We start from the raw sequence: 72,089 nt of genomic DNA, 5'->3' as shown, positions 1-72,089 counted from the left end.
CTCCAACAACGCCACTGTAGTTAGCAGTGTTTGCAGCAGTGCTACTATAAATGTTGTGGGGTCCATGATGATCGCTGTCTGTCCTTGTTGTGTTGTCTTCTTCTTCCGGATTTTGAATGGATGTTGCGCGCGAAGCCGCTTTTTGTTCTGGTCACTGATGTATGTGTATACGTCACTGACGTTGGCCATGTGGCTGTGACGCAGATGTAAACAAATCCCTTCTGGCTGTAACAATGAAAACGCGACGGCGGCGTTCCTAGATCTTCCCACTCTGGAACTCGTTCTCCAAAAATATCGTTTTGGGGTACCAAGAACGCCGGCTCCATATGGTCGCGACAGCCAAACGATAAGCAAAAATATCGGTTATAGTGAAAAACGTTTCCATGTAACCAGGCCCTAAGAAGCTTTGATGGTGCATGTCAAAGGCCTTTTTCACACCCATCCTTATCATACATCTTGAGTTGTTTGCACCTTCTGTTGGGAATTAACTCTCTTTCACTCTAGGATAGTCTGGGGAGAGGTATCCTGAAGAATTTCACACCTTCATTTAGTTTGGCTCACTTTCAGGCTGCGGCTACACGAAAACCTTTTTCACTGTAAACGATACTTTTTCTTATCGTTTCGCTGTCGCGGCCATACGGAGCCGGCGTTCCCACTACCCCAAAACGATAGTTTTTGAAAACGGGTTCCAGAGTGGGAAAGTTTGAAAACGGCCTTGTTTCGTTTCCATTGTTACAGCTAAAACGTTTTTGCGTCAGTCAAACGTTGCCGCTGTGAGCCAATTTTAACACTTCTCTATTGTCTCACAGCGTGGCGTGACACAGTGGCGTGTGTACTGCATCGTTTCATCGTTTTGATCCGTTTTCGTCTGGACCTGAATCTTTACAGCAGCGCGTTTCCGTGTGGTCGCAAGAATTTTCGTACCCGTTTTCAAAAAAAACCTCGTTTCGTTTTCGTGTAGCCGTAGCCTCACACTGCACTTTTGAAAACGGACCAAACTGCCTGGATAACATCACGCAGGTCCAACAGCTGCTCATTTGGGGCAGTATTGTCCAAAACGAGCACTGACCAGGAAAGAAAAAAAAGCATAAGAAGATATCCCAGCTCATCAATTGGCCAGGACCGAAAACAGAAATCCATCCCCTTCAGTAGGTTTGTTCACAACAAAAACAAACAATGGAGGAACACCAAATTTATTTATTTCTTTACTGTGGTGTCCTAACCTAATTGCTTTTTAGGTTAAAAAGAATTTGCCAGTATGAGCAGCAGGCAAGGCATCAAGCTATCCGGCATGTTGCTCTGTATATCAGACGAATGCAGCACTACCAAAAAGACAGCAGGGAGTGAAAGACTACAACACGCTGCAGTGGTTTCACAGAGGCCGAGCAAGGTACGTCACTTCCTCTCTTTGGTTCGCTGGATGACTAGGGGAGAGGAAGTGAGAGGAAGTGATTTGCATTTCCCATTGTAAGCGAATTACACCAGGGTTCACTGGCAAGAGAAACTTTAATGTCTATAGACTAAATTCCACCAATAAGTAGTGTAAAATTTCTACCTTTTAAATTCATCATTAGTATCATGTAATATCATGTGATATTTCAAATTGTATTTAAAACCATTGGTAGTGTTTTTCAAATAATGACTCCATGTGAAGAACATTTAATGTTAAAACTGGCCTCCAGAAAATTCTTCTAACTGATGTATATTTTTAACTTTTGAGGATGTTGAAGCAAAACTTATAATCTGTCTTATCTCTTTGTTTTATATCCCATGCAGTTTGACATATTTCTGGTCAAACTATGCAATGACTTTCTCCATGCTGACATCAGGGCTCTCAAGTTTCACGCAATGAGCGTGAAACACACGCATTTCAACAAGTTCACACGCTCACACGCCACACATGCCATTTCTCACGCTGAGAAATGATCATCTTCGTCGCACAGAAATTCTAATGGCCTATACTATATACGAGTCAATGGCAGGTTACTGTGCGCTCTACAGCTCAGAACTATAGCTCTGGTACAGCTGTCTTGATTTAGCAACCCTAGGTAAATCACAAAATAGAATTTCTCAGCCAATCAGAAAACAGAATTTCTTGTTGCCGGGTGAGGTCTGAAATAGCTTTCAGCTGCAAGCACGTGTTCCATGAATGCACAGTGGACATAACCTATTATGCTCTGAATGCGTGCAGAAGTTGTAGACGAGCTGGAGGTGGAAGAGAACCGTCAGGATCATCAGCAGGTCATATCTTCACTTATTTGAATCTTTTATTAGTTACTATAGTTTTCCTACTCCTTGTAAAAGACCAATACCTGCCGGTTAAAGTGTTCGTTGGCGGTCTAAATATTCAGCACACACCCTTTGACATGAGCAGCTTAATGAAAAACGAAAAATATGTAGGTGTAATTAGGCTTCCGTGGTTAATTTTTTTCAAAAGTGACTGGTATGAGCAGATTCCCAAGGCTATCTACAATTGTCAAACTGGTATTAGTTCTAAAACCAAGACCAGGAACACGTTGGCTCTGAATGGAACAATGAAATTGAGCCACAGTGCTTTAAATGGGAGCCCCGATCAAGCATCAAAATCTGCCACAAACACTTACAACACTCATAAACAAACACACAGGGACAGAATAACCACCACTGCTCAAGGGGCCCATTTGGGGTTACGTTTGTTTTTCTTAATTTAATTTGTCTGTTTTTTTGTTTGTTAAGACTTTGCATACCTAAAACAATTTATTTTAAAATATAGCAGAATTTAGTGTAAAAGTGAAGATTTGTGATTTCGGTATAAATAAAACAATTTCTTTGTTCTTTAAGTAGCTAGTTTATGGCGATGGGATACTGCAAGGGACCCCCCCCCACACTTTCACTTCACCAGTTTTCTCTTTTGTTTTTTTTCCCCACAAAGGCCCCATCCACACGTAGCCGGGTATCTGCTAAAACGAATATATTTTTCTACGTTTGGACCTGTCATCCACATGAAAACGCATAAAAACGCATCGTAAACGAATGTTTTTAAAAACTCCGGGCAAAGTGAAGATTTTTGAAAACTCCGTTTATGCAGCTGCGTGTAGACAGAGATAACCGGAGTTTAGCGTTTTCGAACGTCACAATATGCGCCAAAACAACAACAAATCTGCTGTTACGGATGGGTTAGGTCTCTTTCCTTTCTAGTTTTGTTTTGTTTGGAGCTGGTGGTGGACACGTGAGGTGCAGCTGTCACCATGGCAACTGTGACGTCACCTCCGGTCCGTGGGTTGGCGCAAGGTTTGATTACCTTATTTAGTTCACCTGGGAGACGGTGAATGAGGGTTTGACACTCACTCGGAGAGACTGAACACCGGCTCCAGCTACCATAGACTCTCTCTTTTCCCCCACTTGAATTTGTGACTCGGTCACCACGCGTAAGCTGGTCCGCTCAGGAGAGCGGGGTGTGGGCTATCCGGACCGGGTTTGACGACGCCATCGACATCTGACCGGTGAGCTAAGCTGCACCTCTCCCTCACCTCTGTCCACCTGCCAGCTCTTTGCTTTAGTTTATTTTCATATCTTTAAGTTATGGAGTAACAGCTACAGGGTTTGTACCTGTGTCTGTTATCTCGCGTAACACTGCTTTAAAGTCTAAAGTGCGACCTTTGTTTACTGAAGAAGCATGGATGTCTTGAGAACTGTGGTGGTTATTGTGCAGGCGCTGTTTACAGCCTTGATTTTACATGCCCAAGTCGTACTCCTCACTGTCGCTGTCGGAATTATTACGTCCTCATATCGAGGGGCAGTCCACTGTCATGCGATCACCTGTCCGTGTGCTCAAAAAAGTTGCTTGCACACTTTATTATTTAGCTGACGAGGGCAGATTGCGCAAAACAGCAAATGCATTTGGGTTGTCAAGACAGGTGAAAACGCAGATGTTCGGTTATGTGTGGAAGGTGTTTTTTTCGAAAACGAGGTAATGTGGATACAAATTTTTTTATAAACGGAGGGGGGGAAACATTCGGTTTTAAAAATACCCGGCTACGTGTGGACAAGGCCAAAGAGAGACATTACTCTGTCTGTTTACTAGTAAAACCATAGGGATCCTCAGGACTCTTATGACACCCACATTTTACCCCATCCATCCATTTTCAATCCAACTAAGGGTCACGTGGGGGGTGGAGCCTATCCCACCTGTTTTTGGGCGAGTCAGTGTACACCCCTCCTCTCAACCCTAACTGACGGTTCCTTTTTCTGAAACAATCCATTATATTACATCCACACCTACACATCCTTGTTATATTATACACACAAACGGATGCACACACATCAGAATCAGAATCAGAATCAGAATCAAGTTTATTGCCAAGTAGGTTTTCACTTGTTGTAGTTGGTACAAACAATATAGATATATATACAGAATCTATATATAAATACAATATAGACTATAGACTATGCGTTAATGTAACGCAGAAGGTTTGAAGATGCTACGTTAATGTAGCTTGTAGGTCTAGAAGGGGGGGCTCCGGGCCTTGTTGATAAGGCTAGTAGCGGATGGAAAGAAACTGTTGTTAAAATTGGCTTTGTTCTTAGACATTATGAATTCATATTCTGTATTTTACTAAATAATCTATGTACCTACTTTGTACTTTTCCGATGCTCATATAAACGCAATGTATGTCCAAGACTTCAAGGTGACATAGTGGGACTAAACAACTGGGTCAGATAAAGAGTCTGGGAAAGCAGATGCACGCTTAAAGCAACATTCACACACACACACACACACACACACACACACACACACACACACACACACACACACACACACACACACACACACACACACATTGTTTGGCTTATCCAAAGAACATGATGAAGATGGTGGATGGCCTGCTCATATCACTAGCAAATGTCCAATTATACTTTGTCGAGTGTAAGTACAACCTCTGTGAAATAAAGGTAAACATAAATATGAAATGTTTCCGGATATCGGGGCTCGTCTGACGGAGGCCCTGCGAGGGCTCTGTCAGTCCGAGTCCAGTGCTAATATACTTCACGTGTGACCACCAATAAATTCTTAGTTTAACTTAAGATTTCTCCAGCTTGTTCTTGGGCTTCCAATGAAAGAATCAAGCTAACACTGTTCTTGTGGCGTGAGGTTTTGGTCCTGATGGACCGCAGCCTCCTGCCAGAGAGGAGTGCCTGAAAAAGTTTGTGACTGGGGTGTGAGGGATCAGCCACAATCTTCCCTGTCCGCCTCAGAGTCCTGGAGACGTACAGGTCCTGGAGAGATGTAAGATTGCAGCCAATCACCTTCTCTGTAGACCGAATGACACGATGCAGTCTGCCCTTGTCCTTGGCGGTGGCAGCAGCGTACCAGATGGTGATGGAAGAGGTGAGGATGGACTCAATGATGGAGGAGTAGAAGTGCACCATCATTGTCCTTGGCAGGTTAAATTTCTTCAGCTGCTGCAGGAAGTACATCCTCTGCTGGGCTTTCTTTCTTCACTTGAGGTCTTGGGAGATGATAGTTCCCAGGAAGCGGAAAGACTCCACAGTGTCAATTGTGGAGTCACAGAGGGTGATGGGGGTAGGTGAGGCTGAGTTATTCCTGAAGTCCACAACCATCTCTACTGTCTTTAGAGCATTGAGCTCCAGATTGTTCTCCCTACACCAGGTCACCAGATGGTCAGCGTCCCACCTGTAGGCGGACTCGTCGCCATCAGAGATAAGTCCGATGAGAGTGGTGTCGTCCGCGAACTTCAGGAGCTTGACGGACTGGCAACTGGAGGTGCAGCTGTTGGTGTACTGGGAGAAGAGCAGAGGAGAAAGAACACAGCCCTGGGGGGAACCAGTGCTGATGAGCTGTGAGTCGGAGACGTGTTTTCCCAGTGTTGTCCGCGAACTTCAGGAGCTTGACGGACTGGCAACTGGAGGTGCAGCTGTTGGTGTACTGGGAGAAGAGCAGAGGAGAAAGAACACAGCCCTGGGGGGAACCAGTGCTGATGAGCTGTGAGTGGGAGACGTGTTTTCCCAGCTTCACGTGCTGCTTCCTGTCAGACAGAAAGTCTGTAATCCACCTGCAGGTAGAGTCAGGCACACTCAGCTGGGAGAGCTTCTCCTGAAGCAGAGCCGGGATGACTGTGTTAAAAGCAGAGCTGAAATCCACAAACAGGATCCTGGTGTAAGTTCCTGCAGAGTCCAGATTCTGGAGGATGTAGTGGAGGGCCAAGTTGACTGCATCGTCTACAGATCTGTTGGCTCTGTAGGCAAACTGTAAGGGGTCCAGGAGGGGGTCGGTGATCTTTTTCAGGTGTGCAACGTTTCACAGTGAGATTAGGCATGTCTAACAGACAAGTGTGGTATCTCAGGAAACGTCAAACAGAGAAGTGAGAGGTACGATGTTCAGATAAAATGAGTCACAGAATGGGGAACCAAAAGAGAGAGCGGGGCATAGCCTACAATGTCACGAGAAGCCAGCACAGCCTTTTCTGCAGCAGCTACAGCACAAAGGCATGTGGGGAGTCCAGCGGCAACTGAATCGAGTTTACCAGAAAAATAGGCGATGGGCCTAAGACAGTCACCATGCTTTTGAAGGAGGACAGAGGTCATGCAGCCACAGCACTCATCCACTATTTTGGTAAAAGGTTTAGATGGATCGGCCTAAAATAGGAGGTGAAAGTGGAGCCTGCACGCCTTGAGTGAGTAAGCTGGCGAAGGGGGCGTTCACTAGCAGAATAGTTAGGAACAAAGGAACGACATATATGAGCATAGTCCCAGAAATGACAACAGCTGTTTTGTGGTTGTGGGTTTGGGTGCAATCTGAATAGCATCTGTGTGTTTGTGAGAAAGGGACTTTCCCTCTTTTGTAAGGACGTGACCTAAGAACGTCACTTGCTGCTGCACAAACTGCATTTTGGAGCAACTGACTTTGTGACCTTTAGCAGTGAGGTGACAAAGGAATGACACCGTGTCACGCTTACACTGCTCTTGGGTAAGAGCGCAGACCAGGAGATCATCAACGTACTGCAGCAAGGCAGAACCAGGGCTGAGAGTGAAAGAGGAGAGTGAGGCAGCAAGAGCCGTATTGTAAACGGTGGGAGATTCGGCAAACCCTTGGGGCATGCGGGTAAAAGTGTAACCTTTACCATCAAATTGGAAGGCAAACCAGAGCTGAGACTCAGGATGAACGGGAACACTAAAAAATGCGTTGGACAGATCAACAACAGAAAACCAGCAGGCATCGGGGGGAACTTTGGACAATAGGTTATAGGTATTGGAACTAAGGGGGCTCGTGCATGGATGGCAGCATTTACTGCTGTCAAATCTTGTACAAACCGCCACTCCTCAGGAGCGGGGGGGTCTGTACTTTTTAACCGGGAGAATGGGCGTGTTGACGGGGGAGTCATCATAAATTCTGATGACCCCGATGCTTTTTAAAGCATGGAAAACCGGGCGAATGCCTTCAATAGCTTCTGGTCGGAGAGGATATTGGGCACGTCTGGGGCAGTAGGAGGACTTAGGACTGACCACAAGGGGTTCACAGTTCTTAATGAGGCCCACATCATACTTGGATTTTGCCCACACACAAGACGGGACTGATTTGAGGTCTGGGTGCAGCTCAGTGGAAGTAAGTTGAGAAATAGGGGCAGTCGGTTTCTTCAGAACATATAGGGACCTACGGACAGTTAACTGGGCAGGGAGGGAAGTCCTATACACCTGAGTGGACGGAGAGTGAAACACAAAGGGGCCAGCAGTCTGACACCAATCGGTCAGGCTGTTACACATTTTCACCTGGGCCTGGGCCTAAATCCCTCCATTGGTCAGTGGGACCTTTGCCTAGAGAAACATGAGGTGCACTGCTCAAAATCTCATAGAACTTGGCTTGCGCAGGGGATAGAGAAACAGAGAATCTTGCGGGTTTAACCCCTACTGGTGTGGGAATGAGCTTAATTTATAGGAGCAGGATGAGGTCACGGCCCATTAAATTAAAGGGGCAGCAGGAGGACAAGAGAAAGGAGTGCTGGACAGTCAGGCTAGCCTCCTGTGATGTGCAGGACAGCGGAACAGTAAAACACTCCTTAACCTGGCGTCCCGATGCACCAATTGAGATTAGAGACTGACCATTAATAGGGGTGTCAGGGGGTAACTCAGCTGACCTGATAACAGAACGAGTGGCCCCAGAATCTACAATGAACAGCATGTGCCTACCAGCCACTGTAAGTGGGAGCATGGGAAGTGAATGTACACTGTCATCAGTAGGAGAGAGTAATAATGTGTGTGTGCAGCTGTGCTGTGGTGCTGCAATGTCTGTATCAGCAGGTAATGTCAGTGGGTGTATGTGTGAGTTCTTATCTGAGTCATCATGATCGTCCGGTGCAGGCCTGGCGCTGTCAGCAGGGCACGCCTCCATTTCTCCCTCCCCTTCAGCTTCTGCTCAATCGGAAGTAGGCCCGTGGTAAGGCTGGCCATGCCCTCGCTGGAACTGGCAGTAGTTTCCGTGCCCGCGACTGCCTCTGAAGCCGCTTCTAAACCCGCCTCTGCCTTTGTTCTTCTTCTTCGGGCAGTCTCGGGCCCAGTGTCCTTGTTGGTGACAGTAGAAACACTCATCACCTCCTTGATGGGGTGGGGGGGTGGCTGTATTTGACGCTTGTGTCTGCTGGGGTCCAGGTAATGCAGCAGGGCCAGATTGACACGGTGCTTTGAGTCAGTGCTGTGATTCTTGTCCGCAGTGGCCTTTTCCATCAGGCGTTGTTGACAATGCCTGGCACGTTTAACAACATCTGCCAAGCGAGTAGTTGGATCGTCTGCGCCCACACAGGAATCTCGGGTGGGGCCAGCCAGGTCTTTAAGCAGCCCTTGCAGGAAATATTGTTTGAGCATGCACTCATACGCAGCAGGTTGATTCCCAGGGTATGGGTCAGGCCGTTGAATGCCTTTGTGGTTGTCAAAAGTCTGTTGGAGGCGAGTGAAGTACTCAGGCACGGGCTCATCAGGCTTCTACACACGCTCCGACCTTGCTCACATCGCAAACCACAGGAAATTGTGCCCTTACGGCATCGAGGAGCTGTCGCACCCATGCTGTGTAGTCAATATCTGTTGTGTTTTCAGACATTTGCCATTCGGGGTTTCTGGGCTGGAGGTGCTCGGTCAGGAAATATCTCAGTGAAGCCAGTTGTGATGGGGTGAGGATTTGGGCCAAAACTCGCGCCAGTTCGAGGGAGGTTGGTGTGAACTGGGGGATGAAAACGCTGAGTTCGTCGGCCAGTTTAATCCCACCTTTGTCCACGGAGGGGAGATGGCTCGCTGCTTTTATGTCGTCCAAAGTCCAAGGTCGATAGACGTACATGGGACCCTCTGGTTCAGCCACTTGCACCATGGGAGCCTGGAAGATTTTCTCAGCGGCAGTCTGAGACCGTGTGTGTGACGCCACAGGGCTGCTGTGGCTGCTGAAAGAGTTCTTTTTTAAAGGGAAAAAGACGGGTGACCAGGGTGTGGATGCAGGCGAAGCAGAGGGTGATGCTGCGGTGACAGTAGGTTGCGATACTTCTTCTTTGTTCTCGTTAGGTGGTGGCGGTGGTGGTGTTTGAGCGGCCCGTGCTGGTTGATATGGAGGGGGTGAGGAGTCCTGGAGGTTGTTCCCCGACGCACCCAGACCCTGCAGCGAAGGATACAGAGACGTTTTCTGAGGCTTTTCTTTCTTTTCTGAACCATCAACTTTCATTGCCGTCATGGCACCTTGTATCTGCTTTCTTTGTCTACTCTCACATTCTGTTTCCCACATTTTCAAACACTTCTCCATACAGTCAGCTTTCTTCACATCTTTATTTTTAACTTTCTTCTTTGCGAACAACTTATCTTTGTCTTCCTGTAATTTGTCTCGTAAAGACTTCAGTTGGGTGGGGCTAAAAGACCCTCCTGTGGGGAAACCTTTATCTTCCCAATATATCATATATGCACACGATTCGGAACCATATTTAGTTTTCATAGTTTCATAGTTTGATTTCATGGGCCGAATCAGGGCGCTCGGATCGCTGCTTTTTTCCTCCTGTATTTCCCATATTTGCCGATCTTGTCTCTCAGACTCACGGTTAACTTCTAGTCCATTAGGACACACACCTAGTCTTGTAAAGGCACAGTATTCACAGGATTGTTAGTGCCGGCACCTGGTCTTATACTGTCTTACTCATAGGACTTTATTTATTTTTTTACCAGACGCTATCTACGTCTTAATACCAGGAGGTAAAGAGCAGAGACACACACCTACTATGAAGGCAGCTGACCACAGTATTACAAAAATGTAATTTCTATTTAATGATTGTCTACGGATTCTGCGAGCATGGAAATTTGAATCTTCTGAGTTATTTCCCATACAATTTAACCGGATAATTTGGAACAAATACTTCTCACCGTGTTGAGATTGTTTTCTCCGCCAGGTTCGAGGAGCCCTGCGCCGCCGACTGAGATTGCGGACTCCGGTCCTCGTCTCTCAGAATTCCTATGCGAGGTTGTGAGGATATTAGGTGATCAGCCCCGATGTCCCGATCCCTTGATATCAAAGCGTCCATTGTAAAACTGTGCAGACCGAAGAACAGACCGAGCACTCCCTAGCCACCTAGCGATAGCTGCACCTGTTACGGTGTTTACTGCTCGGAAGCAGGGGACTGCTCGGTCTGCTCTTTGGTCTGCACAGTTTTACATTGGACGCATATATATCAAGGGAGGCAAAAATAGCGCCAAGCGAAATGAGGTCTGACTTTTTCCTGGACAACGATTTTGTGATGCAAATGTATTACTCTTGTGAACGGATATTTTTTTGAGAAGCAAAACGCTTTATTTTTGTGCCCCCAGCCAACTAGCCGGACTAGCTTCGTGGACCCAAAACTCAGCTGGAATTCGGCTCACAGGACGCAGCAGGGGGTAAGTCAATGTTCATAAATGATATTGCTAATATGGGATGTCATACAGCTTCATGTCAAAAGAGGCGAACTATCCCTTTAAACACACAAATACATGCTCATTACTGAGCATGGAGAGATCTCTAACTCAAGTGGGCTCAATGCAGATGTTAAAATGGGCTTTGTTCTTAGACATTATGAATGAAATAGTCTCTGTACTTTTCCACGATGACCTAAAATGATCCAGGGAAAGCAGGTGCAAGATTCCAGAGAATATGACGAAGCATGTTGAACCTACTCATGTCCAATCATACTCGGTCGAGTGTGAATCCAACCTATGAGGCTATAAATACAAAAGATACCCGGAAATCGAGGCTCAGTCTGACGGATTTCCTGCGGGAGCTCTGTTCCACTGAGCCCAGCGCTGATATGCTTGACGTGTGACTACCAATAAACACATTTAACTTGAGATTCCTCCGGCTTGTTCATGAGCTTCCAATGAAAGAATCGAGCTAACTTATATAGTCTTATATAGTGTGACACTAACTGACTTCAGGGCGCGTTCCACATCTGCTAATCAGCACAGTTGCTCTTTGGAACGGACTGTTGTGCTGAAGGAATTTCCCGCAAGGGATAAAGTAATTCTGATTCTGATTCTGTTGAACGGACACAGGTTGTGTGTGTGCATGTGATAACAGATAAGAGTAATGATACATTTAAAAGACTACACAATCCTTAGTCACGTTGCATACACTCGTTAGATTGACAATGCAGTAAACAGGATAATACAATTCCTTTACAATGGAAAGAGTCGTCACTGAGGTGGGGGAGGTGCAGGGCTTAATTTGAGGGGGAGCAAGCCGGAGCGCGCTCCGGAACCTCTGACGTTGGCTCCGCCAGCTATTTATAGCCGTCATCCGCGATCCGCCACCTCTCTTGACAACCAGTATTTATTAAAAAAAAAAAAATCAAATAATTAAACAAATAAATTAAAGTTTGTTTAGTGTCAATGTCTGGTTTTGATATCCATCTTGTTGGTGATTTCTGTCATGAAATGAGATACTGAAAATATCTATATTACGGAAAAGGAGGGTGCACACTTCCGTTCTATTGGACAGTAAGCCAGAGAGCTTGTAAAGCGGCGCCGGATTTGATGTGACTGTCATTATTAGGCCTACAATACATGCCCAGATTATTTTCGGTGTGGCGCACAGGGTTGCTCGAAAGCGCCCCCCGCACGCTTTTTTTCGCACCGGAGCCATTCATCCTCTGCGCTCCGGGACCTCCCACTTTACAAATTAAGCACTGGGGCAGTGTTGTATTAACCTGGTTCTCACGCAGATGGATGTTTCTCATCCATCTGGAATTTTGTCGGTTGCCTAGCTGTTCTCTACTGTGAGTAGGCGGGGGTTGTAATCAAAAACCTCTCGAACCTGATTGGAGAATTCAATGTGTGTGTCACGTACTACTTCGACCAATCATATCGAAAGCGGACGTGACGCGTTGGAGCGCGACCAGTCTCTCGGTCTGTGGTGGAAAATAAACAAAACACAACAGCAGCGAGCAAAGCAGGAGCTAGCAGCAGCTAATCGTCCGGCAATGGCGGTAAATGATAGATGTCGACTGTGCAGTGAAAATCTGCGAATAAAGGGAGTCCTCACAAATAGCAAGAAGCTTTTTGACAAAAATACCAACGAGAAATCCGTAAGCGAACGTCTTTCTGAACTTGGTTTGACGTTGACAGACGTCCAGCAACGGTCATGCCGTGTGTGTATGAAATGCCACCGCTCTATATGTAGGCTGGAAGAATCGCTAGCCACGTTAAGGGCATGGCAAAAAGCCGAAGCGGAGCCGAGTTGCTCTACAACTGTGCATCCGTGCCGCCATTGTTGTTGTCGTACTGTGTTTGAATGTGTTCGTTGTTGCGCCGGATGCTACGTCATACCTGTTAACACCCCGCCCCACGATTGTGATTGGATCTAGGCATAGAGGCGGGCCCGTTTATGGGGTAACCGAAGACTTCGGGCTCAACAAGGCGCGCCCAGACCCTCGTGCGAGCTCACGAAGTGTAACGAAGATGCACGAAGCACGAAGGGTCTGCGTGAGAGCCAGGCTAGTGTTGTATAGTAACAAAGTAAAAATACTTCACTACTGTACTTAAGTATATTTTGGAATACTTTGTACTTTCCTCAAGTTTAAAATTTTTTGACAACTTTCACTTTTACTTCACTATATTTCCGAACTTAATTGCATACTTTTACTCCAATACATTTTCATTGTTCGGTTTAGTTACTCGTTACAAAAAAAAGAGAGAGAGAGAGAGAGAAAAAACGCAACAGTGTTTTGACCCCATGCATGTTATGCCTGCCCAAAGACGTGGAAATTCTATCTTACAGAAACTCCCCTTTTTAGGTTTGACGCCGGATGTTGCGTAGCGCAACATTGTGCCTAACGCCGGTTGTTGCGTTGCGCAACATGGTCCCTAACGCCGGTTGTTGCGTAGCGCAACATTGTTCATTTATCATTATTTTCAAGGCGCATGTAATGCACAATGATTGGTATTTGTTTGGAGAGGATGAGGACGAGGACGAGGAATTTTTTGGCTTTCAAGTAGACTGGCAGTCTGCTGGATTTCGCCCCCGACGTCAACAAAAGTTTACTCGTACACCGGGGCTGAAGGTGCCAATATCTGAAGATGCAAGTCCTTTAGATGTGTTCTCGCATATTTTCACTGATGAAGTTTGGGATATGTTGGTGACACAGACTTATATGCGGATCAGGCGCGCAGCCACACACCACCCAACTCGAAGTGGAGCCCCGTGTCAAAGCAGGAGATGAAATCTTTCATCGGTATCTGCCTAACTTTTGGAATAATCAAACTACTAACTCGCCGGGATTACTGGAGGCAGAGCAAGTGGCTGTATCAGACAAATGTCGCTCGAGTGATGGCACGAGATCGTTTTGACATGATCTGGAGGTAATTATTTATTCTTGCGCTTCATTCTGACGACTTCTCATTCTTATTTGAGTGGCGTTGCCCTTATGTAAAAAAAAAAAAAAAAGAGAGCCCGGTGCGAATTACTGCAGTATAACTATGATGTTTTAGAAGTCGTGTCACTGAAGTTTGCAGTATAACTGCAAAATGCAAGATATATTGCAGTTTCTTTTTATCATTCATTATTATTGCTGATATTATAATTTTGCAATGACGTCTCTATCATGGCCAGAAATGTAGCTGAAGTGGTGCCTACATTTACTACTAATACTAATAATAATAATGATGATAATAATAGTAATGATGATTAGTTATAGTATAGTAATAGTAGTATAATAAATAGCAGCATTGGGTATTATCCTGAATCATGTGTGTGTCTGTGTGTGTGTGTGTGTATTGACTCATCTTTTTCATTTTTTTTAATGAAAATGTGTTGGTGTTAATGCTGAATGAACATGACGGAATAAAAGCAGAGAATTTAACCTTTAAAATGCAAATTATTTCATGTCTTTATGTGTTTCAGAGGCTGAGACTATTGAATTGTTCTTAGGTGTTTTCAATTAATTGTTTTTAGTTAAAAAAAAACCTCAGGCATTGGGGACCTTTTCTAAAAACTGGCTTAGGCATTGAGCAGCTTTTTTTGCAGGTGCTTTAGGCGCCAATGGGTTAAGGTAGTTTTACAAAAAAGGTCTTCCTCTTCAGATGCCAGATAAGCTGCAGTTCCCTCCCAATTCTTTTTTTTCTTTTGTATAATGACCGGTTGTGTGTGCACCTCCTATAGCTTGTGAAGTACAGTAATCGTAACAGCTTTTTTTCTTGGTGATGTTGGCCGCATTTTCTGTACTGAGTTATTTTATTTAAATTTTAGAAAGGTTTACAAAAGGGGTTTCAAACTGGACTCCCTCTTCAGATGTCAGATAAGCTTCAGTTTTCTCCTATTTTTTTCTTTAAATTTTATTTATAATGATGGCAATAACAGTAGCAGCCTCTTTTGTTTCATTTTTTTCTTAATGGTGTAATGTACGCCTCATTTTCAGCACTGACCTTACTTGAAGAAGAAAAACTTAAAGGTTCACAAAGTTTGTATTTTCTGTCTAAACCTGGTCTAAATTTTGCCTGCACTTGGTTGTGTGTAGATTTTAAGTGTATTTGACCTTCAAAGTTTACCAAAATATAAAAAATGTCATTCAAACTGCATTTGCCTTATTTACTTTTTACTTATACTTTTCATTACATTACTTAAGTACATCTATTTTTACAGTAATTCTCATATTTAAGTACAAGACGTTTTGGATACTTTAAGACTTTAACTCAAGTAACATTTCAGTCAGTGACTTGGACTTTTACCAAAGTCATATTTTGGAGGGGTACCTATACTTTTACTTGAGTGTGAGATTTCAGTACTTTATACAACACTGCACTGGGGAGGTGGAGGTGATACACTGAAGCTGGAGCTGTTGAGAGGTGTCGTGGGGGATGGTTGCAGGACTGTCCCTTTGTCTGTCAAAGCGACAGTCGAACTCGTTCAGGTCGTTGGCTAAACGTTGGTCGTTTATGGAGTGGGGGGCTTTTGGCTTGTAGTTGGTGATCTGCCTGAGCCCTTTCCAGACAGACGCAGTCGTTGGCTGAGAACTGGTGTTGGATCTTCTCAGAGTACAGTCGTTTAGCCTCTTTCACCGCCAAGGGTCCCCATTCCTGAAGGCCTCTTCCTTATCCAACCTTAACCTTCTGAAGTGCTGTTTACACATACCCGGGTATTTTGATAAACGAAGACCTTTCCCTTCGTTTGTGCCTTTCGTTTATACACAAATGGAGTTTTTTCCTCCGAAAACGAGGCATAAAAAAAACTCCGGCAAAAGTGGAGATTTTTTAAAAACTCCGTTTAGCGTTTGTGTATAAACTGGTTGAAAGAGACAAAAACGGAGTTTTGGGCAATATCCGCGGTAAAAGACCGACGTCCATTGTTTATCTGGCAAGCATGGAGGTACTAGCAGCATTTCTGTTTTTAAGAGCTATACTCGCTTGTGTGCTTTTGAAAATTAAAGTCATACAGTGTATTGACCAACAAAGACGCATTAGGGCTCGGAGGGCAGCAATTGCGGAGCTTCTTTTGGCAGACAGAGCCCGGCCATACCACCGCCAGCGACGGCGATTCTGGGTTAGACCCGGACGGACAGCATATTTATGCTGATCAATGTAGACGTGTTTTTTTTTTAAAAACAGGGCTGTGTGGACCTAGTTATTTTTGCAAACGAAGGTTAGAAAATATGCGTTTATCAAAATACCCGGGTATGTGTAAACAGCACCTTAGTTTGGCTGTGAACAAGGAGCCCCTTTCACACTGACGAATAACCCGCGTTTAGTCCGCGAATTTAGCGTGTCCACTGTTGCGTTCACACTGCCGACCCGGGCTGCCGCGTCAACTTGACTCGCCTTTCGACCCGCGTCGGACCCTAGTCTTTTTGCCGAGCCGAGTTTGGTGTGAACGCAATTGACGCGGGTCGGACGTGGGCGTGGCGTGACGTGAGGAGTTTAAAAGACAGAATGGACAGCTGATTCAGAACAACAGCGACAGGTGAGGACAAGTTTTACTCTGTTTTAGCCTACAAATAGTTCGAGCCATTTTTGAAGATGGCCAACTGGGGAGACAAGGAGGTCCGCAAGCTCCTCCGAGCAGAGGACGTTATTTATCGCCACATTTCGGGGACTATAGTGCTCTTGTATTCTCCGCATATGTTCTTCGGCGGCATCCCACGTTGTAACCATCCACACCCCGTAAAATAACATCTCCATGAACTGCATATACAATTGCAAAAACGAGTCCTCAAGGTGATTTTTTTGTTGATTGTATGGAATAGCTATATGGCTGTTATATGTGCAATGTTGTGTATAGTGCCTTGTGTTTTTTGTATTGATATATGTTTGCTACTTGACACCTTAATTTCCTTCGGGATTAATAAATAGTACTCTACTCTACTCTACTCTACTCTATTAACCCTACCTCCGACGCATGGCTTGTGCCTACGTCATTGTACACGCCCAGCATGTTTCGTGTGACGCTCTGCCACTAGGCAACGCCCCCTGAACTTGGCTTCAGGCGACACGGGTCACCAACACGCCAAGCGTTCACATTGCTCGACGCGGGTCGAAAGTGCAATTTGGACCTACTAAGGTAGTGGGTCGCAGTGTGAAAGGGGCTAAGGTTTGTCGTTGTTGTAATTCACCCTGGTGCTTGATGGAACACAGCAGTCCTCACAGAAGCTGATGTATGATGTCACAGCCTCTGTGTACTCATCCAGACTGTTGCTAGCAGTCCTGAACACATCCCAGTCAGTAGAGTCAAAACACGCCTGGAGATCCTCCACAGCCTCATTGGTCCACTTCCTTGATGTCCTCACTACAAGTTTGCAGAGCTTTAGTTTCTGCTTGTAAACAGGAATCAGGTGGACCATGAAGTGGTCAGAGTGGCCCAGTGCAGCACGGGGGACGGCGTCATAGGTATCCCTGACTGTGGTGTATCAGTGATCCAGAATATTCTCCTGTCTGGTCGGGCATTTAATAAGCTGTCTATATTTAGGAAGTTCGTGAGTGAGATTTCCTTTGTTAAAGTCACAAGTCTCGGTCAGGACAATAACTAAAGAGTCCGGGTTGGTCCGCTCCACACACAGTATCTTAACATATTAACATATAAACTTTTAAAGCAGATGATTTACTGCTAAGGATTGACAGATCACTCAAGGCTATTTGTAGGGATGGCCCGTTTGACACGGATGCTTCGGCGCTTGTTTCATCTTTGTGAAGCAGTGGTTCGGCACAATGTTCTGGGGCGTGTATCAAATGGCGCTGATGTCCGAAGCGCCGAATGCATTGTTTGGTCGAACCACGGTTCAGAGGTCTCTTATTGTTTGAACACTTGGGCGCGCTTTTCTCTATAAAAGGAGAATGAATCCCAAACGACGTTTCCCAACCAGTTCTGTTGCCCTGTCAGAATTGAATTGAATTCATTGCTCTTTTCCATGGCTTCTGGCAAGAAATGTTTTGTGGCTTGGGATCACTTCACCTTGGCTTCTCCTAATAAGGTGATACTATTGTACAATATACTATTGTGTGATGTAAGATGTTTGCTTGTTTTTGTTTTTCAACTGTAAATATAAGCTTTATTATTATTATGGGTATGCATGCTAATATAGTTATCTTCTTAAAATAAGGGGGCAGCACATTTAAGAATCTAAGTTATGTAGGACAATCTGCTTCCTCATCAGAAGGCGTGTCGGTAGGATTGAGGAGACCCTCGAAGTATTCCACCCACTGACTCACGACATCCCTAGTTGAGGTCAGCAGAGCCCCGCCCTCACCATACATGGTGTTGACGGTGCAGCGCTCCCCCCCCCTCCGAGCTGCCAGATGGTGGACCAGAAACTCCTCGAGGCCGTCTGGAAATCATTCTCCATGGCCTCCCCGAACTCCTCCCAAGCCCGAGTTTTTCCCTCAGCAACCGCAGAGGCCGCGTTCCGCTTGGCCTGTCGGTACCCATCAGCTGCTTCCAGAGTCCCACTGGCCAAAAAGGCCCGATAGGACTCCTTCTTCAGCTTGACGGCTTCCCTCACCACTGGTGTCCACCAGCGGGTTCGGGGGTTGCCGCCACGACAGGCACCGACCACCTTACGGCCACAGCTCCGGTCGGCTGCCTCAACAATGGAGGCACGGAACATGGCCCATTCGGGCTCAATGTCCCCCACCTCCCCCGGGACATCGTTGAAGCTCTGCCGGAGATGGGAGTTGAAACTCCTCCTTACAGGGGATTCCGCCAGCCGTTCCCAACAGACCCTCACAATAAGTTTGGGCCTGCCAGGTCTGACCGGCTTCCTCCCCCACCAGCAGAGCCAACTCACCACCAGGTGGTGATCAGTTGACAGCTCCGCCCCTCTCTTCACCCGAGTGTCCAGGACATACGGCCGCAAGTCCGACGATACGACCACAAAGTCGATCATCGAGCTGCGGCCTAGGGTGTCCTGGTGCCAAGTGCACATATGGACACCCTTATGCCTGAACATGGTGTTCGTTCTGGACAGTCCGTGACGAGCACAGAAGTCCAATAACAAAACACCACTCTGATTCAGATCGGGGGGGCCGTTCCTCCCAATCACGCCCCTCCAGGTCTCACTGTCATTGCCCACGTGAGCATTGAAGTCCCCCAGCAGACGAGGGAGTCTCCTGGAGGAGCACTCTCCAGTGCCTCCTCCAGGGATTCCAAGGCCCAATCCCAATTCACCCCTTGGCCCTACCCCTTACCCCTTCCCCTCCGTTTTGCGCGTTCACGTGAAGGGGTAGTGTTGTCCCAATACTCTTCCAAAGCCCTTCCCCTTAGCCCTTCCCCTCCGTTGTAGCCCTTGAAACGGAGGGCTTCGGCCAGGCAGACTCCGTTCAAAGGGGTATGATATATTTTCCAGAATACAACGCGACTACCGGGAGATCGCGAATCTTTTAAAAATGGAAGAAACAAGAGCACCACAAAAATGTAAGCTCCTCTATTTTTTTGCCATAATTTAACTGTTTTAATCGTTTTAGGTTGTGATAACTGGGGTATTGTGTGAGTTTAACATGGTGGCAATGTGTAGTTGTTTTCTGATATAAACGCACATGAGAAAAGTCGCTATTTTACATGGAGTAATCGGTCAATGCATGTGAAGGTGCTCCGAAAGAGTTGTCGCTTTTTATATTGTAACACGAGTATTTACAAGCAATGTAGTTGTCCATATTTTCACCACACACTTTAAGCTGTTATTTCTGAAAATAAGCTGCCTTACCAGTCTGTAATGTGAGCCTAATAAAAGAAATTAAGGACAAAAGGTTTGAGCATGATTATCACATCAACATCATATGAACGACTGGAACGGATATTGGTATGAAGAGATTTATTATACAAGGGATAACAAAAAAATTGGGGTACATGTTACGGTCCAATCGGCAATAATTTGTAGGATGACTCATCTGCTGGAAAGAAAAACATGGAAAGATCAGGCTTTCATCCTCCCAAACCAACACATTGATAGCACACACAATGCAGTGCATTTATTTATGTCATCAAATCTGAACCTGGTACAAAGAAAACCGCTTCAAAAACGCATGAGCTGCATGTTTATCCCAAACGGAACGAGGCGAGTAACAAAGGCTAAACGTTAGCTTATGCTTTCAGCTAGGTTTGCCAGGTTAGGATATTACTCCAATCAATAAATCAGCAAATCCAACGAGACAAGCAAATTGTTTCTATATTACACGATATCACAAATGTACAGTTAGAAGCACTTTCAAACACATCATATTCACACGCCGGCTCTGGAAGCTACCAGCTGCTCACTCACACACGTTATTTGCATTAACTTCTCATTGTAGGCTACATACCGTAACAAGATCCAGCAATGCTCCCAGATGTCGAAGACGCCTTCGCCTGATGGCACTCCGTCGATTCGACGCAGATATTTCTAAAAATATCCGAATCGCCCAGGACAGCGCGAACACCACAGCACCGGTCATGTTTGTTTACTTCTGGCTAAAGCTGTCGCTTTTGGTTACGTAACAACTGACGGCGCGGACTTATTACGTTCGTGAGTGTGAAGTGCTGTCCCAATTCGAAGGGGTATGTTTTAAAGCCCTCCGCCTACCCCTACGTTCGAAGGGGCGAGGGGTAGGGGTGAAGGGTAGGGGAAGGGGTAGAAAATAGAATTGGGATTGGGCCCAAAAAGGGTGGGTACTCTGAACTGCTGTTCGGTGCTTAAGCACAAACAACAGTCAGGACCCGTACCCCCACCCTAAGGCGGGGGGAGGCTACCCTCTCGTCTACCGGGGTAAACCCCAATGTACAGGCGCACAGCCGGGGGGCAATAAGTATGCCCACACCTGCTCTACGCCTCTCACCGCGGGCAACTCCAGAGTGGAAGAAAGTCCAACCCCTCTCGAGGAGGCTGGTTCCGGAGCCCAAGCCATGCGTCGAGGTGAGTCCGACTATATCTAGCTGGAACCGCCGCTCAGCCTCGTGCACCAGCTCAGGCTCCTTCCCCAGCAGGGAGGTGACGTTCCACGTCCCAAGAGCCAGCTTCAGTAGCCGAGGATCAGACCGCCAAGGTCTCCACCTTCGGCTGCCGCCCCGCTCACAAAGCACCCGACCCCCTTGGCCCCTCCCACGGGTAGTGAGCCCGTCAGAAGGGGGACCCATGTAATTTCTTCGGGCTGTGCCCGACAATGGATGAGGTGTATGAGGTCCGTCCTGAGTTCCTCAAGGCTCTGAATGTTGTAGGGCTGTCTTGGTTGACACGCCTCTGCAGCATCGCGTGGACATCGGGGCAGTGTCTCTGGACTGGCAGATCGGGGTGGTGGTCCCCCTCTTTAAAAAGGGGGACCGGAGGGTGTGTTCCAACTATAGGGGGATCACACTCCTCAGCCTCCCTGGCAAGGTCTATTCGGGGGTACTGGAGAGGAGGATCCGCCGGATAGTCGAATCTCGGATTCAGGAGGTGCAGTGTGGTTTTCGTCCTGGCCGTGGAACAGTGGACCAGCTCTATACCCTCGGCAGGATCCTGGAGGGTGCATGGGAGTTCGCCCAACCGGTCTACATGTGTTTTGTGGACTTGGAGAAGGCGTTCGACCGTGTCCCTCGAGGACTCTTCTGGGGGGTGCTCCGGGAGTATGGAGTGCCGGACTCCTCGATATGGGCTGTTCGGTCTCTAGATGACCGGTGTCAGAGTTTGGTCCGCATTGCCGGCAGTAAGTCGGACATGTTTCCTGTGAGGGTTGGACTCCGTGAGGGCTGCCCTTTGTCACCGATTCTGTTCATAATTTTTATGGACAGAATTTCTAGGCGCAGCCAAGGCGTTAAGGGGTTCTGTTTTGGCGACCTCAGAATCGGGTCTCTGCTTTTTGCGGACGATGCGGTTCTGTTGGCGTCGTCGGGCCGTGACCTTCAGCTCTCACTGGAGCGGTTTGCAGCCGAGTGTGAAGCGGCTGGGATGAGAATCAGCACCTCCAAATCCGAGACCATGGTCCTCGGCCGGAAAAGGGTGGAATGCCCTCTCCGGGTCGGGAATGAGATCCTTCCCCAAGTGGAGGAGTTCAAGTATCTCGGGGTCTTGTTCATGAGTGAGGGACGAATGGAGCAGGAGATTGACAGGCGGATCGGTGCGGCGTCTGCAGTGATGCGGGCTCTGCACCGGCCCGTCGTGGTGAAGAAGGAGCTGAGCCAGAAGGCGAAGCTCTCGATTTACCGGTCAATCTATGTTCCTACCCTCACCTATGGTCACGAGCTGTGGGTAGTGACCGAAAGAACGAGATCGCGAAAACAAGCGGCCGAAATGAGTTTCCTCCGCAGGGTGTCTGGGCTCTCCCTTAGAGATAGGGTGAGAAGCTCGGTCATCCGGGAGGGGATCGGAGTAGAACCGCTGCTCTAATTTTCGACTTGTTCATTTAGCGCATATCACAAACAAAGCGCTTACGGCCATTATTACACAGCTGTGTCCCGTGTACCAAATGCCTCTGTCGGTCTTGGTCTCGAGACCACTTTTACGTGTTCTCGGTCTTGTCACAGTCTCGACCGTCTTTGGTCTTGGTCTTGTCTTGGTCTCGCATCCCTCGGTCTTGTCTTGGTCTCACTGTCTTGGTCTCTGGAGATTTGCAACAAATAATGTCCATGATACAAAACATAACATTCGATAATGCAACATTAAATTATTTCGCCTTTCACGCCCTTCAAATGCAACCTTTCAAATGCAACCAATCAATGACATACATGTATTTTGTTGTGATTAAGAAACTGCCGCTCATCGACTCAAAAGACGCAAGTGTAGAGCCAGCGCGAAACTTTAGGTTTACGTCGTAGCTCAGTCCCAGTCAGACCTAGTAGCCTAACAATAATGTCAGCGAATTCCGCCATCATCAAATTTGCATTTACGGACCATAAAGACATTTGCAGTCCAGGGGCCAGGAAGAAGCATTCTGCAAAATGCAACTTTTGCAAAGTGTCTCTCACCGAAACAGCCAGGACCACATCAACGTTCACCAGACACCTGGAGCGGAGACACCCGGAGAGGTAAGCTAGCTAGTTGTTACTGGCTCCAAACTCTTTATCCGTACCAATCTCACATGACCAGATCATGCATGTGCTAGTATTATTTATCATGACATGCTCTTCTTACACGCGCGGTATAAATTATTAAGGGACGGATATTTTTTTGCAAGCTTCAGTTCTTTGCAGACTTACTGAAACATTTTTGGCTAAGAGTGTAACTACATGCTAAGTACAGGTAGTTAACTTATCAGTGGCTCTTGGCTACTTAACAGTTTTCACCAACGTTAGATATTTTGGCGAATTAATTGAGTAGAAATACTGTATATCAAAACCTAGTTAGCACTAGCGGCATTTTCGCAGATGAAGCCAGATATCAAAGCAGCTCTGGCCCAGATAGCAAGGATGATGGAATTGAGCCTTATTTTATAGTCAATAAAACTCAATTTCTCTCCATTTCCAAAACGCTGCTTTGACATATGTTTGACTGACATTGTGTCATAAAAGCTGTGAGGTAAAAACGTCCTAAAACCAGAGACACTTATGAAGGAGAAAGTACAATTTGACATGTTGATTGTTTAGACCAGTTAGTACCAGTCAGTCAGTAATATCAGTCCTCAACAGCAAACAAAGGAGTCTCAATCATCTAATAGTGCAGTAACAGCTGTCATGCAATTGCTATACATAGTTTATCTCACCCAGTCTACGAAAACATTTACAGTGAGTGAGCTCACAGTCACACACATTCATGACATGCTCTGTCTCTGCATTGTTCTGTCTGTAGTTGAAATAATACCTTCTTAAATTGAATTTAAACTGGGACTGAACCTCTTACCCCAGTATGCTGCTTTTATTCAATTGATGCAAGTTATGGTGTAACACTAGCTAACTCTGTTTTTTTTATGTTTTTTTGGTCTCGGTCTCGGTCTCGTCTCGACTTTGTCTTGGTCTTGACTCAGTCTGTTTTGGCCTTGGTCTCGTCTTGGTCTCGGTCTTGATACCCTCTGGTCTTGGTAGTGTCTTGGTCTCGGTTTAGGCGGTCTTGACTACAAGTCTACCAAATTGTGAAACTGAAACCTAAAAAAATATACCAGTAGCTTCATCAGGCAAAGAGGGGTTACACCATACACTGAACTTTTATTGAACTTTGCCTCTGCTTAGCAACAGCATGATATTAATGGTATAATCTGCCCTGCAACCATCTGTTCTTTATCTGTAAGTTTCCTCCAGTGTGGGATGCGCAAGCCTTACTGTGAGAACGTCCTGTTGATCCAAGTCATGCTACGTCATGCACCTCACGAGACTACGCCTCGCGTGCCAAACCGGAAACAACTCCTTTCTGTGTAACTTGTTTGTACCACTGCACTGTTCTGCGCTTTAACGGCAGAGATCTCTCTCTCCATGTTCTGAACATGTATTTTGAATAAATCAACTACCAAGGCACATAACGGACTTAGTTCATTTATTTGACTTAAGAAAGAAAGATTTTTTCCTCCACAGAGGTCAAACGTCACACATCAAAACTAATTTGATCCTGTTGGTCCTGTTGATTTATTCTCTGTTATTTCATGTTTTCTCTTGTCAAATTGTCCAATTTTACATTTCAGGCCAAACGCACATTTAAAAAAAAGTTATGAAAGGGGCCGTTCATGGCTATTTGTGAAATTAAAAAAAAATAATAATAATAATGATGATGTTATTTCAAGTATAGGTGGTGGAGTCAATAGGTGACTGTAAACATGATTTGATATTATTTATCCATGAAAGGCTCAACAAATGTGTGAGAAAGTCATTGAAATGTTTAAAAACAATATTTGTCGAACAATGACTGCAAAAGATTTGCATTTTTCTCCCTCTACAGTGCATAATATCATTAAACCATTCAAGCAATATGTCATTTCAGCACATAACATGCAAGGGAACACACCTAAGTTTGACACCCAGCAGACAATCAAGGACCATCATACATCAATAGCTGTTAGAGTTGAAATTAAGAATCTTTCAATTATAGCCTGGGCGAAAGCCGACTGTTGACTCTGTCAAACAGTCTGGGAAAACCCAAGAGGAATCCGTTTCCATGGAAGGCGGGACCTTACCCAGCAACTTAAATTCATTGGAGTAACGGAGTTCCCTTAACCAATCATAATGTTTAGAAATGACGTTGGTTATGCGCCGAGGTTCATGCTTACTCTCGCGAGGCTCTAGCTCGCGAATCACGCTTCCCACATCCGCTTTCATTATACCGGTACCATTTGATAAATCAAACTTTTCCCAAAGCCAGTTGGAAGGAGAGCTACGACATCCTTGCCACTAACAAAATTGACGAAGCATTTCTCTTGCTCTCGTTTTAATTGTGCAATGATCTCCAGAGTTGAGACAACTTCATGGATAGCTTCTAGCGTTCTTCCGTCGCCATGTTTATTTCCGCTGCGGTTGAACTACAATTACATGGACTACAATGGACTCCGCGCGTGAGTTCTGCGTCACCACTCGCAACTGTTTGCTGATTGGCAAAACACTGAGCGAACCGAGGTAGGGTGATTTGGCCAGACTATGTGCGGAGCCAAAATCTTTGGGCGGAAGTACGTAGGATGGCGTCGCCAGGCTATTTCAATTAAGTCCTTGGCCTGTGTATTTCACTCCGAGAGCTCTACTGCATAGTCAAGTCACAGAACCAAATGGCGATACAAACAAAAAGTGGTTATATGAAAGTACACATAAGCATTCCAAGCCATGAATTTCATTGGTCAAAGACATCTGGTGGTATTTAAAAATGTAATCTTTATTGACGTCGCGATGAATACTTGTCCATCTCTGGACTTGTTCCACCCAGGTATGTTGCTATGATATGTCGTGGGACAATAATTTTTTCTGAGTCACCCCAGTCAGTCTGGATCTCAGGGAACAATGTAGGTTCAAGAATTCTCAAAAATTGGTCTTTGGTTGTGTTAGGAAAATTAATAAGAATACTCAGGAATGCTGTCTGAGTTTCACAAGCATAGGACATTTAATTATCTCGCAGCAAGGGAACAGTTTACACACAGTGGTTGTGATGCAAATGTTTAGAGATACAGAGTTCTCAGGAAACCTTTCTAGGGTAGGCCTGCATATTACTAACTAACATATTACATAACTTCTGGGCCAAGGCCGTGGGAAATTCCCTTCTGGCAGCAGGCAGTTGTGACTTCTGTGTCAAGGCCGTGGGATATTCCCTTCTCCGAATGCAGCTGTGATTCTCATGGATTACACAGGTGCATATTTGCAAAATAGGTAGTTACACAGAAGTAGAAATGATTATGTGGCATAAAGGATAAGAATTTTTCAATCAATTTAAGTCAGTGGTTAATGTAGAGTCAGGAGACAAAAGATGAGGTAAAAATGATCTTCCAAAAAGAGCAAAATGCAAGTAGAGTGCATCTACTTTAGCCAACATCAGAAATGCAGGTCAAGCATGCGATGAGACAACCTCAGGGTTGACTGTGAAGCTCCCTGAGGCTTTGCCTTTTATTCTCTAAGAGGCTCCGCCCAGTCACCACCGCCTCACCCTATTGTACACCATAATAAATCAACCATTAGCTCTAAAAAGTTCTAACCAACTTGCATTTTTAAAAAGCTATCAGCATCTCTCGGCACACTATCTTCATAGCTCTTTATCTTTGCTTCATAGTCATTTCTGGTGCCTCTATATCTTATCCCCCTAAGTCCATCTAGAGAGAAGGGCGTCAGGTACAGTGTGTCCAAATAAGAGATGAACAATAATAAAACAAACATTTGGAGAAAACACATTCCTCAGTTAAGTGCGTCTGGTGGAGCCTCACCAGATATGTATACAGTATATTCTGGCTATGTGCCTGTTGATGGGACGTGCAGCATCTTCAGGGTTACCAAATATGGGAAGGTTTTGCACTTGGGCACTGCATTTGGTCTGTGTCAGCAGAGTTCTTCCTGTACCATCTACACATCGGCTGTTTGAAGGTGACCATTCCTCATACACCACAAGAGCTACACTCACTACCTTCACTCTACAAACAAATAACCATTCCCAGAATAGGGCTCGGGCACACGCGTTGCATTCTGGGATATGGTCGCCATATTGGAGGCACAATCTCGTAAACAAACCCTGAGGCAAGACTGGGATCAAGGACCAAACAGTGAGAGAAAAGTGAGAGAAAAGCATGTTAAAATCGAAGAAAGGATGTGGGATATACCGGGATACATTACAGAAGGAAGCCAGAGATCGGTACATACAGAAGATTGGCGTTATAAACGGACTGGACCCTTATGAAATACCGAGCAAGGAATGGATTGTCGACGAAGATTTACTGCCGAAGCTCACCCTTTCGGACATAATTGCGTATATAGTATGTGGTGTCAGTGCTTATACTTTGCAACAGTTTCAATTCTAATGACACTTTACACTTTTGTCATGTTACTCTACTTGTAAATAAATAATGAAACACACACACTTGGCTGCATCTCAAAGCATATTTATTTCAGACGACTTCAACTTTGCACAACACTCCTGCTCATGGTGGTCAGAGTACAACATACAGACACAATCTTGTCAAAGAATGTTTTGTCTTCATCTTCGCATGGCAAAACTATGTTGAAGATTAAGATTAAGATCAGATTTATTGTCATGTATACATGCATACACACGAAATTTGTCCTCCGCTTTTAACCCATTGAGACATCCCTTGCTTCCAACTGACAGTGTCCTCTTGTGAAGGCGGGGATCTTTACCTCAGCACACAAAAGTCTGTAACTTACCAGAATGAAAATGCAGAGAACACACTCTCATCGACACCGGGATTGAGTGGAAAGTTATGCTTGGTCGTCTTACAGCAGCGATCCATGCTAGTCGACGACGCTTTGTTATCTCGGACACTTGGTCTCCGTGGGTGCGCCTCCAAGCAGGAAACCGGTAAAAAGATAAACAATTTACGATTTCCCCCCCATTCCTGTCACGGCTTACGCTATTGCACCCCACGACACAGCAACGTGCGACCATAGTGGCAAAGACAATAAGTAAAATAGATAAACCAACGAAGAAAGTTCCGAGACCAGGCGGGAGTACGTCTGCGCGCAGTGGAAAACAATGTAAACAAAACAGTTCTGAGCCTCCAGTATGGCCGCCGCTCACGTAGTGACGTCACGTGCCCGAGCCCTATTACCTGTCAAAAAATGTACAAATGTTTTTATATTGAAAATGAAATTACATTCTCAGGATTTTCGGAATCTTTTACAAAAGAAGTTCCAGAGAGATGGGACGAACATCAAGGCTATCAACTTAGGTTTAATTCATTTTCTAATTAGAATTTAAGTGGACCAGTATCAAACTTACTTACTTACTTTCTCTTTTAATTGCCTTTAGGTGACTTTTGCTGTGAATAGGCTTGGTGTTAAAGGATAAGACCGTTTTTTTTACATTGGGCCCTTGATTTCACATTATAACATGATGTTCTACTCACCCCTGCTTGTTGTTGGTCATTTGGAGCTGTTCCGAAGATATTCGCGAGGCGTCTGGCTGCTCTCTTGAGATATTCGGCCATGAAACGGTTTCCTATGGGCAAGCTTATACAGGCACAAACTATGCTGTTTATAATTTATTAATTACTCTACACTAGCACTGATAACGTGGAGGTGCGTCGCTTACTTAAAAAAATCCGGGTTACTAATTTTGAATTTTAGCCGAATGAATAAATAGGCAGCAGGTCTGTGGGCTGTCTGTGGTAGTAGCACGACAAGGACGTCAGTAACACCCACTTTACGACAAAAAAAAATCAAAATTACAATAACCCGGATTTTTTTAAGTAAGCGACGCACCTCCACGTTATCAATGCTAATGTACAGTAATTAATAAATTATAAACAGCATAGTTTGTGCCTGTATAAGCTTGCCCATAGGAAACCGTTTCATGGCCGAATATCTCAAGAGAGCAGCCAGACGCCTCTCGAATATCTTCGGAACAGCTCCAAATGTTCAACAACAAGCAGGGGTGAGTAGAACATCATGCTATAATGTGAAATCAAGGGCCCAATGTCAAAAAACCGGTCTTATCCTTTAATACATTAAATTGAACTGCATTTACGGTTTGATTCTCAGTACATACTGCATTCCAAATGGTGGCGGCAGCGCACCAACACTTCGCTAGAAGACCTCCTTTAAAACAAGAGTAGGAGGAACCTAACTACCCCCCCCCCATTTGTTTCATTGTTTTGCACTAAAAGACTTTCCGCAGTTTCTGCAGAACAGAGCGGACTATTTGTTGAGCCAGTGTAGGATTGGTGCCAGGTGCCCTGAGGACAAACCTGAGAACGCTTAAAAGACTCGCGATGTTTGACGCACGGATCTAAAACACGTTTTATGAGAGCGAATGGACAACGATGAAGAAAATGAAGACGCGCTGATTGCAAACACTCCAAATTATTGTAACCGCTGCAGTTTACAGTGGGATTTCTCGTGAAAAAGTAAGTCGACCTGCTAAATGTTCAGTATATTTTGGAGGGCGGTGACTGCAGCCGCCACATTTTATTAGCCTATGCCTTCCCGTCTGTGAATATGAAAATATAATGTGCTGCTGTGTCAAAATGTATTTTCATTTAAAGCTCTCTGTTGATAATCATGAGGCGACTGCTGCTTTTCACATGCTGAAAAGCTGTTGGAGCTACACGCTACTTGGCTCAGAGTGTAAATCTGAACCGCTGGCGATTTGAGCCTTAATTTCTTATTAGTTTTTAATTTCTCTTTGCTCTATGGGATTAGTTGGCCATCATATGTACATAATCTAAATACAGTCTTTGATCATTAAATAGTCAAATAAAATTTCCTTATATGGGGGACTGTGGGTCTGTTTTAAGTTCAGCAGTTTGAGCCTGTTTGGAAGAAGACGCTACAGTTAATGTTCACAGTTAATTTGTGGTTATTGTTGTTTAATGAATACATACCATTCGCACTGCAATTTTTACGTATCCGTAAATGTTTTTGTCCCAAATGTCTGTTTGGACAGGAACTGTTTCCTGAAAAACCTTTCTTTTTTTGTTTTTAAGGTGGATGGCGGGTGTAGGGAAAAGCACCCCGTCCCTTAAACAAACAACCGAAACATATCGGATTACATATGAGAACAAAAGTAAAACTTTCATCACACCTGTTAATTTCTACCTTAGAGATCAGCAGGCCTTATTTGCATATTGCTTTATGTACTGCTGTATGTTTTCTTATCGGAGCTGAGTAGATGGACAGGGAAACTACAGATTCATTGGCAAGTGGGACTGAAGACACAATCTGAATCTTTAGCAAGCTGATTTGAACGTGTTGGAACACATTTTATTGATTAAACTCACTTGAGAGTGACTGACTGAGGCTTTGCATTTATTACTTTTTAATTTCTCACTAAGCTGCAATAGAGTGTGAGGAACAGGAGACTCGACCTGCATATTGTTGGAAAATTAAATGAAGTCCCAGACTGGGCCAGAATTTGACTCAGGACTTGCTCTTCAAAACTTTGAGAACTCACCTTCACAGTTACTTGAATAAAAAAAAGGGATATTTTGTGCAATATGGTGCAGGCTTATATACCAATTTGTGGTGAAGCTTAGCCTTTTCTCTTTTCCTTTTTGGTTAAGTTTCAGCCGAAATGCAACCTACTGAATTCCTCCTGGCTGATCTCATGTTGTGAGGCTCCTCCTCCTCAGGACCAGTTCTGGTATTTCTTAGTGGCACATCCAGACATACATCTCTTCCATTATTACTCGGTCAAATCCCATTGCATTTTTAAAATAACTTTCTTTCTTGTGCTTCATATTAGTGTGTGTATGTATGTATAGCCGCTTTCGGACTGTAGGAACCATTGGCAGGTCTAATAACCTTTTAATCCACGGGGCCGTTTTCTCCCGTGTTCGGACATACAGAACTCGGGGCTTTCTCCCTCAGTTCCTATAACCATTTTAGCTCCTTCTCCGAGGTCAGGTCTTTTCATGAGCCGCTTTCGGACTGTAGGAACCTTTGGCAGTTCTAATAACCTTTTAATCCGCAGGGCCGTTTTCTCCCGTGTTCGGACATACAGGAACTCGGGGCTTTCTCCCTTAGTTCCTATAACTATTTAGCTCCTTCTCCGAGGTCGGGTCTTTTCATAGTTCTATAGAACTATTCTAACGGAGGTGTGTGGTGGTCGGTAGCTACGCCCCATGTCATGCTATCACGGCTGAAATGTCTCCTCATATGACACAGACACAACCGGCGGGTGTTTAATAAGTTAAACTTACATTGGTCTCATTAGTCTGCAGCGCTGTGCTCTCCTTTCTTCCTTCATGAAATAAAAAAGTATCGTCTCCTGACTCTCTCTGTGAGCTTTTCCAGCCTCGATATTAGACGCCTGATGTGATTGTCCATGATTAATATCACCATCATGCAGACCATAAACACGATGGCCTCCCCGCGCTCCATATTAGCTTCTTGGTGGTGTTTTTTCTACTCTCCTTACTTTTGCCGTTTTGTTTTGTGTTTGAATGTAGCGCTAAACGGCTAACGGCTAACACGTCACTGCAGCAGACGGCTGCGCGCGGCGCATCAGTCCCTATCAGGTCCCGACTCATGTGCGAATGCAGACTGAAACAGTTCCGCTGGGGAAGGATAGTTATCAGAACGAAATTTGAGGAGGGTAGTTCTGATAACTACTTTCTTAGAACTGTCTGTCCGAAAGCGGCTATGGTTCTATAGAACGCATCTTACGTAGGTGTGTGGTGGTTGGTAGCTACGCCCCATGTCATGCTATCACGGCTGAAATGTTTACTCATACAACACGGACAAAACCGGCGGATGTTTAATAAGTTAAACTTACACTGGTCTCCTTTGTCTGCAGCGCTCTGCTCTCCTTTCTTCCTTCATGAAATGAAAAAGTATTGTCTCCTGACTCTCTCTGTTTGCTCTTCCAGCCTCGATATTAGACGTCTCATGTGATCGTCCATGATTAATATCACCATCATGCAGACCATGAACACGGTGGCCTCCCCGCTCTCCATATTAGCTACTTTGTGGTGTTTTTTCTTCTCTCCTTACTTTTACCGGGTTTTGTTTTGTTTTGTTGTTGAATGTGGCGCTAAACGGCTAACGTAACACGTCACTGACGCAGAGCGCGGCGCATCAGTCCCGACCTGGTCCCGACTTATGTGCGAATGCAGACTGAAACAGTTCCGCTGGGGAAGGATAGTTATCAGAACGAAATTTGAGTAGGACAGTTCTGATAACTGGGTTCTTAGAACAGCTCTGTCTGAAAGCGGCTTGTGTGTGTGTGTGTGTGTGTGTGTGTGTGTGTGTGTGTGTATATATACACATATATATATATATATATATATATATATATATATATATATATATATGTATATAATCTGTGATGGACTAGCGACCTGTCCAGGGTGTACCCTGCCTCTCGCCAATGACAGCTGGGATAGGCTCCAGCCCCCCGCAACCCTGAGTTGCATTATGTGGGTATAGAAAATGGGCGGATGGATGATACAGACAGCCTCAGAATTTGCAAAAACTTTTCCAGCCATTTTACTGAATTCAGCAATTGATGGTCCAGTAGCTTTAACAGTTAGTGCAAACTGAGACAGCAATACATGCCATGCCATGACATCTTCCTCAACAAATGCTAATGAAGTAAAAAGGCTTGTGGTGTTTTTGTAGATTTGTAAAATAGACACTGAGTTCTCTGACAAACGACAGAGTTCTCTGGAAAACCTAAAAGCCCTCTCAAACCTTTTGTTTCTCAGTGTCTAAAGAAATTATAATCAAGGTATTGAAACCAATTCAGAGGAAAAACCTTCAGCTATTGTTAATTACTGACTTCGGCCATATATAAAGAAAACCACTTTTTTCTTTGGTTTGAAAAAAAGGCATGAAAAGTTAAGTATAAAGGCTGAGTTATACCTCTTTTAACTGCCCTTGCGCTTGCGTTAATGGCTCGAGACATTTATACTTCATTTTGCTTTGTCGGCGGTTGCGTGTGCTGCATGGCGATTCACCGCCAGGACAGTAGGTAGAGCAGCGGGTTTTTTCAATGACAAGCCTACTACGATGAAAGGAAATTCACTGCCAGGACCTCTTCGGCAAGTCTCTCTTCGAGTGGATTCATGCTTCTTCTTCTTCTTCTTCTTCTTCTTCGCTTTCTACCTTGGCGTTTGTAAACAGCGATGAACACGCCGCCGTATGTGATGTAGATAGTGGCTCGCGTCTTGCATGAAGTTTAGAAAATTGAGGTGAGACACGCAAGCACGCAAGGGGAGGCTTGCAACCGCGCAAGGGCTTGCGTTGCATCTTGCGTCACCGACCATAAATTAGGCTTAAGTCCGGTATTAATTTCTGCAAATATGATTCAAATTCACAAGTAGATGTTTCCCTGCTTCATCACACCTGATTCAGATGAAATGGATTTCTTCAAAATATTGTTAAGTTCTGTTAATGATGCATTGATCTGAATCAGGTGTGCTGAAACAGGGAAATATCTAAAACATGCAGGCCCCCGAGGACAAGAAAAGTTTATTTAATCTTGCATAAGGGGCGGAAAATTTCCGGTAAATTTCCGGAAAGTTTCCGGTAAATTTCCATGGGAAGTTAAGCTTGGGAATTTTGGATATATTCCATATTGGAAACTTTCCATGGGAATTATGGGAACTAATGGGAATTTAGGAGAACTAAATGGGAATATATTATATCCAAGCATAAATATAAACTGAAGTCATAAGAAAACATCCATACAAAATGTTTTCAACAGATATTTCAACAGATTTATCTGTAAGTAGAGTAGAACACGTTCTAATTACTTGTTTCATGGATGAACAAAAATAGGAGTGTTGGGTTCAATATTACCCATCCCCTAACCCCACTCAATCTCATCCCCCCCCCCCATCCAAAAATCTCCACAAAGTCCCATTCAAAATGTTAAATGAAAAATGTCCAAAACGTCCCATTAAACATGCAAATCTTCCTTCAAGCAATCCTCTGCATATTTGCTCAGTCAATACTCTTCCTGGGCCTCATCAACATCCAACAACATGTCCCCTTCCTCAACATCCAACTCTGAGTCTTCCTCTTCAGTGTCACTTTCCAGCCTTGTTGAGGATGGCTCTGTGTCAGGCTCAAAGAGCCTTAGGTTTGTGCGAATGCCAACCAGCTTTTCCACTCTCACATTTGTGAGCCTGTTGTGAACCTTTGTGGGGGTGTTGCCAAACAGTGACCAGTTGCGCTCGGAGGCGGCTGATGATGGTGGGATTTGGAGGATGATGGAGGCCACAGGTGCAAGGGCCTCAGATTCACATAGTCCCTTCCACCACGTGGCTGCAGATATGTGCTGGCATGACTGCCATATTCCATCCCCTTTCCAAAGGCCTTGCTTTGTTTAATACTGTGCCAAACTGCCTAGAACTTTGCCTTTATCAAGACCCAGGTGGTCAGACATGGCTGTAATGACCGCAAAGGCACCATTAATCTCTTCCCCAGAAAGTATGCCCTTGTCATATTTTGGGTCCAGCATGTATGCTGCTGTATGCACTGGCTTCATGCAGAACTCCCTCCACTTTTCCAATGACTTGACCACAGCAGTTTCCTCTGCTTTCAGTAGTAGGGAAGTGGGCAGCACTGTCTGGATTTCTTCTTTGAGTTCTGCAAAAAGGGACTGGACATCTGACAAGATGGCATCATATCTTCGCTATTGCTGCTGCAATAGGTTTGAGGATTTTCTGACTGCTACACACACTTTTCCCAGAACACATCATCCAAGATGACCTTCGTTATGTCACTGTCGATGCCTGCAGACTTAGATATAGCCATCTCTTGCAGAGACTCCTTTTCCTCCAGAAGGCTGTCAAACATGATAACAACGCCACCCCATCGCGTTACGCTGGGCAGCTTCAGTGTGGTACTCTTGTTCTTTTCTTTTTGCTTTGACAGATATGTAGTGGAAGCTACTTGTTTGCCTTTCACATATTTCACAACTTGCTTCACTCTCTTGTTGAGGGTGTCCATTGTTTTCAGTGCCATTATATCTTTTAGGAGAAGATTTAGTGTATGGGCAGTACAGCCAATAGTAGTTATTTGAGGGTAGGTCTCCTCCAGATGTGCCCAGGCAACCTTCATGTGGGCTGCGTTGTCAGTGACCAGTGCAAAAACCTTATCTGGTCCAAGGTCATTGATGATCACTTTTAGCTCATCTGCAATGTATTGGCCTGTGTGTCTGTTTTCCTTTGTGTCTACACTCTTGTAGAACACAGGCTGAGGAGTGGTGATTATGTAGTTAATAATTCCTTGTCACCTGATATTGGACCATCCATCAGAGATGACTGAAATACAGTCAGCTTGGTCAATGGTCTGCTTCACCTTTGTTTGAACTCGGTTGAACTCTTCATCCAGTAAATGAGTAGAGAGTGCATGCCTGGTTGGGGGATTGTATGCTGGTCGGAGAACATTCAAAAATCTCTTTCAGTACACATTGGAGGGCAGCATCAGGGGTGAGCCAGTTGCATAGATTGCACGAGCGAAACACTCATCTGCTTTCTCTGGCTTGCTTCATCAATAAAATCAAAGAATCCTCTGATGCCAAAGGGACCAGGAGCTGATGAGAGGGTATCTGACTCTGATACAGCTGAAACAGATTCATTTCCCCCTGGAGTGGAACTCCTGTCTGCTGCATGTGTTGGGCCTTGAGGAATTTTTTTGCACTTTGCAATATGCTGCTGCATTTTTTTGTGGCATTCTTCACATGTCTTATCACAATACTTACACATATATACAGACTTCTCTTGAACATTAGCTGGGGTAAAATGTCTCCACACATCAGATAGCGCACATGGCATTTTTCTGTGAAATAAAATAAGAGCTTGTAAGAATACTAATGCAATGCAAGAGATTGTTAGCCTGGCTGACGCGTCCACAATCTCGATGAGATGGTGGTCTCGGAACTAGGTGTGCATTTTCTCGTATTTGAGGCGTGGTTTACCAATGCCTAGAGCCGTTTATTGGGCGCTACGAATGTCTATCAAATGACGTCAGGTTCTTCCCATGCTGCTTTGCGCGCGATTCATAGCCAATTGTATCACTTATACCAGATGACGACAGAAATTCGACGAGGAAGAAGAAAAAAAAGTAAAATAAAAGTAAACTTGCGCTCTAAGCTACTTAAATTGACAACAAAGTAGGCCTATATGCTATATTCTACATGAATTTTTACATTGTAGAGTTGTGAATTTATTTTAATAATGGAGAAATTGAGCAGCCTTGCTTTGTTGTCTACAGTAGTAGATCAACCCTCATCTTACTTTGAAGCTCCCAGCTCCCAGAAGTGACGTCGACGCAGCTTTAGCAGCAGAAAAGCTATCAGGCTTGTGTTGATAATAATAAACTCCTGGACTATGTACAAACTTCCAAATGCATCGTTTGGTGAGTACAGACCATATTTGTACTACTGTAGAAGTTTGGTGTCATGACATGTGATTTTAGTGTGGTAATTTTGGAGATACTGCCAGGGTCCGTTAGCGCTTGTACTAAGCTATTCGGGATAACTCAGTAACTCAGCTGATGTTCAGCCAATATCGGAAAAACTTCGGGTGGGCTACTTGGCTGGATGTCACGGTTCAAATGACCCTAGGGTGAATCTACTCCGAAACACTTTCTAAGTCTGCATCGAATGGTAACGTTGTGTCCGCTGTCATGTTGGATTAACACTCTACAAGCTTCGGTGTAGCGCTGCGGGGCGGGAGTTAGGTTTCGTTTATCCGGGTTGAAAACCGGATAACCCGGATTTTGTTACAGCTCTAGTAAGCAGTGTGCTCTGTGCGTGTGATTGAGGAATGGCCTGGATATTCAAGTGTATTTGAATGGCATCTGTTTGTTTTAGTCAAGATCATGCTAAAATATACTTTCCTCAACTATATCTAAGTTCCCTAGAAGAGCCAACCTTCAATTTAGAAAATTCTCAGTTTATTCCCATAAATTCCCGTTAATTCCCTTAAATTCCCATGGAAAGTTTCCATCTTTGAAAATTCTGGGAATTTTGCAACCCTAATTTTGCAAGGGAAAACAACAAGGAGTAGTGGGCTGCTCTGCCCCACAGAGTCTGCACTCAATATTTATACACGCCTGAGGCTGTAGAAGCAATGGAAACGTTCAGTTGGAGTCTGCTGGTAGAGATAAGGTCATACAACATCAGTTACTAGAACATTCTTAACTCTGCCCCCAGAGTGTGGTTAGATTACTGAACTACTTATTATCAGTTATCGTTCTGTTTGTGCTTCCTGAAGTGAGACCACCAAACACAACAGATTTAATTTTTTTTTTTTTACCTCTGTAGGAGAGTTGCTAGAAAGAAAAAGTGTAATTGTTATTAAGATTTCTGTTTTATTGTCAAATGCTGACTGGTACTCAGAGCCCTGTGGATTGCAAAGTGTGCAAACAGATCAACATCTTCTATTACATTAGAGAAGCTAGTCTGAGATATGAACATACATTTCTAATTAATTTAATTTCCTCACTAAATCAGATTTAGTTTTTACAGGAACCATTTTTTTGATTATCATTTATCATCAATCATTCACTTATTCATTTATACTCACTTATTGACCCATTTATTTTATCACATTTTATTCACTTTACATACGTACAGATATATACATAGTGCCCCATACATTTATATTCATACATTTAAATGCACACACTACTTATGCATACATACAACTGCTAATATACACACATTAGATATGCAGACTGTGGCGGAAGTTATTGTTAACAAAGCACAGTGAGTGTGCACCAACGTTTCCAAGGTTTATTATGCTTCATGAAGGACAGTAACTCTGAAGAAGAACTTACATGAGTACTTATGCATACAGAGGTGGAGTGTTACACAAAGGTGGGCAATGTGCAAGGGACAAATAAGATTATTTGATTACTTATCCACCTATAGATTACTTGTCCACCTATTATTGTTGCAGTCAGGAAGCTTCATTTATAGAAAGATGTGATGTGAAAAACACATGAGGCACCCATTGTTTGTAAGACAGAGAAAAACAACGCACAGCACATTCTTAAAGGAGGACAATACATTTCCAACACAATACATGATAGCTACTTGTGTAAATTTTCATTTAGTTTTTATCATTTTATTACCGTACATTTTTATTTCTTGATTATTACTAATTTGTCTTTGTTTTGTATATGATGTCAAGCATCCATACTATTATTCTCTGGCTTTCTGTCATCTGCATGTCTTGAACAAAGTGGAGAAGTAATCTTTTACACCTTTTGATATTCTTCTTAAGTTAACCATATAATCGTAAATAGTGATGCTCCGATCGATCGGCCGATAATGCCCAAAAATAGCCTGATCGGCGATCGGAAAAATATGCCGATCAAAAAACCGATCACGTGGCGTAAATTACTAGCTTTTTTTTTTTTTTTTTTTTTTTACTTAAATTACTAGCGACCACTTTCTAATGTGGTACGTACTTGAGGTGTGTACAGAACCGAACAGGCAAAACCTCTACAGTGCATCTCAACAACATGACCTCTCCTGTCTGGAATTTCTTCAAAGTGTGTCAGAAAGATGTGAAACTTACTGCGATCATGCCATCTGCGCTCCGGAGAGGCACGGTCGCGCTATCTACACTTGAAAATCTAGTGCCCATTTACATCGCGTTGTACGGTAAAGCGTGTGAGTGGATTTGTGGTGCATTCAAGTGCACCCCGTAAACTCAGAAATCTATATCGAAATTGATTTTTCATTTGTTGGAATACATACACCTGTCATTACTTGGTTGTTTTTTTACTACATTCTTTTTAATGATTAAAACAAAAATGATAGAACAACATTTTTGAAGCATATTCAGAATCAAACTCATTTCTGCATAGTCAGATTTGAAAACTTCATTTAGAACCAAATCAAAATGTTCTCTGCCGACTCCACCAGATTCTTGTTCTACATGTCCCCAGCTACCTCTATTAATTACTGTACACTAGCACTGATAACGTGGAGGTGCGTCGCTTACTTAAAAAAATCCGGGTTACTGTAATTTTGAATTTTTGTCGTAAAGTGGGTGTTACTGATGTCATCATCGTGCTACTACCACAGACATCCCACAGACAAACACACACAGACTTTACGACAAAAATTCAAAATGACAGCAACCCGGATTTTTTTTAAGTAAGCGACGCACCTCCACGTTATCAGTGCTAGTGTACAGTAATTAATAAATTATAAACAGCATAGTTTGTGCCTGTATAACGTTGCCCATAGGAAACCGTTTCATGGCCGAATATCTCAAGAGAGCAGCCAGACGCCTCTCGAATATCTTCGGAACAGCTCCAAATTACCAACAACAAGCAGGGGTGAGTAGAACATCATGTTATAATGTGAAATCAAGGGCCCAATGTCAAAAAAACGGTCTTGTCCTTTAAGAACTTTAACCAAAATAATATAAGATCAGAAAAACACTTCTAAGTGAAATGAAGATAAATGCTTCTAAGTAAAAGTGAGCCTGAACCTGCAACTCAAAATGTTTTGTTCAAGTTCTAAAATTTCTTTCAGTCAAAGTCATTTTCTGTTCTTTCAATGTTCATGCATACATACATACATATGAGGATGAAGCAAAGGTGTGTCCACTTGAGTTAACTTATCACATACGCATTATCTCACCTCTGCTTGACACGCTAACTCTTGTAGCTGCTTGCGAACATTCATTCCAAGACGGCTTCACCTTGAATTTGGAAAAAAGTGATGAGCTCATTTACCAAGAGCCTGTACAGGGCCTCGGTCTCCTGGTGACATTGTAATATATATCTGCGTGTCATCTGCATAGCTATGGTAGTTTATTTTATTGTTTTTTATAATCTGTGCCAGTGGGAGCATGTAGATGTTAAACAGAAGAGGTCCCAGGATGGAACCTTGGGGAACTCCACATGTGACTCTTGTGTGCTCAGATGCCATGGAGACTTCTTCTTTCCAGAGATAACCTTCACCTTAATGGGAGCAATAGTATCCATAACATTTAACATTTTTAGCATTGAAGCTACTGACGAGCTCATTGACTGAACCCCCGGACAGGGCAGGTGTTAAAGAGAAGACCTGGTTAAAGATCTCACTACTGTTTTCAGTTATACACCGTTTTGAGATCACTACTGTTGAGACATTTGTGTGCAGTGAAATCGTACTCTCAAAGAAAACACAGGAATGATCAGACAGGCCCACATCAGACACAGTAACCTTTGAAATGCTCAGACCCTTGGAGATCAGTAAGTCTAGAGTGTGGCCCCATATTGTGCGTGGCCTCTGTTACATGCTGAGTCAGCCCAAAGTTGTCCAGAGTGTTACTCAGGTCTTTAGTCCCTTTGTCCTGAGGGTTGTCCACATGGATTTTAAAATCACCAACAATAATTACACAGTCAAAACACAGATCATAGAGAACAGTTCACTGAGGTCATCAAAAAAGTCTGCACAGTATTTGGGAGGCCTGTAAACATTCAGAAACAGGACTCTGGATGAGGCCTTCAGCTGTACAGCCACATATTCAAAGGACTGAAAACTTCCAGGAGATAACTGCTTACATTGAAATGATTCATTAAGTAAGACTGCCACCCCTCCTCCTCTCCTGCTCACTCTGGCCTCGCTGATAAAACCGTAACCAGGAGGGGATTTATAATAGTGTATAAAGTCAGTGGTGTAATGGAATTTTATTTATTTATTTTTTTTCAAGTGTTGTATAACACTTAAAGGGATAGTTTGCCTCTTTTGACATGAAGCTGTATGACATCCCATATTAGCAATATCATTTATGAACATTGACTTACCCCCCGCTGCGTCCTGTGTGCAGAGTTCCAGCCTTGTTTTGGCGTTGACGAAAGTACTCCGGCCAGTTGGCTGGGGCTTAAAAAATAAAGCGTCTTGCTTCTCAAAACAATATGCGTTCAAAAGAGTAATACATTTGCATCACAAAATCGTTCATCCAGAAAAAGTCAGACCTCACAATCGCCAGAAGATGTGAGACAGGCCTCAACTCTGACAATGTTTAAATCCAGGCTGAAAACAGTTCTATTTAGCTGTGCATATGACACCTGAAAGTATTTTATCTGCACTCTTCACTTTTAAATTAATGAATTAATGATTTTTTTTTTTTTTTTTCAAATGTTTTTTTGGAATGATTTTATTGCCTTCTTGTGATTTTATGTAGCTGTAAAGCACTTTGAATTGCCTTGTGTACGAATTGTGCCTTGCCTTGCCTTTATCTTTTATATTTATATTGTAATTCAACATTTATGACTGATTAAACTCAAGTAAAACATGAGACTGGACAAATAAGGCAATCTTTCAGTAGGAAGGATTGCATCAAGATGCAAACATTTGCAAAAGCAAGCTTGCATTAGACCATGATCACATCAGAGACAACTCACTGCACTTTATAAGTCAGTAAGTGTTTGATATGATCTGATGACTGGTATCTGTTCCATTTCAACCTGAGCTGCTTGCTAGTATTAAAGTGTCATGGTGTCTTTCTTCTCTCTTTCTTTAGAGAAGACTCCTTTCACCTTCCATTTGAAGGGAATACATTCGAGTAGAAATCTGGGCCATGCATGTGTGTGGTTTAAAGGTAGGGTAGGAGATCCTGGATTTTGAGTCCAGCGAAGCTGCATTTTGAAAATACACAGGTAAAAAGTCCCAACAATTTTCTTCACTTTCCCTCCGAAGGCACGCCTCTAGAGTACATGAACGTGCACGAGCACGTACATGTACATTGGTTGCAATGAGGGTGTGAAGAGTATTTCAAGCAGTATGTTTTAAAAAAAAAAAAAATGTTCGGGAAAAAGATCCCCTACCCCGCCTTTAACATCTTATAAGATTTATACAAGAGAACCATAAATGCATGCTTTATGACACTGGTGAAATTCCTATGTGTACAAATTTTCTGTCTTTTTGTGTATGCGGTTATAGTCACTATCTATGGTTCATTCTTTTATGCCCCTGGTGTGCCCACTGTCATACATTAGTCGCTTTCGGAAAGAGCCGTTCTAAGAACGCAGTTATCAGAACGGTCCTACTCGAAATTCGTTCTGATAACTGTCCTTCCCCAGCGGAACTGTTTCAGTCTGCATTCGCACATGAGTCGGGACCTGGTTGGGACTGATTCGGCACAGCCGTCTGCGTCAGTGACGTGTTACGCTAGCCGTTTAGCGCCACATTCAACAACAAAACAAAACTAAACAAAACCCGGTAAAAGTAAGGAGAGAAGAAAAAACACCACAAAAAAGCTAACATGGAGAGCGGGGAGGGCACCGTGTTCATGGTCTGCATGATGGTGAAATTAATCATGTACGATCACATCAAGCGTCTAATATCGAGGCTGGAAGAGCACACAGAGAGAGTCAGATACTTTTTCATTTCATGAAGGAAGAAAGGAGAGCAGAGCGCCGCAGACAAAGGAGACAACGTGTAAGTTTAACTTATTAAACATGCGCCGGTTGTGTCCGTGTTGTATGAGTAAACATTTCAGCCGTGATAGCATGACATGGGGCGTAGCTACCGACCACCAAACACCTCCGTAAGATGCGTTCTATAGAACCATGAAAAGACCCGACATCGGAGAAGGAGCTAAAATGGTTATAGGAACTAAGGGAGATAGCCCCGAGTTCCTGTATGTCCGAATGCGAGAGAAAACGGCCCCGTGGATTAAAAGGTTTTTAGAACTGCCAAAGGTTCCTACAGTCCGAAAGCGGCTATTGATGCTTTGCGCAAGTGGGAGTGAATGTTAACATTGGGAAGCAGAATCTGGTTCATGAGGTTGGTCCTTTCTACTGGGGTTTGCTGGGGCTGGGAGATGAAAGAGGGGGGTGGGAAAGAAAAACAAGTAGAGGTCAGGAGGCAGAGAGCACTTCAGCACACATACAGTGTATGTATAAGAAGTTGATTCTTATTAGTGATGGCATTTGATAAATTTGAAAGTGCTTGTATTTCAAACATTGATTATAGAACAACTCAGTAGGTATTCAGTGTGCTCTCAAGATGACTGTTACAATAACAGCAGCCTGTGATTATCATGGTTGATTTTTGTTGCATGATATGAGGTGTATCATGAGAAGATTAGTAATGTGGGCGCCCACATCCTGTGCAGCTCTGCAGAGCATTTACAGTTTTGCTTTGGCTTAGACTCCAGCTTATAAGTTGTAATAAATTTTTTTTTTTTTTTAAAACGGCTACATTTAAGCATCTGTTCGGTCATACCAACTCTGCATCTGAGCATTCATGCATAATATAATCTCAGAAGTGCATATGCCTCTGTTCATACCAACTGTGTGTTATGTTTGTATGCTTTATGTACCTCAGAAGTAAGTGAGCCAAGTAACCGTGACGGGGAGGGTCATGCTTGCTTAAGAAATGGCCCGCCAAACGGCCTTGAATTGAGGAAATATGAACACAAGACAGTAGGCATATCTGGAGGGAAAACCCCAAGGTCTTGCTTATAAAAAAAAAAGAAAAGATGCAAGTGTGATTGTGTAAAATAAGGTAGATTCAGACATTAAAGTCAAAAGACAAACTTTGAGAGAAAGTCATCGAGATTCAGATTCAGGTATCAAGCTTTGTGTGTGTGTGCCAACACCATGATATATAAACGCATAGACACATAAGAGTTGTGATAAAATACCAATAGGGATTTGACTTCTGCTTGTATACTGACATGGTTCAAGAGTTGGGGTTAGTGTAGTTAGAGTAGGTACCTGGCTGTTTGCAGAACAAGTCACATTACATGATTTGGGTCAACCAGCTGGAACCATAAGGGGTGGAGAACCGCTAAAGGTTTCAGTTGTTGCACAGTTGTTTCTGGGGAAATTATGGTTTGTCCTTTTAAAAAGTTGTCATTGTTATCATCAGGACTTGGTGTTATAGTTCAGAATTTACATTATGTAGATTATCCCAAGTTCTTTTTTGGACTCTAGTTAGACTAGGAAATCTTTGTTTGTTTGTTTGTTTGTTTGTTTGTTTATTTATTTGTTAGAGCTTTCAAATAATTCTACAATCATGTCCTGATCTGGATTTTGTTACTCGATAAAGCCCCAAAGAACTGAGATCAGTCTGCTAGGGTCAGCTCATTGCGTTTGTTGTACTCTGTGTGTTGTACTCTGATGCCTAATAAATGCATCTCAGTTAACTCCTTGGCCTTTTTTGAAAGTCTACATATGTAATTTAGTCTTGAATCCTTCCAAATGTATTTTTCAGTGTGGTGGGAACAGCCAACCAAGTCGAGTGAGGGTCGTGGGACCAACAGACTTTTTGGCCTCTTCTGGCTTTTGGTCTAAGGCTTTAATTATTGGCACAGCAAGAGATACAGAAGAGCTCAGTTCAGTTCAGTCCCCCCCCAGTTTTCAACTGTTACACTACTTGTGTGTAAGAAAATTAAACATTTTCTGTAGATCTTTTTTAGTTATCCCTTCAGAGATTTCCTATAACTTTTGACCTGTGAATCAAGAGTCTTTATTGTCATTATACAAAATAACAAAATTCTCTGCAGACTCGTGGATTAAAGGCACACTTTAAAGTAAAAACTGTACACGTAAAATAGAATTGTCGGAAGAATAAAGTGTGCTTAGTGCGGGTCCCAGTTTGGGGGTGGAAGTGAGTGTGAGATTTGTAAATGAAGGGGTGAGGGGGCTTGGGTTAGGCTACGGCTACATGAAAACGAAACGAGGTTTTTTTTTAAAACGGCTTGCGACCACACGGAAACGCGCTGCTGTAAAGACTCAGGTCCAGACGAAAACGGATGAAAACGATGAAACGATGCAGTACACACGCCACTGTGTCACGCCACGCTGTGAGACAATAGAGAAGTGTTAAAATTGGCTCACAGCGTCAACGTGTGACTGACGCAAAAACGTTTTAGCTGTAACAATGGAAACGAAACGAGGCCGTTTTCAAACTTTCCCACTCTGGAACCCGTTTTCAAAAACTATCGTTTTGGGGTAGTGGGAACGCCGGCTCCGTGTGGCCGCGACAGCGAAACGATAAGAAAAAGTATCGTTTACAGTGAAAAACGTTTTCGTGTAGCCGCAGCCTTAGTCATCTGCGGGGGGTTGTGTGTCACTACATGGAGGTGATTGCTTTCACAGCCCTGGGGAAGAAACTGTTCCCGGACTCTGCTGTGTGAATGCTCTCTATTGTTGCTCTTTAGAAGTTTGTGATCAGTTGAGAGGAGAATCCAACCCGCTTCAGCTTCCTGATGAAGAAGAGCAGTTGTTGGGCCTTCTTCACAAGGTATGAAGAGAGGTCAAAGGAAATATGGACTCCTAGGAACTTGATGTTGTCCACACGCCACACTGCGTCCCCCTGTATGCAGAGCGGAGCGTGTTGAGTTTTCCTGGATCTCCTGTAGTCCACTACGACCTCCTTGGTCTTGCAGGATGTGGTTGTTGATAGAACACCACTGCGTCAGGTGCTGGACCTCCTCTCTGTAGTGGGTTTCATCATTGTCTGATAAGAGACCCACCATGGTAGTGTCGTCCGCAAACTTCACGGCCATGGAGTGGATGGCAGTGCAGTCGTGGGTGAAGAGGGTGAAGGGGGCAGGGTTGAGCACACAACCCTGCCGTGTGCCATTGTTGAGGATCAGTGGGGAATATATTGGGTCCCCTATCCACACCACCTGAGGCCTGTTGGTGAGGAAATCTCTGATCCAGAGGCACAGTTTTGCTGACAGTCCCAGGTTGTGGAGCTTCAGAGCCAGCGTGTCCGGTAGAACAGTGTTAAAGGCTGAACTGAAGTCCACAAATAGCATCCTGATGTAGGTGTTGGTATGATGGAGGTGAGTCAGGGCTGTGTGAAATGCTAATGAGACAGCAAACACTTAATATTATTTGATGCAATTAAAACGGGGTCCTATTAGGTTTTTGTAGACAAAAGCGGTGGCCGAATCCCAAATCTACTACAGAAAATGTAGAAATATTAATGTTAAATGTTGGTACATATTTTGACTCCCATCATTATTTTTATTTTTTTAGAATTTCAGTAGATGTATCCTGACGGCCCAGATCAAAACACAAGACGAGTGTTCCTGTTAGACAAGTGTTTTTTACTGGTGCTGGGGCATCTGACTTTCGGGCCATTTGCCATGTCAAATCCTGTCATTAGGAGAAGCTTCCTGCTCTATAAAAACAATGTTCTGTATCCTCTTGACAGCATAATCCTGCAGTCTGAATTGTTGTGCACAAACTTTTGGATCCTGAGACGGCATAAACTAAAAACTTCACATTTGCCACGTATGGGTGTTCTCACTTTCAAACTCATGTCCCCTACCTCATGCCTGGGAACCTGAGGATTCTACATAGTATCATAGCTGTTTATGGGACTCTCCTCTTCTGGACAGAGCTCTCTGATTGTACCTGGAATTTTTGAAAATCACTTTCCCAGTTTGGGGGGTAAGGGCCCCAAGTGCTACTATTACCACTAGCACCACTGTTGCCTTCACTTCCCACACTTTTAAGATTTGTCTGTCAGCCCTTTGTATTATTCAAGCTTCTTGAGTTTCTTCTTGATGACATTGTCTCTTTGGAATGCTACATCCATCACTGCCTTAATAAATCAAGTGACAGATTTGTTAAATTTGAATGTTTGTTGGTTCACACGAATGTACATGATGTCTAAGTCCAAGAGAACCTTTTGAAAACCTTTGGCTGTTTCATTCATCCTGATATTTTGTAAGGTTCAGAGTCAGTTAGCATGGTTTAGTTTGTTTTGATGAAGTGAAAAACATTTCAGACTTGACAAACTCAAACATTTCGCTGAACCTGCTGTCTGGAATGACCCCACCTTACCTGTATTCATATGGACAGAAGGAAAATAGTCTTGTGGGTATACCTAAGAGACCTATAGATGTAAAAATGCAATGTTATATGTTTTACTCAATCTTTTTCTTAATCCTTCTTTCAGGAACATTACCACCTCAACCTCCCACAAGGCTTAACAGAGGACAAAATGCATTCTTTTGCACTGATGAATGGACAATATCAACAAGTTGGACCACCCCAACAAGCCCCACAAGCTGGTTCTCCTCTTACTCATAATGCAACAAGAAATCAAGTTTGGTCTACAGAAGAGGCATATCAATATGTTAAAGCGAAGTCTGGAGTCCAACCCTCACAAAATGGAAATGTTGCCTCGCACAATGGAGCTTACTTGAATAGACAGACGGCAAACTGGCATAACTCTGCAGACCCTAATCAGGCTTTTAATTCACAGCAAAAAAGCACGAAGCAGATGAAAAGTCATTTTCTCAGAATGCTGCTTCGCCATCTGCCAAACCCACCAACTACCTCACAAAGTGGAAACTCACAAAGTGGAAACTCTTCTCTGTTGGCTACACATGGATCTCAGGCCACCGCTCAACAAAATTTTCGGCATAACTCGGCAAACCAGAGCCCAGTCAACACAAGTCCCCAGCAAGACATGTCAGCTTGTTGGAACCAATCGGTTTCAGTAAATGATAGACAGCCAATTGAGTTTCAGGATGGAAATACTGTGTCCTTTCCCCAACAAAATAGGATGCAGCAAGCCTTGTATGCAAATGAAAGCTTAAAAAGAGTTGTTTCAGGTTACACTACAGCACCTGCCTCACTTCCTCATGATCAGGTGGTTAACCCCAGCACATTAGTATCTTCAGCTGCACACAACGGAAAGGCTGTTCAGACAGCTTATAACCAGTTTTCCAGACAAAACAGAACTGATTGTAGCTTTCCTCCAAACTACCCTCCGAGTTGTAGTATGGCAACCTCTCAGTCTTTTGGAAACAACTGCATGACAACACAGCCATCAAATGCACAGAGTTTGTACTTTTCCAAAGCGAGTCACAAAACTCAGCAGCATACAGCTCAACGTAGCTCACCATATAATACATGGGGAAATGTCACGAACTCTAGCAACACAAAATCAATAAACTTTTATGAAAATCCTACTGTTGCACCACAGCAGATGCTCAGTCACAAGGTGAACACAGACAGTTTAGGAAAGTCAAATACTGCTGGCTTTGATGAGCATCTTCCTCCATCTTACAACGGTAAGCACGTTGTCACCGTACCCAGAATGTCTACTCAAAATGTGCAACCTGTGACATCGGTGTCCTTCAAAAATTATTACTTGAATACCAGCCAGTCATTACAACTCCCCTCTGGACAGTCTTTGCCCCAAAATGTTATATCAAGAGTACAGCATCCTATAAATATGCCACCTTCACAATACTCTTACCCTGATACCTTAGGTGTCACTACAGCAACAGATGCAAGTGGAAGAGGTAAAGCAGACAACGTATTTCTTTCAAACAATAACATGATTTCAAAAGGGAGTCCAGTTGGATCACTAAACGGTTCATCTCAATTACAAGCACCTGTAAGTGTGTCACCACAGAGAAACGAGCCCAAATCCTTTGTAGAAAAGCATCCGTTTCAACATGGATTGGCCCCGTCCTTCAAACAAAATGATGGCTTTGCTCACTCTACGCCTGGTCATGCAGGCCCAAAGGCTGTTGCTGTTGTGCAACCTTTGTCACAGGAGTACTGCCAAACCTCCTCTCGCAGCTCCTGTGAATCTGCAAGTGACGCAGAGAAAGAATGCATTTCACCTGATGTGGCAACAAACAGCATTCTCTGTTTCAGAGAAGAATCAAATCTGTGCCTAGAAAACTCTAATCAAACGAGGTCCAAGAAAGCGATGTCCAATGATGGCCCAGTTTCGCTTACATCAGATTCAGAACATTTAGACTCAACTCGAAAATCTGGGCAAGATATTAGTACTACACCAACTGTACAAAAAGCCTCAGAAGTACCAGCAAGTCAAAGCTGTCATAAACAGCAAAATAAAAACGGAACATCTCCATCACCACCTGCTCTTGAGCTTTATTCTCTCCCAACAACCCCTTGGACAGCCGAAGCTCTAAATAATTTAATACTGGACACTGAAAAAGTTCAGTCAAAGACAAAAAAAGTTCTTGTTGGAAACTATAGAACATGGCTTAATGGATCCAACTCCAACTGGCATTTTCTCTCAGATGTTGAAAAATTCTGCAGCACACACATTACGCAAGACTCTGTTATACTGTCACAAGTTAAGCAGGGTTTTAGTGACCAACTCAAACACTTCCATGTCCTCAAGGATAGTGAAGTCTATACAGATTTGCCTTACAAATCTTCCTGGTTGAATGTGAATTATCAGCTAGATGACATAGATAAAGAATTTGGCTTCCCTTGGGCTTTGAAGCAACGTCAATATGCGCTTGAGACTGACAAACTGATGGATCGAGTAAAAACGGGCAATCGTGTTGCTGAACCAATCTCAAATGAGGTGCCAAACAAAGTCTTGTCACAGACGGAGCCTGAATCTGTTAACTTGATTGAAGAAAAAAAACAGTCGGAGCCTGAATCTGTTAACTTGATTGAAGAAAAAAAACAGTCTTTCACTGTCAAGACTCCCTCAACTCCACTTGCCTCCCCGAATAAATCAGAAATGGACAATTCCAGTGACTCACCATACTCATTTAAAATCCAAGTTTTACCTCCAGAAGAAGCCAAAGTTCTCTATGAGCAAGTACAGAAAAAGATGCATCAAAGTACTGATTGTGAGGAAGCGACAGTATTGAGTAATTCTGTACAGTGCGAAAAATCCAAGGGTACAGATGACTCACTGAAAGAGTCAATCGGATCGAGGAGACCAGCTGATGAAATTGACCAAATTTGCTGCCTTGCCAGGCTAGTAGAACTGAATTTTGGACCAACCACACCAGCTCTGAAATGCCTGTGCAAAAAGGAACAAAGTTACACTGAATGTACTGACATGACTGTTAGTCCTGAGCCTGAGGATCCAACAGAGAGCAAGGAGGACATTGATTGTCAAATTATAACATTAGGTGGCCCTGAGCTCTGCCGTGAACTCTGTCAAATCATTGACTTAACTGACAGTAAGGACAAACTTGATTCAGATTCTGATCAAGAGCCAAAGGCCATTTCTGAGATATGCAACAGCAGCCAGTCAGATGTTGTCAGCATAAGTGACAAAGAGAATGAAAACCTTTGCAACAGTGAATATGGCCTTCCCAATGAGATGCCAGATCTTGTCATTGAAATGACAGAATTTGAAGACAAGTGTTCAGAAGAAGACTTAAAATCAACAGAAACCAGCACTTCAGTCAGCAGTGGCAAACAAACTGAACTTCCAAATGTATACAGCACTGAAACTGAAGTTGGCCCCCAGATGTCAGACCAGAAAGAGGATTGTGGACAAGCTCATTTAAAATCTGAAGATAAGGCCGAGTCAACTGTAGAAACCAGAGAAGAAACTCAAATTGGTGGAAAGACTACCCATCAGGCATCTTCTAGTCACTATGGTAAACATAAAAACCTTGTAAAAAAATGGAAGCGGCAAAGAAGTCTTAATGATTATTTCCTGTCTCTAAAGGATTCAAAGAAATGCAGACTTCCTGTTGATCTGGACTCAAAGCAGCCCCCCAAAGCTCAACATTCAGCCACAGGAGGGAAAACTGTAGAACTGGTTCTGTTTGGCACACCAAAACAAGCAAAGTCTGTTTTATCTGGAAACAGAATGAGGCATAGTTTATCTCCAACGAGTCTGTCTTCTGGGAAACACTGGCCTCCGGAAGTTCTGTCTGTGAATCTTGACTCCTTGAAAAGTAACTCCACTAAAGCTGCTCCCAGAGAGGGATACTCAGTCAAACAGTTAATCTATGAAAAATGGAGGAACAGTGTTCCAACTGAGAGTTTCTCAGTTGTAGGTAGGCACAGAAACAAACTGAAAATACAAAGACAACTTTCTGGCCCTCTATCTGGGGGGAGACTGAGGAGGGAGAAGCAGTCAGTTTCATCTGAAATGAGAGCCTTTGATGCAAGTAGCAAGTCCCTCCTGAGGCTGAAGAAGAGGAAGTCCATCTCCAACAGGCTCAGAGTTGAAGAGGGGAAGAGGAGGAGGTACAGCGTCATGGTTGAACAGAATGTTGATCAAGAGAGAAGTGGCACTAACAATGAAAGCCAGGGTGCCATGCCGCTCCAAGAGAATATTGTCTTGAAGTTCAGTGTGTTACCCAACACCTTTGACTTCAAAGATGGGTCCCGTGGGAGAAAGGAAACTGATGCTGCTACAGGTAAATACTGAGAATGAAAAGCTGTGTTATTTTTATATATGTGTGTGTGTGTGTGTATATGTATGTATGTATGTGTGTGTGTGTGTGTGTATATATATATATATATATATATATATATATATATATATATATAGTACAAATGGCTTTGCTTGCAGTAACACTCTAATTTCAAGTATGCACCAACATTTTATCTTTTTTCACCGCTGTCATTTTACTTTTACCTGCCTCGATGAATTTTTGAGGATGAATTTCTTTCATTAATAATATTATTATTGTTATGTTGTTGTTATCAATAACTCTAATCAGACTCATGGGAGACGGGATTGTTTCCTGCCGTTTCCAAAGCGATGGCGGCACCCCATATAAATGATAATTTTTTGTTTTTTTTCAGCTTGAAAAATGCAATGTGTGGCGGGAGTGCGTGACAAAAGACCAAAAAGCGTGACTCAATGCGTGAGACTTGAGAGCCCTGTTACAATTAACAAGACCTGGAAATTTTACATTTTACCTGGGACTTTTGAGACGGAAGCTTCCCCCTTTGATGTGATTACAGCTCTGCACGTGTTGCAACTGGCCCTAGTATTGTCTTTTTTGGTGAACTATAACCAAACTTTGGAACGCTTCTGCCTCGGCGCCATGTTGGAAACATTCTGAGCCAAAATACAAAGCGTGCACATGACGTCATCGCGCAAATGCGTCAGATGTTAATGGGACCCAGAGCTTCAGATCATAGAATATAGCTCTGGCGGAACCTATAAGCGGGGTTGTTAGGCATGCGGATTAACAATTTCACGGAATCCAACTACTGGGAACTGGTTCTCGATTCCCATCCCTAGTTATAATTGGGATGCATTTCCGTGATGTTGGCTTCCTCATGAGAAGCAAAAATTATCAAACGGAAACGGCTCGATTGCACGAGACCCCTTGTCCATATCTATGAAACATGTAGTTCAAACTACCACCACAATGTTACCCAGGTCTTCAGTCTAGTGCTAGATCTTAATTTGTTGGTTTGGATTTAGTAAAATTTATGAATAGATTAATGCAATGTACAAATGTTGTTGTTAGCTGGTAAATGCCAAAATGGGAAACACACCTAATTTTTTTTTAAACACCTGGGAAGATATCACCCCAACCGCATGAAAATGCCGATACAACTTGGTGCATCAAACAGAGATGCATTATCTCATCTGTGGCTGCCACCCCAAATGAAAAGCATTCAAAACTAGGCAAAGAGATTAAAACAGTAGTTTCATATTTCATTGCAAAATACATGATTTTGATCTATAAGTCTTGTGATTGAGACTTTTTGGATCAATCAATGTGGAAAATAATATTGTGATAATATTTTTTGCCATATTGCCCAGCCGTAGTCCTACATCACACAATGAAAGAGGTTGAAAGACAACTTTTGACATAGTTTTGCGATCAGAGATGGCTCGGAACAAATTTCTGACAGTGTGGGATATTTGGTATGGTCATCCTTCAGTGTGTCTTCTTTTCTGCTACTACCTGTGTCTTCGAACCATCCAACTGGAATGTGGCATAGAATGATGAACTGATCAAAGCTATGACGGCACCATTGTGTAAACTCCTAAAGGGCAGTTGGGGTACAACTCAAACAATTAATTTAGTTGAGTTATGGCAGCAGGAATCTCGTCTGTATGTGGTCTTCATTTTAAGCCATGATTGTACCAAGAAAGATGCTGCATTGGGAAAATGTGGCAAGTGTCAAACCAGTGAACGTATTAGTACAGACCGTAGTAAACTGGGCAAGTATTTTTTCCATCAGTCCATAAAACTTATTTTGCGTTAAAGTGACCATCTGGGATTTTGGACACAGGACCTCATTTCCAAGTCAGCAAGGGTGTAAGAAATGTGTCCAGGTGGTTTTTTTTACATTCCATGCAGTCCTTGTGAAATCTCGTGTTCCTGTTGCTAAGCTAGCACAAGCGAACGGCTATGCTCTAGCCTGCCCCGAAAACACTCTAAACCTATTTATTTAACACTGAAAGCAACTCAATTATCATGGCAGGTTATTGATGCAAATATATGTGTTGATGGGGGCGTTTAGGAAGTTAACCAACCTTGCAATTGTCTTTGATCACCATCAATCTCTCTTGATGACAGTGTGGTTACATCACAACTGAAGACAGCGAGGTAAAATTCCGCTGACCCCGGGAAAATAGTCCCTCAACATTCTAAAATCCAGGCAGTGCTAGGTCGGTTTTATTTCAAACCTCATTATATGAAGACAAACATTTACATTCGGAGCCTGGCATAATTATGGTTTTGTTTTGAAAGTTGTTTAAACTGGATTAGACTGTTTTTGGGACAGGCTAGAGCATAGCCGTTCACTTTCGCTAGCTTAGCAACAGGGATATGGGATTTCACAAGGACTGCATGGAATGCAAAAAAAAACATTCTGGACACATTTCTTACACCCTGGCTGACTCGGAAATGAGGTCCTGTGTCCAAAATCCCGGATGGTCACTTTAACATGGTGCTTAGTCTGTGCGGTGCTCTTTAGTTGCCACCTACTATAATTAAGCAGGCATGATCGTACAGTTTGCACACATCAAACATGTTGTAGCCAAGTTTATCAGAAATTTATTATTTCACAGTGTGGCTTGCAGTGAACTTGCATGATGGCTGAAATTGCACAGTGTGTAGCTGCTTTGAGAGACAGTTTACATTTGGTACCGACGTATGTGCTTCGTGATTGGATCTCAAATGGACACCGCAGACTGCAGTTGGGAAATACTTGGGACACATTCAGATCTGAAGGCTCAGACCACATCTGAGGGTGTTGAGGTTGTGCACTGCCAAATTTGATGGTGGCTAAGCATGACTAAATAAATACATCATTTATAGGTCTGAATTCTTTATCTGCAACAAAAGACATTTTGAAGAACAAAACCAGTTGCTTTATCCCAATGCATAAACTCATGAATCTGGAAGGTTGTGTATGTACAGAGGAAGCTTTTTATTTCATGTTTATTTGTATATTTATGAATTATGTTCTTTTGTTTTAATTACTATTTTTTTCAATGTTCCCTTTTAAGATAAGCCAGAACTTGTGGAAGAACAAGACCAAACCTCGAACAAAGATGTCCTTAAGTCTAAAGGTAGCAAATACTAAACTTAAAACATGGTTTTGACTTTTGTTTTTTTTTCTAATGAAACTGTAGCTGATGCCCAAATACTAATTATTGTCTACATACTGCACACTACACTAGGAACTTGGTATCCGCTTCCTGAGAAGCAGCACCAGCCAATATGTATTACCAGGACCATCAGCCTTTTCCATGAGTATCAGAAGATGTACAAGGAGAAGAATCCGTCATCCACAGATGAATAACGGCGCTGTTTTAAATGATGTTGTCTTTACTTAGGTCATTATTTGGAATGTAAGTGTCCAAGATTGTTACAGGAGGTAAATAAAGCTGCTTCAGTTTTGGATAAAGTTGTTGAAAATTGTTTACATCTTTGTAAAAGTTTCACCCACTTCAGGTCCACTTACTAATGTCTCTAAAACTTTTTGTACACAAGTTGTACACTGAGACTGGGGCCTGAATATAATCTCTATTTATATTTCATATCAACATCAGTATTATGTTATGCTATAGTTGCATTTTTTTTTTTTATTATTATTTTTTTACTTTTTTTATACCAAGAGATGATCTATTTTTTTTTTTATTGTACTTCAAGTTTTCATTTCCAACTTTAAACTTATATCTTTGGTTAATGTGAACTTCCTGCCTCCCAGTCTTTTATGTAGGACTGAGGAGGCTGTTGGGGAAAAAATATGTTTGTCTTGAAGATTTATGTTCAAACTTAAAAGGGCAGTCTTGTTTAATGTGCAGTAATTTGGTTTACTAATGTGCAAATAAATGTACCAGTTTACAGTTGATCATTGACTTTGTGTGTGGTGTTTTATTACTATAACAGAGGAATGTCAGGGAGATGCCCTTCTGTCTGCTTCCACTGTTCTGTTAGCAGCAGAGCTAAGGTCCTTACACATGTGTAGTGTTGGCCATATGTTGGATCAGGAGGCTTTTGTGGGAACAACAACTTTTCTTTTGATCACCTCAGTCGGTCAGGATCGCAGGAACAATTTAGGCTCAAAAAGTACTCGAATATTGTTCAGTTGTATCAGTGGATATGTAGAATATGTAGAAAAGCAAGCAGGGTGAATTAATTTAGCATGTATATATTTATAAAAAATGCTGGCTGAACATACAGTGAGACAACCCCTTAGTTTTTCTCAGGGCTTTACCTTGTCTCTGCCCCTCTCCCCATAGTTACTTTCCTACACCATTATAAATCAATATGAGAATATATCTGTGTATTTCTTTCACCTACTTTAATTTTTTTTATAAAGAAAAAGGCATTGGTTTGAGTGTCCACCCCATTAGGCTAGGCCAGTGTCTTCATATATCTTAATTACTGTCTTCTCTGGTCATAACCGGCCCGTGTCTCCATATTCCTTAATTAACTTATCTAATTATTAACTTAATCTAATCTTTCCAATGCCATCCTAAGGGCGAACACCGATTAGCTCAGCCGTCTTTATTTCTCCATTTCCCAGATATGGTACATGTGGTAATACAGATGGCATCCATACAGGAATATAGATGTCTCTATCGGGTCCATTCTCAACAAGGCTGTGGACTCCTAGACTATGATCAAGACATTGTGTTGCTTGAGGCCTTCTCTAACTGACTGTTGTACATGTAAATATAGCCAAATCACAGTAGAGTTCAAGTGGATGATAGTTTTGTAAGATTATTCTCTCAGTTAAAAGAAAAAAAAATCAAGTATTTATTGAGAGAGCAATGTGATGGATATGTGTAATAAACCATGCTGGTGATAAAAAAATACGTTTTTGTTTTGTTGAGAATGAACCCTAGACTATGCGCATCCTCTATAACCGTTTCAGAATAATCACACATTCACATGTCAGCGCACTTTCTGCAAACTTGATCAGACATCTGTTAGGCCTTTTTGGAAATGGAGGATGATATATAGCGATAACCCTGCTAAATTACTTTTAAAAGTAACAGTACCTTTGGTACTCAGGATTAATTATAATTTTCCATCTGTCGAAGGATGGGGTCCCCGTTATCAGGTTTCTTCAATGTAATAGTGAGTAAGCTTCAGGTATCAGCATGAGTGTCTGCCCCCTCCAGATAGTCTTTGCCCACTATTCTCATAGCCCTTTATTTTTACCCCATGGTCATTGTAATCGAAAATTAATTCTTATATGCATTGTATTAAGTGTTACTGTGTGTATAACCTGGAAATGACCTCGCTGCAACATACCACCCTGTCCTGTTTTCCATAATTCCTCTTTTACAATGGCGGGCCTGTTAGAATAGATAGAGAATGAGATAGCTGCACTTTAAGGGGGGCAGGGATGAAGCTAGTATTTACGACTATGTCTGGGTAACCTCAACTGTGGTTGGGGGAGGAAAGGTAGAAGAAAGATACCTATACCCAATGAGAGATGACGTGACAAAGGGCAATATAACTGAGTGTCTTTGCCTCATTAGTCAGAGCAACTCTGTATTTTGTACTGTGTTGTTCTCTCTTGCAAGATATTATTATAAAAGCCTCTTGTCTCCTCAGAAGAAAATAACTGACTCTGTGCCTTGCTAAAATTTCCACCACAGTCATAGAGCTGTCTATCTTCATTAGTCTTTATCTTGCTTCCACATCACCACTTGTGTCCCTACATCTTATCCTCCCAAGGCCAACTTGAAAATGAACACTCATTCTTCACCCTATGTAAGGAGGGTTTCCTGGGTAGCCGTTCAGTTGTCATCGGGACCAAGACTCAAAATAGATGAGACTGGAATCAATGACACTGGAAGCAAGAGTGTTCAGCGGAGAATATTCTTTAATACAGCTCACATGTATCAAATATAAAACATCAAACAATCTGCAGGATCTGCAGGAAGACAATTAGCAAAAACTGTGTATTTGCTAAAAGCACTACAAATATTACATGGTGTTTAATTTATGGTAACAAGCTATTCGTTTATTAAGATTTTTTTCTCTTTGTCAACAAATATTCAGATAAACTTGTTTAAAAAAAAATGACCAGTAAATATTTGTAGATCCGCGCATCTGTGGAGGACCTTGTAGTATAAAAATCAGGGATGATCGCCAAGCCGATGTGGAGATGAGTGATGACGAACTCTGCTGACACGGACTTAGTCGAACATAGAAACCTTTATTGCATTCATCAGGTCCGTCTCGAATTTACAGAAAAGATGCATCGAGCCTGGAGAGAGTAGCTCAATTGTTCGAATGGAATATCTCTCTCTTTCAGGGGTGAAACTTCTTTTTATGGGAGATGCTCAAGGTCTCTTCTTCTCCAGGCATCTAGCCAAGAGACAATGTACATGGACTTCATGCCTTTGGAATGTATTTTTCCTTCGAATCTCCTTATTTGACTATATGCTATCTCTGGTTGGAACACATGCACTCAGTGGCCTTCATCAGTGAACTTAGAGATGGTCCTTTTTCAACTGTTTTCTCTTGAGTATCAGACACCTCAACCTCTTTGCTGTTTGTCACATAAGTAAATGAAAAACAACTGAAATGTTTTTTTTTTCCTTTTTTTTCACATTTAATGTGTGCAGAGACAGGAATGTCCTTCATTAGTTGCCTTTTATCAAAAATCAGCATGATCTAAGTAATTAATACCACTCTTTAATTTGTTTTTAATTGAGGTGTTAATCCTAAAATCAGATGCATGATTTAGGTTTGACTCTGAAGTTGATTTTTTTCCAGGATAGACCATGAAATTTGCATAAGAATAAATTAGAAAACTGGCACAAAAAGAGGGTGCCACTAATTTCCATCAGTGGGGAATACAAATAAATAAAAAGTAAGATTTTCTGGTTCTATTGCTAGCCACCCAAGTCAGGAAAAATGGTTTGCCTGCAGAGGTCTCGAAGACTCCATGCCTCGTTGGTTTAGAACCACTTTAACTACTAGACATGACGCAAGGAGGGATAATATTTGGCAGGTAGGTTTAATGTTTGCTCTTTGTAGACCAGCTCAGGTAGTCAAGTGAGAATGTATGACATTATTTACATTAAAGTCAAGCACAGATAAACAACTCTACTACTCAGGATGATAGGACCAAACACTGCTGCAGGTGAGGCCGTAGTTCTCCTCCTTGACACACTCAGGCAGATCAAACTGAGCCAGATGATGCAGGACCCGCCGAATATTGTGTTCCTCAAACTGGGCTCGTCCGGGATCCCCAATCAGGACTTTGGTGCCATGGATTTTTATGCTACGGTCTAGCCAGCTGTGAAGGCTAGTGGCGAGAGCCTCATCATAAAACATGTCTCCCAGGAGGATCAAGTCGAAGCATTCAGGCTCTGAACCAATCAAGTTGTCGGTCACACAAAGAGGTGGCTTGATGGCATTCAGCTCACAGTTCATGCAGGTCGCAACTGCTGCAACTGAAACACAACGAGGCTCATTTAGAACTTTTATGGCAAATATTTATAGGAATGTATGATGGGGAAATGTATGTGTACATTGTCATTTTGTCAACCTGTTCTGTTACTGATTATCTCAGCTGAACTGTGTTCTCTCACACTAACAATGAAGGTCTGTTGTTCGCGGTCCAGGAACTATTGACTCCCTGCAACTGCAGCCTTTGTCTCTCACTCTGTTGACAGAGAACCGCAAAGGAGCAGAGCAAGTGGTAGAAGAAATGCATCCAGGTGAACAAATGTCAATTGTGAATCTGTTTTTCAGGATTTTCGACCTGCGAGACAGATTTCAAAACCATCCCCAACTGCTGCTACCACTGCATGAAGATAGACCAATGAAAAAAGTGGAAAAAAGTATTTTTTTTTTCAAAACAAATATTATTCTGTATTAAAGTATTCATTCTTATCCTTAATTATAATGTCTCTTCATTTTTGAGCATTCAATTTACAAAACCTCTCTGTTGGTTCAAATTCAAACTCCACTTCTGGCATCTTATTGCACAAATTGTCATTTGAATGTTTTGCCAGTAACCCAAGTATGTCATCCTTCCCCTCATTTGACTTTATTGCAAAAATAATGTGCAATGTGCAAGACAAATGTGTAATCAGTGCCATCTAGTGATTAGTGATCACTAAGGCCAGCATGTGAAATAAGAATTGGAATAATAAGTCTTTGTGGAAAGGTTTTTATTTACAGATTTAGGTAATATTCCTGCACAAGTACATTATTGGGTCAATAAATTCAACATTTGTATTTTACTTTAGTACATTAGTCTGTTTTTTCTGCTCTGTATCAACAGCAAATTCGTTTTTTAAATGATGCTGTGTTAAATACGTATGCAAATCTTACATTTATCATTTATTTCCCACTGCACATTAGACAAGTCCCTTCACTGTCCATTTTTAAAACTCGCCTTAAAACCCATTTTATTCCCTGGCTTTTAACCCAGCATGAGACTTTGTTTCTGTTTTGTTATCGTTTATCGTTTTTATATTGTTCTTATGTTTTATGTCTTATAATAAAGGTACGTTGTCCTTTATGTATTTATGCCAAGAGTGTAAAAAAGACATAAAGGACAACGTACCTTTATACTTTCGTCTCCTTCGTTACTCCTCCGATCTCTCATCGTCGACCTCCTTTCCCAAAGGTTGAGACCCCCAAGTGACCTGGCGTACTTCAGTTGTGTTTTGAGTGAACTTGCAGCGTTTCTCTCTTGCAGTCGTTTTGCCGTTTGCATCCGGTCGTTTTTGTCTTGCAGCGTTTTACTGTTGGATTTGCTTTACCATTTGCAACGCGTTTGCACGTGTCGGCCACCGTACATATAAAATATAAACAAAAAGTTCATTCGCTGGTTTTGATGCACTGAAATGCTTGGGGACAACGTATCAAAAAGGGGAACAACTACAATTTCAGACAAAAGACAGATACATACCAGCATCGACGTCATTGGCCACTACATGAGCAGCACCGCAGAGTTTTGCAACGATGGCTGAGGCTCCGCAGCCGCTCCCCAGATCCAGGACAGCTTTACCCCGACACACTTTAGGGTTATCCAGGATGTACCTACAGGGAGGTGGCAGCGATAAATCAAAGGTTGCTTAAAAGCTCTGCCTGATACGTTTTTTTAATGCTTAGGAATGTATCGGACCTAGAGAGTGCCTGTCCTCCCGGCCAATAAATGGCCCAATACGGGTCATCAAAAGGCCAGAGCTCCGGTCTTTCTCTCCAGAATCGACAGTCCGGAGTAAATAATCTCAGTTTGATCTCAGGGGTCAGGCTCTGCTCCCCTGATATCTCCGTGTTCTCTGATATAAATCTTCTTAATCGCTCATCAGAATGGCAGATCTTTGATATCTCTCTCTTTGCCTCTACGTTCTGTTTGAAAAGTCGTTGGACACATCGAAAACATTTTCGAGGCAATAAAACTCCCAACATGACCATCCAGTCAACGTAAAAGCTAAACCGAAGCCCTAGATGAGCTTTGCCTTAGCAGTTAAACTGGTTAACCTCATATATGTGCTTAAGAACTGCTTTTAATGTTTGTGTTAGTGAAGGATAAAATCCTCAAAGCACCACACACGAGTAAAAAATGTGTGAACTTTCAAAAAGATCGAATTAGCAAAAGCAAACACACAAATGCTAAACTACTGTCGGACAACGCTCTGTCACATCTTCTGAAAACGGGAGTCACACAACATCCGTTCCGCTCTAAAAGGTTCCTACACTGTTTCGCTCTCTTATTAGGACTAATTTAATTTCTGGAAATAAAGAAGGTAGAATATATATCAATTAGACTGTAGTCGATGGATCCCCAGAATATGGGTGAATAAGTGATTTTTATGTCATCCATATGTTTGCAGTATAGACATTTGAAACAGCTTTTTTATCATAATGCATAGTTTACAAAGATTTTTGTAAGGACTTTTTATACTTTTTTAAATTCCTTTTTTCTCTCTTAACTTGCTGTTAGTGTTCTGTCATTAGCTGTTCTGACTGAAATATTTAGATGAGGTGTAAAAATGATTTTATAAAAAATGAAAAAAAAACAAAAACTGGTTTATCTAGCTGTATACTGTTATGACACAAAAGAAGGCATAATAAGATATTTTTTATATTTAATTTAATTCACTTCAGTTTTATTTATATTGGTCAAGTCACAACACATTTCAAGGCACTTCAAAGATATAATCCAGTTCAAGACAATCATAATTCAATTAGATAGATAGATAGATAGATAGATAGATAATTAGATAGATACTTTATTAATCCTGTGAGAAATTCAAAGTATTCAGCAGCTACATAGATGCCCAAAGGCAGGTTAGTATCAACAGCAAACAAAATCTCAGTTAGTAGCAACATACCGTAGATATAAGTATATAAATATATATAAAAATGTGCAATGTGCTCATGTGCAAACGCATTTGAATATGGGTTTAGTCACAATCCTGGCCAATCCTGGCCACTCGGTGAAGAGTTATACAGTCTTATGGCCAGGGGGACAAAAGAGTTCTTGAGTCTGTTTGCGGGGCAGCTCAGGGACAGCAGCCTGCTCCTGAACATGATCCTCTATCTTATCAGAGTTTGGTGGAGTGGGTGTTGTGAGTCTTCTCCAGGGACCGTCTTTCTGCCACTGACACCAGAGAGTCCAGCTCTGTGCCCACCACGGATCCAGACATCTTCACCAGTCTGTCCAAACATCCAGCATCCCTCCTTTAAATACAGCCCCCCCCAACAAACCACAGCATAAAAGAGAACACTAGACACAACAGTCTGCTAAAATATCAGCAGCAGTTTTTTACAGATGTTAAAGGACCCCAGTCTTCTCTGGAAGTAAAGACGACTTAAAAGTCCTTTAAAGGGATGCTGTCTGTGTTAACAGTCCAGTCCAATTTGAACTGTTAAATCAAATGAATTAAAGTCCACATGAATCTAATTCATACAATTCAGTAAATGTATTGTTTTAAACATTTTAAATGTGTTGAGAACATAAGCTTTCCCTTTTATGATGTTCTTTAATATGTTTGGAAAAGCCAGACATGATTAATGCTCCTGATAACACTGAGATGGTCTAATGCAGAGATATTTTTTCTTAACTATATTTATGTGGCAACATATGTCAACCAGTAACCAGAAAGTCTGAGAGAACTTTAAGTAAACCGCATGGGATATAAAGCCAGAAGAGAAATGTCTTGTTCTGCACATATATCATGGCATAAAGAGAAATTGGCTTCATTGTTTACCAAATTTAACAAGCAACCTGTATACATAGTATTGAGTCAAGTCAACTTTATTATCAATGCTGCCATATGTACAGGACATACAGAGAATTGAATTAGCGTTTTGAATTGAATTAGCGTTTCCCTCTTTCATGTTTATTGCAAACAGCAATAAACATGAAAAAACACAGCAGACTGGTAAAATATTAGCAGCAGTTATATATATATATAATATATACAAGCTAAACGATATAAGAAAAGGCAGTGGAAAATCTGTATAAATATGGCACATGGCGGTATAAACAGAATTAACAGTATTAAAGAATACTCTCCACAAAAGATGACCGTCTCCATTCTCATTGCTTCTTTTGTCACTCTTTCCTTTTGGTACCGAAGACGTCTACCCAAAGGAACCTCCCGTAAACACTGATTGTAGGTTTGGACTTTTTCTCTGCTGCTAATAAAATATGAGGAGTTGGCTGAATGTCCTCAGAAACACAGAAATACAGCCACTTAACCCTGAATATTGGGCTAACATCTGAAAGCATCTCCTCATACTTCTAAATGTGGAAACATTGGGGAGTGCTGCTTGTTGAAAAACACACAAGTCAACGTGACCCGCAGAAGAGAATGTTTTGATGGTAACAATCAAATGGTAGATGGCCAGCTTTTCAATAAACCTTAAAAAAATAACTTAAAGTTGACAGTCTGGGTCAATGTGATCTGAAAGGAAAGCATGGACACAGCATTGAAAAACAGGATGCTCAGCTGCATCAAATGAGCAATAGGAAGAGATTTAATTGAAAAACAGGAACTGGCTTTTGTCACACAGAACGTTTTTCAGAGTAAACGGAGCCCATAGTCACCACCAAGGCCAGATTATAAAGGGCATGATAAAAACGTTTGGAGACAAATAAGTTTACCTGAACTCTGTAACAGTTCAAATAGACCTTTTTTGGAGTGGAGAATCAACTCATTCAAGGTTTTTGAGTCCTCTTGCCTAAAGTATGTATGTACTTCTTTATGAAGTATGTGAAGTCTCCAACTAAGTAAGACTGCAGCTTCTTCTTGTTATTATTAAGTGTTTTTACTGTATATAATTTTATAGAATACACATGTATTTCTGGGAGATGTTAAAAATCTGTGTGAATTAGATGTTTGAAATAGTGAAAGTCTCTCAGTGCTCACATCTTATGAAGTTTGCCACAGTTTTTTTTAAATACTTGTCTAAGTTATTATACTGATTGTACGCAGTTGTGTTTTCTCATTCAGTTTGCTTTACCCCTTAACGTTTTTATGTCCCGCCGGCGGGACGTTGCACACTTCAGGGCAAATCTGGGGTTTTCCTCAGCCCCAATTTCTATGTACCTAAATATGTTATATACCGTTGGAAAGCTAAGGGTCTTGCGATTCCAATAACGTATGGCAATCCAAGATACAATCAGAACTGTGGACACAATAAACACTCATGTAAAACCAGTCGCAAATACAAAAAAGTGTCAAAGTCACCTATAAAGCCTCACAGTCAGGGGCGGATCTACGGGTGGGCCTGGGTAGGCCAGGCCCACCCTGATTGGCAGCTGGGCCCGCCCAATCACAAGCTCAGAATTCAGTTTTCCGTATGCATCATTAAACTCAAATGTTGACCATTATCCTTTAATATATGGTTATTTGTTTGTGAAAATCAATGGAAATAAAGTATAATATATTTTTATGTATTTATTTTAAGATTTGTTCAGTTTTACAACAGCTTCACATAATGTTACATTTATGGAAAAGCCATTATTTGTTGCGTTTCACGTCAATACATTGTTGAGAACATTCGAATTCCGGCTCATTTGAGGTAAACATTATGATGGCTCTGTGTTGTGTATAAATGTGGAATTTCGTTGTGCTGCTGTGCTATGGCTACACAAATTTCACTTTGTCGGTTTTTTAAAAAAAGGATTAGTGAAGTCGGTCAGGGAAATGGTCCCAATACAAAAGTGCCAAAGGAAGGTCCACCCTGAGAGGAGACAGCTAGTACGGTGGAGACGGCTACATCGGCTCATGCTAACCTAGCTAGCCTGCATTCGCCCCCTTCGGAGCCCTGTGCACCTGCGGACCTGTCTGCTTTGGAGGAAGCACCAAATCAACCACAACGCACAAAGTTCCCAGGCTCCATAATCGACGGCAAACTGCGCAGCTTCAACAGTAACTGGTATGGAAAGTTCAAGTGGCTTGAATACAGCCCATCAGTGGACTCTGTTTTTTGTAAGCCTTGTAGACATTTTCCCTATCCCCACCTGGAAAAAACCTTTGTCAGAGATCGCTTCAAAAACTGGAAACGTATTGGGCAGGCTTGTGAAAAGCATCAGTGTAGCAAGCAACATGCATCAGTAGTTAGAATACATTACTTTGTGTCAAAAAAAGATTTATGGGGGGGTAATAAAAGTGTGATTTATGAGGGGGGTAATAAAACTGTCATTTATGAGAGGCAATAAATGACGTGTGACCTTTGATGTACTGTGGTATTCCCGGGCACATCAAAGGGTTAGCTTGGGGTAATAAAAGTGTTATTTATGAGGACGGTAATAAAAACGTCATTTATGAGCGGCAATAAATGACGTGTGACCTTTGACGTGTGACCATTTTCAAACTTCCAAATGCATCGCTTTGTGAGTACAGACCATATTTGTACTACTGTAGAAGTTTGGTGTCATGGCATGTGATTTTAGTGTGGTAATTTTGGAGATACGGACCAGGATCCATTAACCCTTGTACGAAGCTATTCGGGATAACTCAGTAACTCAGCTGATGTTCAACCAATATCGAAAAAACTGCGGGTGGACTACTTGGCTGGATATCACGGTTCAAATGACCCCAGGTTGAATCTACTCCGGAGTATCACTTTAAATTGAGGACTGCTTGTTCTAATTCGTGTAAGAAAGCTGTCTGATTATCTTGACCTACCTCATAATCCTCACTTGCACCCCTAACACGATTTATATTACGGAGTGCATAGTTAAGTTCTCTAAAGTAATCTGAAGGATGAACCGGTATGGGTGTATCCCTGAAGGACTCAACAGCTCTTAATAATTCATCTAGGGCTGCACGGATTACCCTATTATCCATGTTTACTCAGAATTAAGAATGGTTCAGCTGATAACAGGAGATCAGAAAAAAAAATAACCGAAAAACCCTAAAACAGGCAAACAAACTAAGAAAAAACAAACAAAAAAAAACGATACAGATATTTAACTTTTTGCAATACCTTACAAATTATGGTTCATTTTCCGGATCAAAATCAGGGAAGTTCCAAGAAAGTTGAGAGTCGTTAATTTTACTCCATTGTATGACAGCAGCATGTTTTCTTGTCAGCCTTGAACGTTGGATCTGGGGTTGTATGCGATCGACGCATAGTATCGCTTCTGTGAAGGGGTATAAAAATATAAAAAAAATAAGAAAAACAGAAGAAAAACTGCATATCTTTAATATGTTCCAGGTTCTGTGCATTACGTTGTAAGTAGAAACAAAAGAGATTATACCTTCGATTAACCCATTAAGGAGTAGGGCTCTTGAGCGTAATCTGCGACGGTCCTGTTTTGAAACCGCAGCCCTCAACCTTGCTGCCGATTCTGTGAGATAGTACGAAACAGAATTTGATACCAGTGTAAAAAATTTAAAAAAAAAAGAAAGAGATTAAAAAAAAAAGAAATCCTTAAGTGTACACTATGTGATATATACTTAGATGTTACCGTATAACGTTTGATTTAAAGCATCACAGGGGTAATGAATATGCTGCGTTATTACAATACTCTGCACGAGTTTACAGACTGCTCGCGCTCCACAGTCTTGTACTCATTAAACTGACAGATCTAACATCCCACGGTTATACCACAGCCATTATAACGAACAGCCTTGCCACTCTCTATTAAGCCCCATTGTACCGGCTTTTTGGCTGCAGTTCCACCAGAATTCCACTGGGGGCGTCGGTGGAGACCAGAATGAATGGGGCCCAATGGAGCTAGATGCTACAAATGGTCAGTTTCACCTAAGTCTCCTCAAGAGCGCTCAGATTTGAATGTAGTTTCTGAGAGCTCAACATGGGTTTCAAGTCAAAAATCTACTGAACGAGTACATATATCCCTTTGATTTCTTACAGGTTGGCTTCTTGTTGTCCACCACGCGCTAACATTGTGCTAATGACAGTGCTCGACCAGAATTACGACCAGAGGCACCGCTTGACGGCTGGCTCCATACCAAGCGACAACAGAATTAAGATGGACTTTTTCCGCTTATGTTACCACAGCCTAAGAATCTGTGATGTTACCACACATTCTCTCTTACTACAGCTCTTCCTTGAAAACGCTGCTGCCTTTGAGACCAACAACAAGCAGGATTGTTGCCGTAAAGCGGCATCTCCGGTCGTAAGCTATGTATGACATCATATACACTTCAAATCCTTTTCTTAAGCAAATGAGTGGCTCTAAAAATCTAAAACTCAGCCATGGGTATTTTCTAAACATCCTCTTTCGAAAACAACATTCGAATTACTAGAGAAAAAATTATATCTTGAGATAAGGGCACGAAAGGGCGTATAGCTCCATAGGACTCCATTCATTCTGGTCTCCAAAATTGAGCGCCCCACGTGGAAAAAGGGTGGAACTGCAACCAAAATCGCCTCGTTGGAAACCGGAAATGCACCGTGAGTGGCGTATCTGTACTATTATAGAATCTGTGGTTATACCATCCCCTAATACGTCACTCACGTAGTGACGTTGTACACACACGTAGGAAGCACGGTTTTACATTTAAATGTAAACACAGTTTTTAGTTTTTTCAACTCACCCTGTACAACGGGCTGGATTTGTACATGTGTTTTCAGTCAGCTCTCCAAAGTCGATTCTCCTTGGAGTGATGTTAAAAACTGCTGGTTCTGCCCTCTGCGCCGTTCGCGGGGAAAACGGGTAGCTGGGCGGTGTGTGAAGTCCTGATGGCTCTGCTTCGCGGTGTACGATTACAGCTCCAGGATTTTGTGAAAATTCAGTTCTCCGTCGGGTTCGTCCTCTCAAAGATAAACGGTTATTGTCAACTGGTGCCGGTTCAATGCGATTCAACTCGCCGTTAAAAACTGCTCCATTACGTTTGGTACCCTGGTGTTCAGCGGCTGCTAATAGATCTGTAAGTAACCACACAAGTAGTATTTTTAATTAATTATTGTGCAAGTCATAGGATAGTGAAATTTTGAAAAAAATAACTTACCATAGTCGCTTTGTGTGAATACAAAATCATCTAAATCCTCATCGTGTGTTTCTGGAGATGGCAGTTAGAAGTTACGATGAATAAAAGTATACATATGTAGGCTATATAGGCTATAGGCCTATCTAGGATTGAAAGATTGAATACTTACTACTAACAGGCAATGCCGGTTTGGCAATGGTATTGTCCGGGACCTATCCCGGCCCAAACCATCGACCTGGGCTGCTTGGCCCGTGGGGAAAATAGTTGTAACTAATTTTTGTCACTTTTCTTATTCTTGCATTAATATCAATTCAACTGTAGTCTGCATAAATTCACCATTGCAGCGCAGCCACCGGGTGCATCACAACAGATTAAATAGGTTCTACCATGTAAGGGAATTCTCTCCTCCCAAATGTTTCAGATGGTTTGGCCCATGGCTCGTCTTTTAAATAACAATGGCGCGTCAGTGATGGAGGGTAGAAAGAGGCCAGGTGGAACAGAGAGGGCTAAGCTAAAAAAAAGACAGGAGGTGGCAGCCAAATTGACAGATATCTTCTCAAGACAAGCTGGTAGGTTACTGAGAGATATGGATAATAGGCCTGGTTGTGAATTTGATCAAATAGGCTATAACGTGGCGAACGTTTGCAATGTCAACTCAACTGTCATCTGACAGCTTTTGTTGTTAAATATGTAAAATATCACAATTTATATGATTTAGAAGTGTATTCCTATATTCAAAGAAGAACCGAACACTTTCTTTACATTCCAGTTCTGATGAATAATTGCTTAACGCTTTATCACGCTTTATCTCCTCATCAACTGTAGCCTGCATTCCCACAGGCGCGCACATGTGGTTACTAACGCAATATTAAATAGGGGCGATCACATTTGTTGTTTGATATTTGTTATTAAATGCATCTCAAACATGCAATTAAAATAAATATAATTATTTAGAAGGGCTGTGCAAATATTGTACATGGTTCGCGTGCGCAGGGGCAGCGCGAGCACGTTGGGGTGTTTAGTTGCCTTTTTTTAATTACGGCAGAGTCTGCACGCGCGTTCTATCCGCGGGAATCAGCATCATGTTCCATGTTCAAGCCTTCCCCTCCCATTTATTATAATGTGAGCTGAGCCTGCTCACGCCCGTGCAGGGAATAGACTGTTCTATTTTCAAGTTGCAATGAGCACTTATCCGGACACCGCGCGGGCACGACGCTTTGATGTGAAAGGAAGAATCTGTTTTCTTGTTGATTTCTATCCATTTCGGACTGAACACGAATGCAGATGCAGACACGTTCACGTCCTGTGCTTGCTGTGTGTAAACAAACCGAACACTTGCTTTACATTCCAGTTTTCCAGTTTTTGACAAACAGTTTCAAATGTGCTGTCACGCTTATTTCGTCTCGCCGTCATATCGTGCATTTCCATAGAGGGGCGCACACTGTGGTTATCAACTCACGATTAAATATATATTTTTTTATTGTTATCGATTGTTTTCTAGCATCAGATCAGCAGACCACTTCCAGTGCTACTGATGATCCCAAGGAGGGCGCGACTACTGAAGGGCGAGGTAGAGGAAGATACTGTAGTTAGTCAAGATAGACATTTGTGATGTAAAATATTGGCATAGAGAAGAAAACCATAAGGCGGTAGGGTGGTAGACTAAATCATGCAAATCATTTAACACAACCACAATTAAATAAATAAATGAATTAATCAGTGAATGAAAGGATAAATAAAGTGTGTCATGTTTTCCAGCAACATAGACAACTCTTAATGAACATTTTCTGTAGCCTCAGAGGATCAGGTGCAGTCTGAAGGAGAATTCACTCCATATCAGAGTGGCCTGAATTTGAATTAAATTCCCGGACTGAGAAAATGGCCCACCCCGGCCCTGCTAACAGGGTTGAATATATCACCGAAATCGAGGGGTGTCAGTCTAAGACTCTGAGCTCCATTCGTTTTTCCTACAGAAAAAAAAAAAAGAAGTATATATTCCAACCTGATTCTCTTTTCACCAAGAATGGTTTAAAAGATGATTTTTAAGCATACCCGAATCCATGGTCCTCTGTCACGTGCGGAAATCCTTATACACTGCTGTAGGGGAATTCGTATTTTATACTTAAGACCGACCCTTAATTCACACTTTAATTGTAGACCGAGTGTATGACCATCCATTGACACCTGCTGTGAACTACTATAGCCAACAGGATGAATACAGGGGAAACCCCACCCCAATTTAGTCAGCTTCTAACCAGACAGTCAGGCTATGCATTTAAAATGTGATATAACTATGTTTTTTCATTCTATCTCATTGTACTAATAACGAACCCTTTGAAGCCATATGTAGAAAAACCAAATGTGTGACCATTCGCTGACACCTGCTGTGAACTACTGAAGCCAGTAGGAAATAGACAAGGGAAACCCCCCTCCCAATCGGCTCAGCTGATACACTTCTAACCAGACAGTCAGGCTATGCATTTTAAATGTGATTCACTCTGAATGTAGGAAGCCTGAAAAAAACAGGTTTTAATCATTCCTATTAACAAATTAAACTTTTTATTTATAAAACACAGAGAAGCAGCATTTAACTGTTATACTGAAAACAAGTGGAGCAAACTGTCAGTGGAGATTAAGCTTTCACCAAATAGAGACATTTTCAAAACCTCTGCTGAATACAGGGTCACTCCCCACCCCAATTGACTCAGCTGATACACTTCTAACCCAGACATTCAGGCTATGCATTTTAAATGTGATATAACTATGTTTTTTCATTCTATCTCATTGTACTAATAACGACCCCTTTGAAGCCAAATGTAGAAAAACCAAATGTGTGACCATTCGCTGACACCTGCTGTGAGAATCAATACTGTAAATACAAACCCCCCTAAACCACACCCTCTGCCACATGATATAGCTAACCCTTTGACGTACCCGGAAATACGTACATCAAAGTACATCAAAGGTCACACGTCAAAGGTCACACGTCATTTATTGCCTCTCATAAATGACGTTTTTATTACCGTCCTCATAAATAACACTTTTATTACCCCTAGCTAACCCTTTGATGTGCCTGGGAATACGTACATCACAGTACATCAAAGGTCACACGTCATTTATTGCCTCTCATAAATGACAGTTTTATTACCCCCCTCATAAATCACACTTTTATTACCCCCCATAAATCTTTTTTTTGACACAAAGTAATGTATTCTAACTACTTGCATCTTCTCTGATTAAAATGCAGTCCTAAATTCACAGTCACGCACCGCAAGGCAGTGGTGCCTGACTGGACGTTTGAACAACCTGATGCTACTGATGTTTGAAGCTCACAGACTCACTGGATTAGGATGAAATCATCACCATATTCAATTCCAAACCAAGACGACTCCGCCTATAGGGAGGCTAGAGGTAGGTCTATTTCTCAATCTGATTCTGAATTGAAACTGGCATTATTTTTTCATATTTTTCCAGCGTGTGACTGTGTGTTAGTCTAGTGTCCTGGTATTTATCTGCTGCCGTTGATGGGCCCTGCGTACTAAAGTGTGTGTGTGTGTGTGTGTGCTTGCGTGCGCGCACTCCAGGTCAGAGCTGAAGTAGTTGGCTGGCAGGGGATGGAGGGAGCGAGAGACAAGACAGCAGACGCAAGAAGCAGCACATGAAGGACGGGGGTGGTGTTGTGCGACAGACTGTGTGTGTGTGAGTGTGTGAGTGAGAGAGGGGGGCAGGAGAGTCTGTGTGTTTTTAATGTGTTTGGCATTTTGATTCAGCTCTGCTACAGGATGGCGCCTATAGCGCACAAGAGTAATTTAACATAACCAGAACAACCAGACTTGGGAGTTAAATCATTTAGTGCATTTATGTGGTTTTTATATGAATTTATCATAGTCGTGTATTTAGTTGTGTTATTGTGGTTGACGTTTTATGATTGGCCACACGGTATAGGCCTATGTTGCAGGCTGTTTAATCAAATCGTATTTGTATAAATTTTAATCAAATAAATAAACAGAACGATCGTGCTGTCTTTCGGTGTACCTTGTGAGTAATAAATATGCTGTTTTTTTCAACTGAGCTTGTCTGTGGGCATGCTTATTATTATTGTTAGTAGTAGTATTGTCGTTTCCGTTATTATTATTATTTATAATAAGTTGTCCGTTATTACTATAGTGTGTGTGTGTGGGGGGCAGAAACCATTCATGTGTTCGCTATTTTATTAGGGCGCAGCAATCTTCCCGGTTCAGAAAAAAACCTGCATTTACTTTCATTGCCTGGGGATAAAGCTATAGGTATTCGTAGTCCTACTCGGTGTCAGCAAGTAGTCTACAGAAATTAATATTTGTAGGGGGTTAGGGGGAGTGGTGTTAGGGAGGAGTTTAGGGGAGTGGTTAGGGGATGGATTAAGTCTAAATATTTATTGAGTGTATAAATGAAAGAGTGTTTAATTACAGAATAGGGAAAGTTTAAGTTTTAGGAGCAAAGCTGACAGATCCTCTCCCTGTAAGGGAAATAGAATAAAATAATTAGGTAATGTATAACCCGTGACTT

General features: G+C 42.5%; 1 protein-coding gene and 1 long non-coding RNA gene across 5 annotated transcripts; one reads left to right on the top strand and one right to left on the bottom strand.

Moving 5' to 3' along the window:
* The first annotated feature begins 29,154 nt into the window (after window positions 1–29,154).
* On the top strand, window positions 29,155–54,997 carry LOC142383760 (uncharacterized). The gene is made up of 4 exons (XR_012770004.1): window positions 29,155–29,391; window positions 46,872–51,084; window positions 54,150–54,212; window positions 54,324–54,997. It is a non-coding gene; the product is annotated as an uncharacterized LOC142383760 (long non-coding RNA).
* Window positions 54,998–56,975: 1,978 nt separating this feature from the next.
* On the bottom strand, window positions 56,976–60,774 carry etfbkmt (electron transfer flavoprotein subunit beta lysine methyltransferase). 4 transcript variants are annotated; one of them, XR_012770089.1, is made up of 4 exons: window positions 60,038–60,111; window positions 59,690–59,882; window positions 58,664–58,921; window positions 58,483–58,568 (listed from the first exon to the last, which is right to left on the bottom strand). XR_012770089.1 is itself a non-coding variant. In XM_075470918.1 (3 exons), the coding sequence occupies exons 1-3, from the start codon at window positions 60,544–60,546 to the stop codon at window positions 58,222–58,224; spliced, it is 771 nt and encodes a 256-aa protein (XP_075327033.1). In that variant the 5' UTR covers window positions 60,547–60,774; the 3' UTR covers window positions 56,976–58,221. The 4 variants fall into 4 exon arrangements, 1 of the variants encoding a protein (XP_075327033.1); XM_075470918.1 differs by lacking the exons at window positions 58,664–58,921; window positions 59,690–59,882 and adding an exon at window positions 60,254–60,774 and having other exon boundaries at window positions 56,976–58,568; window positions 60,038–60,168; XR_012770088.1 differs by lacking the exon at window positions 60,038–60,111 and having other exon boundaries at window positions 58,478–58,568; window positions 58,707–58,921; window positions 59,690–60,031.
* Between the last annotated feature and the right edge of the window lie 11,315 nt (window positions 60,775–72,089).

Source organism: Odontesthes bonariensis, chromosome 7, assembly GCF_027942865.1.
Source record: "Odontesthes bonariensis isolate fOdoBon6 chromosome 7, fOdoBon6.hap1, whole genome shotgun sequence".
In the NCBI taxonomy this organism is placed as follows: Eukaryota; Metazoa; Chordata; class Actinopteri; order Atheriniformes; family Atherinopsidae; genus Odontesthes; species Odontesthes bonariensis.
The sequence above is the reverse complement of the archived record's forward strand: the minus strand, read 5'-3'. Positions and strand labels throughout refer to the sequence as shown.

Excerpts from the sequence above, each read along its gene's own strand:
- etfbkmt (XM_075470918.1), bottom strand. The coding sequence starts at position 60,546 with ATGGTCATGTTGGGAGTTTTATTGCCTCGAAAATGTTTTCGATGTGTC. Across the intron at positions 60,169-60,253 it reads GGAGGACAGGCACTCTCTAG|GTACATCCTGGATAACCCTA; the intron begins GTCCGATACATT and ends ACCTCCCTGTAG. Across the intron at positions 58,569-60,037 it reads GGCCAATGACGTCGATGCTG|TTGCAGCAGTTGCGACCTGC; the intron begins GTATGTATCTGT and ends GTTGTGTTTCAG.